This window comes from Mytilus californianus, unplaced genomic scaffold (assembly GCF_021869535.1).
Source record: "Mytilus californianus isolate M0D057914Y unplaced genomic scaffold, xbMytCali1.0.p SCAF_8, whole genome shotgun sequence".
NCBI lineage: Eukaryota > Metazoa > Mollusca > Bivalvia > Mytilida > Mytilidae > Mytilus > Mytilus californianus.
Window position 1 is genome coordinate 30,514,749 of NW_026262734.1, and position 72,089 is coordinate 30,586,837.

General features: G+C 31.8%; 1 long non-coding RNA gene across 1 annotated transcript; it reads left to right on the forward strand.

Moving 5' to 3' along the window:
• The first annotated feature begins 23,513 nt into the window (after positions 1–23,513).
• Positions 23,514–36,004, forward strand: LOC127712598 (uncharacterized). The gene is made up of 4 exons (XR_007987177.1): positions 23,514–23,680; positions 24,884–25,096; positions 31,787–31,899; positions 35,253–36,004. It is a non-coding gene; the product is annotated as an uncharacterized LOC127712598 (long non-coding RNA).
• The last annotated feature ends 36,085 nt before the right edge of the window (positions 36,005–72,089 follow it).

Consider the following 72,089-nt stretch of genomic DNA (forward strand, 5'->3'; position numbering starts at 1 on the left):
AGCTATAAAGCCAGGTTTTATCCACCATTTTCTACATAAGGAAATGCCTGTACAAAGTCAGGAATATGACAGTTGTTTTCTATTCGTTTGATGTGTTTGAGCTTTTGATTTTGCCATTTTATAAAGGACTTTTCGTTTTGAATTTTCCTGGGAGTTCGGTATTTTTGCTATTTTACTTTTTGCTTAACAGTTATTAACACTTACGGTTCTATATCCTGTTTATATTCAAATTAAAGCATTGTACAGATCATTCTTTTCCTAGGCTGTTTATGACGTATTTACACTAAACCCATCGGATGTGTAGTGGTTGATTTATTGTCTTGGATACATGATATTTAGTTATTATTGGAATTGCACTAGCTTTCAGTAACTACGAGTATTCTCAGATCGGTACTTTGTGTGTTAAGTTTTTGTGCTTTGTATTGATCTGATGATTCAATCCCTTTTCAAAGTTTTTTTTATAATTTGTTCTTATGCTGTGTAGATACACCACTTTCCCAGGCTAGTGGAGGTCGACGCCTGCAAACATGTTTAACCCATCCACATTCTGCATGTGGCTGCCCCTAGTCAGGAACCTGTAATTCAGTGGTTGTCGATTGCTGCTGTATACCATATTTGTTTCTTGTTTGTTATTCTGTACTTAAATCAGGCAGTTGGTTTTCCCGTTTGAATTGGTTAACAGTTTGTCATGTCGGTACGTTTTATTGCTTGCTGTGTGGTATTGGTTTTGCTCATTGTTGAAGGGTAGTACGGTGATACATAGTTTCTAACATACGTAATTTGGTCTCCGTTGGAAAGTTGTCTCATTGGCAATCATACCACTTTTCCTTATTCTGAATTAACCATGGACAGTCTGAGATATCGCATAATGTCATATCTATTTTTTGGCGACCCTCGCTTAATACTTCTATGTTGACTTGAATTATCATTGATATGGTCATAATTATAAATTTACTGTTTATAAATATTATTATTTTTCAAAATATGAAAGATTTTCTTACCAAGAAATAGATTACCTTAGTTGTTTTTGGAAATACTTTCTGGAAATTTGTGTCCTCTATGCTCGCCAACTTCATACTTTATTAGGCCTTTTTAATTTTTTGATTCAAGCGTCACTGATGAGTCTTTTGTAGACGAAACGCAAGTTTGGCGTACAAAATTGTAATCTTAGTATTATGATGAGTTTATTAATTGGGAAACTTTGTAGATTTCATACTCTGTAAAATATTGTTCACTGATTTGATTCACTATCTAGTAACAAACATCTTTTATTCCGGAATTGTGAGATGTAGATGATTTAAAGTTTATGTTTACGACAAAAAAAATTGTATTATTAATATTTTGAAAAAAATGACATTCGAATGTTTCGATTCAAAAAGATCCTCGCATCCATTGCAAGTCTGTTTGCTAGTTCAAAGCCAATTAATGTCTGCTTTCTAACGACTTATCAATGATGTCACCTTTGTCTTGATGTCCTTCTGGTAGTTCGAGAAATCAATACATTTGCCAATTCGCATAAATGCTTTTATGTATTTTTCAGATATATCAGTGCTGTTCAATAAGTCGTAATTAATAATCACAATATTCCTACGCCAATCATAACGGTAGTTCAGCCATGCGTATCTCAGTTCAAACGATAACCAAAGTTTAGATATATCATCATATATCTCACTCAAAATGATCAGTATATTTCTGCTTTTTGCTATTGTCTCCCTTATTTCATCCTCCCGTGGAGTGCCGGGATGACAGTCGCGATACGGAAGAAAAATGCTAATTTTCTTATCTTTAAGATAGGGTAGCAGTGTATACGTAATCCATTTGTGTAGATTTTCATCTTGTTCGTTGCATGATATATATACATCATATGCAAATGGTGAGGGATTTGTCATTTGTCTTAAACTAAATAAATGGTCTCGCAAAATTATGTACATTTCTAATCGGAATTTATTTATTATAATAGCAGGAATCATTGTACAACACAGACAAATCGAAAGGGAAATACTTATCCACATGGTAATGGAATCGCCATTTTGACATCCAAATATATCTTTATCAATATCAAGAATAGACATTAACCCAGCAGAGGTATGGCACATTACTCGAGTATGATTAACGCAGTGTCCACTTGACAGAAGCCAATTTTGTAACCAAATATCGCTACATCCACAATTTATATTAACTGTTCCAAACAGAACATCACATGGTCGATGGATCTTAAGTGATTCTGGAATTCTTTTTATTGGATTGTTCATAAACTTGATCTTTGTTGCATTCTTTAAGGCAACAAAAACAATGTTGGGAACATCTTTTATGAAATTTGATGCAAAACTTATTTCCATTGTTCTTCCTAAATACGTCCTTTCTTCGGAGAGCAGGCGCTGGAAGTCTGCTTGTAAATCGACAATACGATTTGAAGAAAAGTCAATAACCAAATTGACATAGTTTGGTAACACCAAGGGTAACTTGTGAGATACCAATGATGACCGACAATTAACCACAGTTCTGTTTCTGCTTGGTTGATAAAAACAATGACAGTGAGGAGGACATTTATCTGCAAATGAAATATTGCATATTAACAATTCCTGTTCTTTTATAAAATCATTTACCATTTTGTTGTTATATTCATGGGTGAATTGTATTGTATCCAATGATAATCCGATCCTAAAATTTGATTAAAAATATTGGATTTATTTGCAATCGGAAAAACTCGATATCACAAAACCATGGATTAAAACGAAAATCGAAGCTATAAAAATATAATTTCCCTAACAATGTTATGTCATAAAAGCCCAATTCAGTCACATCAAAAACATTTGTAAAACTGTTGTTTGTGAAGTCAACATAACCCCCATGCCCTAAATCCGCATGTACGTCGCAGCTCCAACCCATAATGTTTGTCGGAACACTAATTTCGTTATATGAGAAATTTGTACGGCAAAAATAATCCTGCTTATCCCAGATAATATTGCTTATATCAATGATGACCAAACAATTATTCGAGGCGTCAAAAAATGACAAACTGCCATCAAAGTTGAGGAAAAGTCCTGGCTCTATGTTACTCAATTCATTGTAGGATAAATCAACGACTCTAAGATATTGCATCCCATTGAATACATTGTTTTTCAAATGGCTAATATTGTTGCCTCTAAGGATGAGTGTATCAAGTGATCTTATACAAGAGATCGTATCAAGACCCGAAATATAGTTGTAGGAGAAATCAATATATACTAATTCATCAATATTACACAATTCGTTGGGAATGGTTGTAAGATTCCCGTACAGGCTAGTGACATTGAATAAATCAATATTACTTAATATTCTGTTAAACACAATAATTGGTGTATCATCTTGTAGAAACGAAATATTAAGTTGTCCAACATTTGAGGAATTTAATATCCCAAACGGTTGTGCGAAACAAACACAACACTCCATTTCGTCTCTTAGATAAGGATGTTGCTCCTCAGCTGAAAGACATTTGTCAGGACAAAGCAAGTCGGTCCTATTGAATAGTTCTGCGAGTTTTTCGTTTAAAGTTTTACAATCTAATGTGTTTAGGATTAGAAACCCTACTAAAGACAAGAACACAATATGTAAAAACATTTTCATCATTTCGATGTCAAATCTTCACCAAAGAATTTCTGTGAAGAAATTAATTGATTCTTGTTTATCATATCCACTTAAAGAAAACTTTTGGCATATGACAGCTGATTGTTGCTGTTCAATCTCCTTTATTTAAAAAGAATAATTTTGTTCGCCGAGTTTTATGAGGCAATAAAATATAGTTTGAAGACACTTAAGAGCTTTATAGTACGGAATACGGAAGCCCGTTTAAGACCTTCATAAAAAAATAAAACTCGAGATCACGAATTTAACAAAATCATTATCATCGATAAAAATCGTTATCACGGATTAAATTAGTGATAATGAATCTGCGGTTTAGTTATTGCAGATTTTTGTAATCCGTGATTAATCCATTTATAATATTCCGTTAGCATTCTTGACAACGGATTAAATTCTAATATAAAAAAATATGACTTCGTCATAACTGTTTCGATTTGTCATTACGAATATGACAAATGTCTTAAATTCGTTATAACGGAGTTTGAAACCATAGAAATAATTTCGAAAATCAATTGATACTAATTTAATTCGAAAAAACCGAAATTAAACGAACCATGTTATGTATAATCGAACATCTCATCAAACATAAAGTAAATAAATAATTTGCTTTTTACATCTACTTCAATAATTTTTTCTTACTTCACTATTAATGTTCTAAAAAATATAGATATACAAAATCAAACAAATTGAAAAATGATACAAAATACAATGCAGGACATTAGAAGTGAAATGAAAGTAAAATTCTAATGTTTTCTAGTCATATCTTTTTAATGTCGAATTTATTCGTAAATGTACATTAATGAAAATATATATGTAAGGTGAATTGTACACGTCAATATGACAGAAACCAAACAACACAAAATTCTTATTAGATATATAAAGATCAACATACGGCTTTGGTAATATACAAGTGTCTGTGCTACATGTAATCCTATAAATTGCTGTGTCTAAACAGGTTGATTGACAAAATATAACATCCACTGCTAAGGATCTATCATTAACACCAAAAATTATAAGACAAAAGCTACAGGTTTAAATAAACTTTTCTGTAGTGCTCAGATACCCTTTGTGAATACGTACGATCGGTGGTATACTTTTCTAACCATGAGCAACACGATAAGTGCCACATGTAGAGCAGATTATGCTTCACCTTCTTGAGCACCTGATATCAGCCCCAGTTTTTGGTGGGGTTTGAGTTGCTCAGTCTTTAGTTTTTATGTAGTTTTTTTGTAGAGAGTTGTTAGTACTCAAGTCGTTTTTCGTTTATGTAATGATTTTCTCTGTTCGATATTTGAATTTTGATGCTCACTCTGATACCTTTCGCATCTTTTTTAGATCTTATAGAAATATGTCTGACAATTGTTGACTATTTTTATGTTCTGATTAAATCATTGCATGTATTAAACTAACCAAATGTTTGTGAAGAGCATTCCTGATGGTTATTCAAGAAATGTGCTTCTTTTGCTCGAGACTGAAAATCCAAACGGAATCATACGTTTATTTTCTAACCCATGCACAGCCAAAGCAGTGATTTAAGTACACCTAAAATTTCAAAGCAACCTGAATAAAAGCGCTCTTCCTTTGCTTGTTGTGTGTTGTTTGCTGTGAATGTGCTGATTTTGTGTCTTGAATAGATATCCAGTATCCTTTGTGTTTCTATTATATCCCCATTATATCCCTAACACTTTTGACTAATAATAAGTCTAATGACGACATGATTTCATTTATAATTAATTGCTTTCAATACAATATAATGTAAACTCAAATTAAACTTTTTATAGTAATATTCGACTGTATATAAAGTTTGGTCTTGATCTAGTGTAAAATAAGTTAGTAAATGATTTTCAAAGATGTTCAAAAAAGAAAAAGAAAATCTGATAATATATATCTATTTCAAAATTTTTTATAAGCATTGTAAAAAAAAATTAAAAGATGTAAGAGTGTTTGCTTGTTCTGTTAATTCTGATAAGCGTTCTATTAAGTTACGCATACAAAAATTAAAAATAATGTCTTAAGAGATTGGTTTACAGTTTTTTTCAAGAATTCGAAAATACAAAATACAAGCATTGAATTCTAAAAAAAAACAGTGTTCAAACAGGGAGACATTTTGAGTCCAAACTTGTTCAAAATATGTATGAATAGCCATCTAGATTATATCGCACTCCAGGCCAACAAGGTTTCATTATGCTAGTCCAAGACGACAAACCTTTTCACTACTATGCGTACTATACTGATGACATTATAACTTTTTGTAATATACAGTCATTATTAACGAGAATGAGTTAAGGTGTGTATTTTGGTATTAGTATTCAGTGTACTTGATCTAGATAATTTTCATATGGCAACAATTATTTGTATCAAAGATCGTTAAAATCTCACTTCAAATGTGTAATGAGTTTTTGCCAAATTCTGATTTTTAAACTGCAATTCATGTTTTTGACCTCCAAATAAAGCCCATACTTCTATAAAGCTATACTTGTTTTTTATAGATATTTTAATGTCTTACTGCACGTTTAAGGAGGAAAAGGTTGAGACATTCTGCTACTTTGATCTAGGAATTTTGTAGAAAAATCCATCTCTGTTATAAGTCTTTTTGAACAATGAAAATTTACAGTTAGGTTACGAATATCTGCTAACGTACTGTAATTTGAATCTGGTAGATACAAGGGAACTACTGGAAAAACAGACAATATCATGATCAAAAAGATAAACGAGAAAAAGGCATACTCTTACCACATTAAATAAAATACTACATAGAAAACTAAAGATTCAGCAACACAAACCAAACATTAGGTTAACGCAGGTGCTCCGGAAGGGTCAGCAGTTCATGATTCACTAGTGAAACCCGTAAGGTTACTCCTGTTGAAATACGTTGATAAGTCATTCCCAGTGATTTAGCGTAATCGATAGTAGAGTGGTAAATGTATTTTGACATAGCTAAATTCATGAACCATCGGTATTTAATGATTTTCTAACCCTCAACTTGACCTAATTTTAAAGCGTGGATGAGAAATGGAGGTTTTCAGTACAAAGGATAGTTAAGATTGTAACCAATAGAGTCATTATACATGTATAACAATATGTAAGGTATTAAGGAAGTACACATTTGTCTGTATGTATATAATGTTCTTGTCCAAAATTGTGTTACACAACTCGGACCAAAGGCAAATCTGACCAATACAACTTGGACCAATTGTAAGACAGCTCGGATCACTTTTAAAGACAAATCTGACCAGTTTAAAAGACAGTTTATTTTCTACCGAATTAGACTTATTACCGGGTTTATACCAACATGAGTAACACGACGGGTGCCACATGTGGAGCAGGATCTGCTTACCCTTCCGAGCACCTGATATCACCCCCAGTTTTTGGTGAGGCTCAGTCTTTAATTTTTATTTTGTGGTTTGTGAACTATTGTTTGTCTGTTTGTCTTTTTCTTTTTTAGCCATGGCGTTGTCAGTTTATTTTCGACTTATGAGTTTGAATGTCCCTTTGATATCCTTCGCCTCTCTTTTTTTTGTTATAACTGTTTTATATTTTCATTGCATGTACAGATAGAAACATGAGTCTAAAATTAACCCCCCAGGCGTATGACAATTGCTTATAGTTCCGTTATATTGATAACATTGTGTGAGCAACCCAAACAGACATAATTGGTTAACGTGACAATATGTGTAATCATACATCATGTACATGAAATGTTACAATAAACGTAATAATGAGGTTCAGGGTTGTATTGCTTTTAATATTGTGTACAATAAAGAATGTAGGCCTACTCTTTGTGGACTTATTTATATCGGTGAAACACGGCAAAACTTAACGTAAGTGATAAGTATCACCGGTCTAATGTTAATGATCCTAAAAATAAAATACATTTCTCAATAAACACTTTCAACAGCCAAACATCCAGTGTTTCTATGATAGTCAGGAATATCAAGAAAATATATCATTCAACAAATGATTCCATATTGACAACACATTATTGCTCACGAAGAGACGTTTCTTGATTCGAAAATTGGAAACATGTATCGCTTACGGATGCATCGACAAAATTGATGATGTAAGTATGTATGATAAGGTGTAGGAATATCAACAAATTTAGATTAATTAACATCTCTGCTCAATGAAATAGGAAACACGGTCATTGAAAACATACACCACTTGTAGATCATGTCGCTTCAATAGATGGTTTGATATTCTCTGTTCAATTTTATGAATTAAATATATCAACAAATATTTACAAACAGTTCTTTTATTTGAGATCGTAAATTATATTGATGAATTATCATTTTATGTATTTTTTAAATTTGTTATCTTTTCATTGAAAATATAATTCAAATAAAATAGTAGTGATATGAAATAATGTTTCCCGTGTATCTGTTACCCCAAGATAAAACTTGAAATAGGAACCTGCTCACGTTCGCGGAATTTTCCGAAGTGCGTTTTCAACTTCAGACAGTGAAGATTTTGTAAATAAATACTTTATTCTATATTGTTTTAAATATATGGCGAATAAGTAAAATCAAGAGAAAAAAGGAATTGGAACAAGACTTCACTTGTTGCTAAGAGAATATGTTGTGCATACATTTATAACCTGAATAAAAAAGAATAAATTAACAAATCTAACACAAGTCCTGTATTACTTTTAACTCGATAAAATAAAACTTCCCCGGCCGGAAATTTAATCTTAAATGGACAACTTCAGTTTCAAATACTGTACAACTATATGAATATTATCAGAAACCAAATTTAAATAATACTGATACGACAGAAACTCGAAATTTTCAAATATATTTTAACCACCACTCTCTACCCCCTTCTTTTGTTTTTATGTATCGAAATAAGCCATATGTGCAACCCAACCAATTAAATCTGTTATCATTCAGTCATTGGTCATTAGCATGAATTTCAAAAACATAGGTTATATTCAGATGTGAATTGTATACCTTTAGCTTTCCAAAAAGTTCTGCTAATTGTTTCGTTTTTTAAACGTTTTGGAAACTCAGTTTGGAGGTATATAGGAACTGAGACTTCTATAATACATCATGTGTTATAGTAGTCACATAAAGGAATAGTGTCCTCAGCAATAGAGAAACACTGTCATTTTAGAACAAAAACAACTGAATGCATCACAATTAATACAAGTTTTCCCTGCAACACATTACTTTCCCTTCATAACATGTTTCTTGAGTACCGACGTATAAGGATATAATTTGATACCGTGCAAACAAAGTTTAGGGTATATACCATTCATTCTGTCAGCTCGACATTGATTTTAGAACGTTAAAGTATTTCAAAAGGTATGATGTAAGCAGTTTGCACAGAGTATAGTTAGTATTGTTTTAGTTTGGAAAGAAAAAGGAGACAACTGAAAGCCTCACAGCTACTACCCCTTTCCGTGTAACAAATACAATAGCGTCATAAAATATTCTGGGTAAGGGTTACGACATATATAGTAAAGTTGCATGGTAAATTTTTCAGACTTATTCGGATAAAAGTATAATCCAAATATATTGCACTGTTTTATCGTTAGTTCTGTGTATTGTGTCGTATCTTATACGCCTTGCAAACAAATTTTAGAATATATAGGAAATTTTATTTCCACACGACTGTCTGTTTAGATCGTTTGAATATTCAAAAATTATGATGTGAGTAGTTGTACAGAATATAAAAACAATATTGTGTCAGAATTTGAGAACTGACAGCATCACAGCTAAGATTCCTTTCCCTGTAATACATATTTTCTCTTCGTGCCATATTTCCAGAAAAAGAGTAACGACATATAAAGTAAAATTGCAGGCTAAATCGTTTAAACCTTATTCAGATAAATGTATAATCTGAACAATAACAATATAGTTCTAATGTTTCTTGGTAAGTGTGTCGTGGTTTTACATGTCTTCCAAACAAGTTAAAAGGTATGTGGGAATTATCCTGTCCACACAACTATCAATTTAAAGTGTTATTATTTTATGTCTATAGGTATAAATATATGATGTAAGCAGTTACCCCAGATTACAAGAAACAATGTTTACCGGGGTAAAAGTATTGACATTAAAAGTTAAATTGCAGACTAAAGACAGACCAATTTAGATGAGGATATAATCTACAAAAGTATAGCATAGTCTTATCCTTATATTTCTTCAGTGTTTCTTGTTCTATATGGTTTGTAAACAAAGTATTGAGGTCAAAAAGAATTATCCTGTCCACACGACTGTCAGTTCAAATGTAAAAAGATTGTGAGTAATATCCACAGAAAAGAAAATAATAAAAGCGTTTAATATTGCAGACTAAATTTTGCAGATTAAGCTGTTATCTAATTAGGTTACAGTTTATCTCTATATAGTGAGCCGTTTCATAACATAGAAGAATTTGCTTCCTGGTATAGGAAAATGGGATAAAGGTAAATTTCAGGGTTAAGGGTTATTCATGGATTATGACCAACGTTCACCTGTTATCATAAGGTTAGTAAGATACTTATATTACAAAGTAAAATAACAAAAATGCCTAACTCCAAGGAAAATTCAAAACGGAAAGTCCTTTATCAAATGGCAAAATCAAAAGCTTAAACACACCAAACGAGTTGAAAACAACTGTCATATTCCTGACTTGGTACATACATTTCCTTATTAAGGAAAATGGTGGATGAAACCTGGTTTTATAGCTAGCTCAACCTCTCAAGATGTTACATTTATAAGATGAAGCAGAATGACAACTATTTACCTAATATATTAATCTGGATCGTATATACATATCAAGCAACAACAATGACTTTGTTTGTAATTAATTCTTCGAGAAAAATTCATACAGGATTATGACTTTTCTAGACTGGAAAACTTTGTCTTTGTTCAGTACACTTTAAATTTGTAAACAACAAACAATTATAACGCTATGTGAGTATACTTAACTTTAGCTAACACAATACAATGAATACATATATTAATATCATATACATGCATATATTGTTACGTACAACATATTTTGCATTGAAAACAGTTATTGTTTAAAGTTTTTGTGGACAAATATTTTGTGGATTATCACTATTGTAGATTAATACTTTTATGTATCAACAGTTCCGCCCATTTCGAACTAATCGAACTTTAAACGCTAGCTTGCACAAATGAAAAATAGCAATCGTTTAATTATACAAAATTGAATACGTTAATTGATATATTGTATTCTTTCTTAATTTATGTTGTAATATAAGCATGTTTGCATATCACGACACAACCACTCCTTCGCTAAAATACAAAAATACATTTGTGGCAAATGAGTCATACAGTATTGACTAACATGATATAGCAGTTTTTTTCCTTCTTATGCAGTGATGTGAACATGAACCTATAAACAATTACTGACATTTTTTGTAGTTTCATGTTAAAACGCATGGTTTAGAATAACTGGTTGATATGTTTATGTCCAATTTTGGAAAGTTTTAATTTCAGCTTTTTAAAACTATATAAAAATACCAGACTAACTTGATTAAAATTATTCAGTGATTAATACCTTGTTAAAGGGGCATTAGCTATGAGATATACAAAAAAATAAATAAGATTAATCATTTATGAAAGAGAAATAGTGAAATAATTAAAAAACCAATTGTTCAGAGAACAATTGAAGGTCTTTCCATCCATAAAGATCAATTTTGATATAGAACTATTAAAATTCAGTTTGATATATCATATCCAGCGTCAAATGATAGCTTATTGTACACTGATTCCAAAAATAAATGATTTCTATACATTTTTTTCAAAATAAGGGAGATAAATTGTTACTTCCGTTTTGAAAGATGTCACTTCCGGTTTTTTTTTATAGTTTACTTGATACTGATTCCAAAAATATATGGTTTAATATACTTTTACATTAAATAAGTACAAAAAATAGCTACTTCCGGTTTACACAAGGTCACTTCCGGTTGGCTTTTCCATGGTCAAGTGCCTTGCAACGTAATGCAAAAAGTCCAATGGCTTTATCAAGTATACTAACGAGGAAAAAGCAAAGGTCAAAAGACCATAGGTCTTAATTATATATGGTTAATGAGTTATATCACTTTACGCCTAATTTTTAACATAAGAGGGGAGAAAACTCCAATTTAATGTTAGCGTACCATTTCAACCAAAATTTATGTGTTACGACATGTCGCAACTTACAATTTAGTAAAAATATCTTGTCGATATCTTATACGGTTTTTGAAAAGAAGTGAAAATAAGCCAAAATCAAAATTTAAAATATGACCTTGACCTCTGACCTTGACCTTATTTTCTTTTTTTTTTTTTGGTTAAGGACCTCAAATCAAAAGATCCTAGGTCTCTATCACTTATGGTTTACAAGATAGAAATGCATATCACTAATAACAAACGCATAAGGGGAAATAACTCTCATATGGAGTGTTCATATCGCTTCGGTCAAAATAGGACAAATCATGCAAGGGATATAACGAGCAATTTTATAAAATAAATTTGTCGCTTTCTTTTACGGTTACAGAGGAGATGCAGTCACAAGGAAAACAGTGTTCGGGGAGATAACTCCTACAAAGAAAAGTATTCGGTTACGCAGGGTGAATTTCAAAGGCGCATAAACTGTGCGATATCATATACTAAACATCTAAGCGACATCTTGCGAAACAAAATTTATACGCAAGAAATAAAAGTGGCGGAAGAAGAAAAAAAAAATAATAATCAGAACAAATACAATAGGTCTTTCCACCGAAAAGTGGAAAGACCTAATAATGATAATTAAAAACCAATTGTTCAGAGAACAATTGAAGGTCTTTCCACCAAAAACCTTGTATTTTAATATGAAAGTAGTAAAATTAGGTTTAAAATGTCATTACAATCGCCAAATGATAGCTTATTGTACGCTGATTCCAAAAATATATGGTTTCTATACAATAATTTTTAAATAAGGGAGATAATTTGTTACTTCCGGTTTGAAAAATGTTACTTCCGATACTATTTGATTATTTACTTGACACTGAATCCAAAAATATCTGGTTCTTTATACTTTTATATTAATAAAGTACAAAAAATAGCTACTTCCGGTTTAAACAAGGTCACTTCCGGTTTATTTTTCAAGGTTAAATGGTTTGAAACCTATTGCAAAAAGTCTCGTGGCTTTATCATGTATAAATATAAGGTAAAAGCAAAGGTCAAAATCTAGAATGTCAAATTAAGCTATGACCTTGAGATTAATTTCAAGGTCATAAACAAAGGACCTCAAATCAAAAGACCATAGGTCCTAATTATATTTGGTTAATGAGTTATATCACCATACGCGTATTTTTACATACAAGAGGGGAGAAAACTCCCTTTTACGTTCAACGTACCCTTGCAATCAAAATTTACATGTTACGACATGTCGCAACTAAAAATTTAGTTAAAATAATTTGTCGATATCTTATACGGTTTTTGCCAATAAGTGAAAATAAGCCAAAATCAAAATTTTGAATATGACCTTGACCTTTGACCTTGACTTAATTTTCCTTTTTTTTTGGACCAAGGACCTCAAATCAAAAGATCCTAGGCCTCTATCACTTATGGTTTACAAGATAGAAATGCATATCACTTATATCAAATGCATAAGGGGAAAAACTCTCATATAGAGTGTTCGTATCGCTTCGGTCAAAATAAGACAAATCATGCAAAGGATATAACGAGCAAATTTATAAAATAAATTTGTCGCTTTCTTTTACGGTTACGGAGGAGATGTAGTCACAAGGAAAGCAGTGTTCAGGGAGATAACTCCTACAAAGAAAATTGTTCGGCTTAGAATGGGTGAAAATAAAAAGCGCAAAAACTGTATGATACTATTTAAGAAATATCTAAGCGAAATCTTGCGAAACAAAAAATTTACGCGAGATCAAAATTAGGCGGAAGAAAATAATAATAATCAGAACAAATACAATAGGTCTTTCCACAGAAAAGTGGAAAGACCTAATAATCAGAACACATACAATAGGTCTTTCCACAGAAAAGTGGAAAGACCTAATAATTCGCTTTTACCAGCCAGTTTTGTTCAATTTTGACCAAATAAGCTACGAAACATCGCTGACGGATTATTCACTTTGCAAGTGAAAAATTCTGCCTCATTGAATCCGTATTCAAGTGACCTTCAATTCAATCCTTTAGCTAGAGATTAGTTACGCATGTATTAGTCGTGTTCAGCCATTACAAGTAAAATAGTGTTAACATTGAAAGTGAAACAAAGGTGAACCATTTCGTTGACTGATTCGACCCACAAAACATCATTCTTTTACAAATAAAAACGATGAATAACTTATTTTTTTAAACTATAAGAAAACATGAAATCAAACAGACCTAGAAAAGTCCAAATGCACGAGGTCGCTATCTATTTATATTTATGTTTATGTTTATATCGGGTTGTGTGACCGTCAGCAGTCTTCGGAGGTCATCTCGATGGTTAATTACATGGCGTCTAGACTAAAATACAAACGAAATGCCGATATATTTTATCGCGTCCATGTATTGTTAATTGTTTATATCAGACTTATTGCAATTTGGATATACGTGTTAGCATGTTATGAATCAGATTTGAGAATTTGAGTCAAATCGGTGACCATGAATTTAACAGCTTATGCCCCTTTAACAAATGCATCGTTAAAACTCAAAACTATTCGAGAAAACATCTTAGAAATCCCTTTTGTAAAGAACTCAGAAACAAGGCCGTGTATTAATATACCAATTATACTATTTGTTCTACATTTCATATCTTTAAGGCTTCTATGTTCATGAACATCGATTGAAAAGCCTTTGGCAACATCATGAGGTCACATCAACCTTGGCTGTGGTTATATTTATTAGTTAACACACTGTGTTGTATTTATAGTAAGTATGAGTTACAATTCAAATCTTATGTCATTTTATTGCAAATTCAGTCAACGTTGTTGCTTTTAAAACTTATCGTACACTAAAAATGCTCTTGTTTGGTATAATAAAATATGAAATTGCTAAAAATTAATAACATAGTGATTTATTTGAGGAAGAAGAGAAAACTACTGGTGGTTATGGTTTCGGAGTTATACTTATGCTTTTGTTTGTATAATTTATCAAGGCAGCGGCATATATCGGATCGTTTTACCGAATTATATTACCATATATTTAAAAAAAAACTTGATTTTAATCTTACTCCAGAAATTTTAATTTACCGGTTGTTTATTTTTAAATGAGATATACTGATCAGGTAAAGCCATTTCAATTGATATTTTATAGTGTGTCTTTCTATGTTGTAATGTTACACCACTGTTTCAGGTTAGGGTGAAGGTTGGCGCCTGTTAAAACGTTTAAACCCGCTGCATTTGTTTGCACCTGTCCGAAGTCAGGAGCCTGTTGTTCAGTGGTTGTCGTTTATTGATGTGTTTCATACGTGTTTCTCGTTTCTCGTTTTTTATATAGATTAAACCGTTGGTTTTCCTGTTTGAATTGTTTTACACTAGTCATTTTGGGGCCCTTGATAGCTTGCTGTTCGGTATGAGCCAAGGCTCCGTGTTGAAGGCCGTACTTTGACCTATAATTGTTTACTTTTTACACATTGTGACTAAGATGGAGAGTTGTCTCATTGGCACTCATACCACATCTTCTTTTTTTTTATAACAAAATAAATATTCTTTATTCTTCAGATTGCTTGTTTTTACTTCACTGTCCAAGCTCCAATAAAGTATCCCCGTGAAATGCTTTCTGAGTATCCAGGAAAATACTCAGAATATAATCAAATATAAACATTTTTTTTCTCTCTATTACATCAATCTTTTTAAATTTATGAAAAATACATTTTGAGATACTGTTTTGTTCTCATTCTTAACCCTTCGTAGTTCATTTATAAACATATCATACACATTTATGAATTTTAATTTTTGTTCGGAAACATAGTTAGACTTGAAAACACAAAAACCTAAAACTGTAAAAAAAAATAGTTTAAACCATGATACCCAAGATCTGATATTTTGTATCCAAATACTATATGTTTTGCTAATATCTTGTTGTGAAAATTCATTTTTGCTAGAAGATAATGCACTTTCTCCCAAAAATCTTTCAAAACTGAACATGTAATAAAGAAATGCAAGTAATCTTCTTCTTCTTTTTTACAAAAATTACATTTAATATTCTCAGAAATTTTCCATTTTAATAGAAACTGCTTTGTAGAAATAATATACTGAAGCAGTTTCCATCTGAAAATTTTCAACTTGTTTTCTATTAAAATTTTAAATATAAATTCGTTTACAAATGAAATCTGTGGTGTGTATTCCAATTTTAAATATCTTGTCCAAATATTGATACCGATTGGCTTTGTATATTTTTGATCTACTAAAGTATTGTAGAGCGTTTTATTGTTAATATCTTTTGGTTCAATTTGTTTATTTTCGCAATCTCAATTCATCCTTACATATATTGATTTTACTCTTAACATAGTTTTCTTTTTTTTAAACTTGCTGCCATTCTTTTGGGATGCAAGATTTCAACATTTTAAACTCTGCAATCCAGTTTGATTTATTAATTAACTTTTCTAAATTAAACTTTCGGAGAATTTTCCCTCCCGATCCAATATGTCATTAATATACACCAATCCACTTGTAACCCAGTTTTGGAAGAACAAGCTTTTGTTGCAATATTTAATGTATCTATTTCCCCAAACAATATGTTTTTTGAAATCCAAAAAGTTATCAGTAAATTTTGCTAAGCCTCCTCCTGTTTTCACCCAACTTGAAATTACTTGTAAATAAAAATCTGGTATTTTTCCAAGTTCATTTAGTGATTTTATGTTATCTAAATTCATATTAAAAACAAGAAAGTTTTTACCGAGATTGTTAAAATATTTGGTAGGAATAATCTTTCAGTTCGGCAGATTGGTTGTTGTTAATTTGGAGACCCATGAAGCTTTCAGTGCTGTAAAATAACTGTCAACATCAACCATTCTTAACCCCCCTTTTTGATATTCACCGATAAGTGTGTTTCTTTTTACTTTGTCATTTTTACCTTCCCAAATATATTTGAAACAGCAGCTTTCAATTTATTTAAGGTAATTGTCTGGAACTTTACACGAAGTAGCCAAAAATGTAAATTTTGGTAGTATTAAAGATTTTATGATCAATATCTTTCCAACCATTGTTAGTTTTCTTTTTTCCCATGTTTTAATTAAGGATTTCATGTTATCTATTTAGGTTCCCAATTTAACTTTTCACATTCATGTCTGTCATGGCCAAAATAAATGCCTTAAGCTTTAATGGGTTTGTCCGTCTAGCGTATGCCCTCAATTTTATCTGTTCTATTTTTAAGTGCCCCAATCCAAATTCTTTCTGTTTTATTACGAGTTAACCTTAAACCCGAGAAAGAACCAGATGTTTCAATTATATTCATAGCTTTTGATATATCTGTTTTTGAACTACAAAAAAGTGTTGTATCATCAACCAATTGTGATATTTTTTATGCTATGTGTAATCTGAATACCTTTAATGTCTGAGGTTTGCCTTAATCGCTCGGCCATACTTTCGACTGATAAAACAAAAAGTAAAGCAGATAAAGGATATCCTTGACGGATTCCTCTAGAGTTTTCAAATATTTCGGATACCCATCCATTATTTATAACACACCTCTGTATTCCCTTATATAATGTTTCCACCCATGATATAGATGATTCATTAAAACCAAAATGTTATAGAACGCTTAATTCCCATTCCAAAGAATCAAAAGCTTTTGTAAAATGAACAAATATAATAGCCCCATCAATTCCGTATGATTCTTCTTAGTCTATTATATCTTGGATTTGCCTTAAATTAAATCCAATAAAACGATTTTTTACATATCCGGTTTGATCTTCATTAATTAGTTGAGGAAGAAGCTTTTTTAGTCTCTGTACCAAAACATGAGAAAGTATTGTCAAATCTATGTTTAATAATGATATTTGGCGACAATTGTCTAAAGATAATGGGTAATGTTTTATTAAATCATAAAGATAGAACACCTGTTCGTTATGTATATGAAAGAAGTTTTTCCTCATGTCCCTTATTTAGAACTTTTACTAACATTGTTTATAATTTATCCCAGAACGTGTTATAAAATTCCAATGTTAAACCATCTAGACCATGTGATTTATTTAGCTTCATCATGTTAATAGCATTAGTACAATCATCTATAGTAACCTCCCCGTCATTATTTTTAAAGTCGTCTACATTTATCTCCCTTTCAATAACAGTATCAGCTACATATTTATGTAACAGATTTTTATCTGGACACGTGGTTGTATATAATACTTTATAATTATCTTTTATCATTTCTAGGATTTGTTCCTGATTTGTTGTTACCTCGTTATTTTCATTTCTGAGTTTGTTAATAGATTTTTTAACTTTTCACATCTTCTTGTTTCTAATATCTTTGTTAAAAAAAGTATAACATCATTTTGTGATAACGTTTAACTCAACAGTTGTCACTTTTCATGTTTTATATAGTTTAGTTTTTTATATGTTAAAGTGATATTTATAACAATATTCCCAAAATACAAAAACTTAAGGATAACAATTATTATAAAACGACTAACAAGCACAAACGTTTACCACTAGGAAAAACAACGAAAAACATTGTATATTATATGTGTCATTTAGTATCATTAACAACGAATGTGTATTTGTCGCTATTGAAGTTATGTCATCATATCACATAAAACAGTTCAACTCTTTTGCAGGATTCGTTTCAACACATGTTAAAACGGTTTTCAATTTTAACCCGTGATCAACATCCCTTGTTTATACCCCCACATACAAAGTTAAAAGGGAGATTAAAGGAATCATCATGTCCGTCTGTCCGTCCGTCCGTCCGTCCGTCTGTCCGTCAGTCTGTCCGTCCGTCCCACTTCGTATCCAATGCATAACTTACGGTAAAACTTAGGTTCACCAAACTTTGAATGAAGTTGCATCATGGGCTGGGGTGTGTCATACTCGAAAGGCAGGTCACTCTGACATTGACATTGACCTTTTACTCCTATGAAAGTAAAACCTTGTCTAATTCGTGTTCTGCTCACGACTTTTCTACCGTAAAACTAAGGTAATCAAATTTGGTATATAGTTGCACAATGGGCTGGGAATATGTCATATACCAAAGTCGGGCCACTCTGACATTTGACCCTATGATAGTCAAACCTTGTCTGATTTGTGCACCTGTGCATAACGTTTGTACCATTCGAATTTGGTTGACCGAACTCGGTATGCTGATTCATCATGAGATGGGGGTCATATATCAAAGTCAGGTCAATTTGACCCTTAATTTGACCGTTGACCCTAATGTTAGTAAACATTGTCTGATCTTTTTTATGCATAGCTTTTGTATTGTAACACTTAGATTGACACACACTGTGAATGCAGAAGCATTATACTAACCTTTAATTTTCAAACTGATAGTATACAAACCTCAGACTTTTTTCCTGGGTCAGTATATTACTTTCAGATTGACCTATCAGTAACCATGTATCAATCTAACCGGGAGGCAATGAAAATGAATGTATTCAATAATTTGTAAAACCGGATATGCCTGCAGACCACAACAAGTATCAATATAATTACATAAATGTACATGAAGCATTTATGATTAATCAGATATAGTCGAACTTTACTTTAAGACTTATGTTAAACTGTTGCTTATTTTTTTTACTAATAATTGGAAATTCATTCTGAACATACAAGTAAAAAATACTCTTACAATGCTTTTATCGTTCAGTTTCCAAATGATTGAACTTATAATTTTAATATTAGATTTCAGTATCTATTAATCAAAACAGAAGTGTTATTTAAAACAATTTATATAATGAATATTGGCACATTTTTAATTATTGCTAACAAAATTTTCAGCTATCTAGACTTATATAGCTCAGATTAATTGTATAGCAATCCATCCTGCGGTACCAAAAGAACTAAATTATGATCCCGATACACACATTAAGAAATTTTAACCTTAAATTACCAATATACAACTGCCTTGTACCTTCAAAATTAAGATGTAAACAACCATCTTTATCTGCAAATAATGTCACTTTTGGCCTACCACTTTTCATGATATATATATGAAATAATGAACTCCTCTACGATTTGGCAGTAGAAATGAAATTACAGTAGCCAAACTGAAATTAATCAATAGACAACAAATGAATATCATTTGTACCAACATGAATGAGTAAACAATTATAATATTCACAAATTCTCCCCTTGTACTTGTTGAGTGGATAGTGCTATCACCCATGCAAGCCCCGGAAAGCAAATACATCAGTATTGTTAAGTTACACATAATTAGCAATAGAGTCTAAGACTGTCATAAATGTCTTTAGTGTTCAAAGAAGCAAATTATTAATAACCTAACAAAGAATAGTTTAAATAATCATCTGAGAATCCTGAAGTTTATGTATTAATTTAAATTCTTAATACTTTTGAACACTAAGCAAATCTCATACAGTTGAATGAACCCTGTCTGTTGGAAACTCAGCATCAAAGGTCGACGAAGTTCTCCCTCTTCTATAAGTATGTGTAGAATAAGATAAAGAATTTCAACCTGTTTTTTTGTATCAAATATTTTGGCTTATTTTGATACTCTTTATAGGTAATAAGTGAAATTTGTCCCTTTTTAACTTTAAAAAATGCTGGATCCTTTTTATGCGCTGGCATATTCATATATGCAGGGACTGGACAAAACTACTCCCAAAAATATAAGAAATAGCAATTCTTAATTTTCTTTGCCCAAATTGAATAGTTTTGACAATTTCAAGATTACAATTAATTATCATCTTCGAGAAATATGTCACCTCTACATAATTGCTTATTCTCGTTAAATTCTGTTTTCTGAAGTTGGAACAAAATTCGATTTTCTACTCATCATAAAAAACGATAACAAAAATAATATCAAGAAAGTTTTATCTTGAGTGTTATCCAAATCCATCAATTCATAAATCTGTTTTAAAATCAAAGGAATTATAGGAAGAGCTTTGCTGAGAAAATAAGGATTTAATCTAATCCTTTCAAAGTAAGTTTTGATAAAAGAAAAAGTCTCTGTAAATATGGAAACATAGTCATTAAATAAATTCATAAATCATACACCATTAATGTAATTTTTACAATAATGCACTGATTTAAATCACTTGTTCAAATTTGAGCATACAAACCACACAGGTTTCAAAGAATCCGGTAAAAAGTTAAAACCCAAATAAAAATAAAATGTTAAAAAAAGTCCTCCACTTAACTTTAATATTTCAAAAGTGCTTTGAGCAAAGACTGACTTGTGAGATGTCTGTTTATCCACTTTCAACAAATTCGGCCTTTTTATCTACAACAAATTACCTATCATGAGTAAACTGAAACAGTTCATAGTACATAAATGTCTTTAAACATTTACTTATTCTGATAACAGGTAATTTATAAGATACATCTTCAAATCAGTATCAGAATGCCATCTTGATAAAATATCTGCTGTTCTGTTTTCAACCCCATAAAATTGAACAGCCTTAATTTCAAAATTATACTTTGCAGTAAAATACAGAATTTCTCTTAAACAACATTGCATATAAGCATCTCCAGTACTGTTGACTAGTTGTCACATTTAAGCAATGTTTTTCTATTTACAAAATGTATACACCATACTTTAACACAAATCATCACTGCAATCTATTCAAATTGATTTATATGTAAATTCAAATCAATCACAAAGAAGGAAATTGAACATGGATAAAACTCTAAATTAACCCATCAACATAAATGAAAATCTATGGCCTTTCAATTAACTTTTCGAATTATCATAACAGCTCTTTCTTAATTTAATCATGACATATGTGGACCAGTAGACAAGCTCTTTGGATGTGTCAGTTTATAAAAATTTACTTGCTGTTATATTCAACACATTTCCTTTTAACATTTTTACTTCAAACAAAGCAGTGTCATCTGATCATGAATTTTCACCTTTTTCATTCATCTTAACCCAGGTTGGTTAAAATTTAGCAGTACATACCAATCATACTCACTTGCAAGTTAACAATTTTTTTTGATAACGATACCTCCTTTTCTTTTTTACCAATTTTACAATAACTTTGATTTCTAATTCTCCAGCACAAACATGACTCTTTATAAGCTGTCTTAGTTCCACTGCTTTTCTGTTCGTAAATTCATACTTAAGTTCGATTGAGGCCAGTTCATTTTTATTTATTTTAACTTTGTCATGTTGCCTGTCCATTAAACCGGATATTACTTTCTTTATCTTTTGCTTGCACTTACTTTTAAGTTTTCTGTTACTATCTGAATCAGAAGCTGACCCAGAGTATGATTTTGACACACTGCTTTTTGAACTTGAACACTACTACTTGCAGATGAATCAGATTCAGAGGTGAAATCTGTGGCAAGTAAATGTTTCATTTTATTATCTACATTTTTTTAGTTTCTGCTTTTTTCTCAAATGTTAAATGTTTAAAAAAGAACGCTCATCGACTTTACTGTCCTTTACTACATCTTTTGTCTTATTTCTCTTAAGGTTTTCCTTACCATTACCTGTATTTTAATTTTTAACTTTATCTTTACCCGTATCTTTGCCTTTTCCTGTACCTTTCACTTTTGTTTTGCCTGTATCCTTGATTTTAACTTTATCTTATCCTTGTCTTTTGTAGTCTTGGACTGGTATCCCTTTTTACAAGCTTTCTCCTTCTCCTGCTATTTTTCCAGCACATTTCAGTTCACTTACGTTAATTCATTCATTTTGTTATTTCCTGACGTAATGTAGTCTTTCTCTTCTTCATCTACATCTTCATCTCCTTCTCTTTCTTCTTAATTTCATTCAGCTTCATTAATGAGTTTTTAGTTTCCTCATTGGTATTGGATTCCTCGTCCGCATCCATGATGGATTCCTCATCCGAATCTATGAAGATACTCAGTCGTTCTTTGAAATCTTCGTAGTCCGAATACGACATGTTCAATGTATTCCCGTCATGCCCACCTGTAAACGTGTACTAACTGTATCGGACTGCACATCCTTCCCTCGTTGATTGAGAACTATGTAGTCTATTTGTCTTTGAGTAATTCTTGATTATAAATTCCGATGTTACTGGTTCAGATCACTCATTTCAACAATGTAAATATTTTTTCAAGTATAAATTTCAAACGTGCCGCGAATCATGAAACAAGGAAATATATATATGAGCGTCCCATTTCTCATTAACACGCAAACGTTTTGTCTGTTTGTCTATTTCATTTTAGCCATGGTGTTGTCAGTATATTTTCGAATTATGAGTTTGTCCTCCTTCGCCTCTCTTTTTCTAACCCTTAACTTATTCTAAAAGTTCTACCTTAGAAATGATGCTGACAGTTCTTACGTAGAACAAATCTAAGATACAGCTGTTCTAGAACTGTTTAGAACCGTTTTATCAGGGTATTATTGGTTTTCAGATCAGAAGTTTTGAAGATATCGTTTCAATATATGCAAAACCAGGGAATGTTTCATGTATAGCATGATAACGTATGTTTTCATCAATACTTTTGAACTATGCACACACATGTTTTAATCTACTTATTCGCACGCACGCAATTTATTAAGTATCAATTTTATGTATAATTTCATTTTTTGTCGAAGAGATGTCATGGGCTATGGGTGCAGCTGCTTTTGTGCGGACTCATGCTAATTGAGATTTGATTTGAAAGATATTGAGATTCAATGGTATTTTGTTAATAATTTGTGATATATCGGGTGATTTTTATAGAAAGGTTAAAATAATAACGGCTTATTTTTTTCATTTTTACAAGTGAAGTTAATGTGTGTACTGTTCATTTGACCCACTCCTTTTTTAGAGATGGCTAGTTTCGTAAATTGAACTTTATTCTTGATTTGTTATATGTCGTCATCCTGCTATAGTTTGTCATTGCAGGTAGACAAGAAAAACTGTTATTCAGTACTTACAATAATGTGAAAGAGATAGATTTGGATACAGGAGTAGTGAAAATACTTGCCAATCAAACCGGTTACGTTCTGTCTATAGCTTATGATACAAAAGAAAGATATGTGTATGTTCCAAGAATTAGTTACGATGATATAGTAAGGTATAATCATTTGATTAGTTTTTAGTACTATGATCTATAAACTTTATTCAATTGTCGTTTTTTTGGACATTATTATATTTTACCACAAATTACCTATATTTGTAGAATAACCACTCCAAGAATGCAAACATAGAAAAATATTTAACGAGTGATCGAACATCCGTTTAATCACAAATGCGCATATCGGATGAATTAATGGTCAGTGTTGTTTGGTCACAAGTTGAATATTTTTCAATGTTTGGATTAGTTATTCTTTTTATCACATCGACTATGATTTTTTTTGAAGTAAAGAATACAAGGAACCATACCTTTTTATTACGCATTCTCAATTCGTTTTGATGTAACGTCAACGACAACGTCTTGACCACACCTATCGCTGTATAACGTCAGAGGAGTGACATTACCGGATTTATTTCAAATGTGAGATTCACGAATTTTTTTGACTGAGAAATTATGATATTTCATTGCAACTAATGAAATAAAGTGTTTAAAATCAAAAACAAATATTTTGCTTTTTTTTTTGTTTGTTGTTTGCCAACACAAGACAATTTTCGAAATTTATAAAAGATAGCAGATAATTATATATATTTTTTTATCTATACAAACTTAACAGCAAGAGGAGTATTATTAATATTATATCATGTTTGAAGTTGGCAGCTACTAAAGTATAATAACTTCAAGAAATGCATGTTACCCTCTGTGTCTTTTTTTTTTGTCAGGTTTGTGTTGCTCAATATTTTGTTTTCTGTGTGATGTTGTGTTATATGTACTTGTCTTTTCTCGTTTTTATTTTGCCCTTGGTGGTTTCTCTTCTTATTTACATTTTGATTTTCAATTACCCCCAGAGGATACTCTCTATCTCTTTACATCTTGCAACGAACAAAAAGACAAAAGACAAGCACGAAAGTAAAAACCAAACAGCATCGTCTGTTTGTTTATTAGATCTCGCAGTTCAGAACAGGTGTGATGAAATTGGATACAAAGCAAAGGAAATTGTGGCTTTTTGTAATCTCAGTATAATTCCTCTTGGAAATAAACTGTTGTATAATAACATTATAAATATAGATTACCAAAATGAAATTGAACAATATGAACTTGATATTAAAAAAAGAACCATATGTATTTTAATACGACCGAAGATCAACTCTGATTAAAAAATTTCGAAAACAAATAGGAAAAGTGTTGTTTTTTTTCATTCTTTAGATTCCCTTATCCAAACGCACATTCTGTAAAGTTTGAAACTGCTGTCCAGGCAAATAATCCAGTCGGTGTAGCATTTGACTCAATAAACAGTCATTTATACTGGACACAAATCAGCACAGGAAAGATAATGAGATGTAACTCAGATGGATCTAATGTAACAACTATTATAAATGAAACAGAACCTATTGGAATTGCACTCGGCATACAGAATAGGTTTGTTGAATTAGTAATTTGTGTGTTTACTCAAACATGTATATAGCGCAGCCTGACTTTAATGATATAGCTGCAAACACCAAATTGGATTCTTTTTATATATTTGGCTGTTCAAACATGATATGTTTCCAAAATATGCCACATCATTTTTATGAAAAATTGATTGTAGTGTTGTGCTTAAGGCATGTTAAAAAATACAACGACAGTGCTCGGTTGAATCAGAACATGTGATTGTTCCATTCAATTATGTTTAGAGGCTAACAAAGCACTAATAATATGTTTATAAAGTCTGTACAAATAATAATTTGTTCAAAATTACAATGTTTGAACAACAAACATAATGTAAGAATGTATCAGGTATAGATGTATCCAGTCAATTCCCTTTAAGTCCATACTGAGCAAGATTCGTGGATGAATTTCCAACAAAGTGTTCACTTGCTGCTTACATCCGCGTCATTTGATGTCTAGTGGATAATTGACATTTTACTTATCATGCCACTTATTCTTATTTTTATATAGGAAAACATATTTGTATAGTATGATAGTAACACGCATTGAACTAACATAGCATTTTGAAACATGAAATCGTTTTACATAAATTCTGAAAAAATCTACAATTTTACTCATTTTTATGATATTTCAAATTTGAAAGTGTCGATCGAATTCAATCTGAATGTTCAAAATAATTTTGAGTGACTATTTGAGTATCGTCTCATTGATACGTAAGAGGATATTTACACAAAGCATTGATGACAACCGGCTTTGTCTTATTTATTTATTGTTTGTAGAAAAAACTATATCTTTATTAAACCTCTCAATAATGAATTAAGCAACTGCAGTAGTTTTCCGATGATTTTAATCTGATAACTCGATAAAAACCGTAGTTTTGATTTCAGCCGTTGATCCTCCTAAATATGTTGGAGCAGCTTTTGTGTATAAATCTCACCCCTGTTAATGACGACCGTTTTGTGCGAACATGTACGAAGGTTACATATTAATTGGGATATGCAAACGACAAATGATGGAGCGGAGGAATTATTACTGCTGAGAAATTGGGAAGCTAACAATAGAAAGTTTAAATGAAGCGGGGGTTTATATTGATGCACATTTCCGTCAGTCCATCTGTCCGTCTTCTGACACTTTTATTTTTTATCATAATGATATGAACCATTAAATAGAGGTCAATTTTCAATTTTGACGTTTGAGTCATTTAACAATAATTCTCCTTGATTATTTCAAAAATTAAAATATTTCGGTTCTTGATCATTAAAGTACAACTAAATCTTAAGAAATTGATTTAGAACTTAAATACAATATCACACATATCTCTTCAAAGACACATGGCTGATAATTCAGTACGCCTGATGCGTATTTCTTCTATATGGTCAGTGGTGCTCAAGTCAAAACAGTTGGATGATCGAATAATACACGAATTTGAAGAGCTTTGAAAACAAATTCTAGCTGTCGTTATAAATTTGTCAGCTTCATTTACACTTAACAATGGCACAATTTGTATTTTTGAATTAGCCTTCTATAAGAAAAAAAATGTTTAGGTATGACAGGAATGCTAAATGTTAACTTTTTGGTAACGATGTATGTGGGTTTTTTTAATTAATATATTTATTTATCTATTTTTGTTTCATGTTGTTCAATCATGGATTTATTAATTGATTAGTTAATTATTTGTTTATCTATTTTATTAATCAATATTTATTTATTTACGTATTTATTTATTTATTTATTTATTCATCTATTCAGTTTTTTATTTCAGTAATTAATAAATACAATTATAAGAGAGAAGACGTTATCAAAGTTAAAATATATTATTTTGGCGAAGTAAGATCATGGCTTCTGTCGGTTACCAACCCACAAACAAAGGGTCTTTGGGCAACCGTAAATTAGATGCAAATAAAATAGATAAATAAAATTCAAAATTCAAATAAAAACTAAAATGAAATGAAATTTTGAAATAATGGGGTGCTGAATTGAACCCTGGCAACAGATATCCAAAATCAACATGAGAAACTACGTTTGAGGTGGAAATGAAGATTACATGGATTAATGTTCTAAATTAAATAATAATACACTGATAAATCAAGTTCATCGGTACTGGTGCAGCCTATAAAATCCGCCACTAAACAAGTTCAAAAACATTACCATACACTGAGATTCGATATAACTCTGATTGTAATATTCTGCAATAACAAGAATCTGACCGCAGTAACTACTAACTAACAGATTCCCGAAGCCAATAACCTACTTCGCCGTTTTGTGGACAATACATGGATGCAAATTGATAATAGCATAACTGGATAATAAATAGGTGAAAATTGATAATAGCATAACCGAAGTTGTAACGTGAATGAAATTAGATATCTTTCAATATCTGACAAATAAACTATTCCTTCTCACTGTAGTTTGGTTCAATCACTTATTTGAAATCTTGTTCTTGTATTGCAATCTTGGTAACATTGGAACCAAGCAAATTTGACTAAGGTAATAAATCTTGGAGAAAATCAATATCGCTTATAAGTTAAGTCCTATCGTATAGAACGCTTTGTCCGATGTCATGTCCATTTTAGTTGATTGCTTAACATTGCGGGGTTCTTCGAGAATGAGCATACGATTAGTTTATCTCTTTACTTTTTTGATAACAGATGAAGATATTTGACTTGCCAACTGTTATGTTAGTAATCTGATATATGGTTAATACTTTTTATATTACCAATGACTGAATTCGACTTTTACCATATGAAAATATAAAAACTAGAAGATCTGTCATGAATGTCAATGAGGCAACTATTCGCCTAAAACTTAATGGCGTGGGCGTAAACAGCTATAGGATACCGTACAGCCTTCAACATTGCACATAGTCCATACAGTATAATAGCAATAAAAGGCCCCGGCAACAATTCAAACAAGAAAACAAGATCATGTTTAAGTATAAATCAATTGAAACGTAAAACAAGTATAATAGACTGCGACAAACAACAAGTTTGTGAGAACTAAGCCCTCCCGTAACCGGGGACAGTGGTTAACAACACAACATAAAACAAAGTTGAGGTAGGTTTGACTCATCAGATCGACACAAAACACAATAAACAACTACAAATAGACTAAAGACACCAAGTACCCAACTAAGAGTACTCGCAGTTACTGAAAGCTAGTTCAAAGCCAATTAAAACTAGTAAATGAATCATGTTTCCCAGACAAAAACTTTTTAAACTGAGATGCAGCTAAGACCCCCCAAAATTTGACTCTAAAAAAATAGCCGATGGAATATTTGCCGTCTTTAGGGCGCTCGTCAATACGACATTAAAACTGGTATCGTGTAACATTTTGTTTTGTTTGTTTAATTTAGTTTTTGTTTTTTGTTTTGTTTTTGTTTTTGTTTTATTGCATATCATGCGTATGACGTTCGACAACAATTATTATCCCAAATCATTTATGACTGCTTACAAAAACGAATATTCTCTAATATACGTATATACATAAAATTCCATGTATAACTGTTCACAGTATTTAACCCAATTTCGTTGTTTCTATTTCAGATAACAAATTCGTACTAATTAGCAGTTTTATAGTCTGAGATATACGCTACTATTAAATCTAAACCACAAAAGCAATAAAATCATTTTATCACCTAACTTATTTGAACTTTTCTTGACTTCTGTAATGATATAAATAAGATTTAAGAAAACCATTAACCCAGACAATTAACTCGCTTAGGCTGTAAATTTATATCAACAAAGATCTACACATCTGGTGATAAAGTTCGTAAACGTAACTTGCAGAATAATGTATACTTAGGCTATTTCTTCTCTATTCGTTATTGATGTTAATTAAAAGACTATTTTTTTTTTTTTTAACAAAACAACTAAACTAAAATTCTCTAATATAAATTTAAGGAGATGTGGTATGATTGCCAGTGAGACAACTATCCACTAAAGTTCAAATGAAGTAAATGTAAGCAATTATATGCAACCTTACGGCCTTCAACAATGAGAAAAACCCATACCGTTTAGTCAGCTATTAGAGGCCCCGACATGAAAAATATAAAACAATTCAATTGAGAAAACTAACGGCATAATTTATAACAAAACAGTTTACGAAAAACAAATATGACAGACATAAACCAACGATGCCTTTTTCCAAGTATAGTAGTAAAACTATCTTGCCTTGCTGATCAATTTTCTAAAATTTGAGACTAATGGAAACATTGTTATCTGTAAAACTAATATCAATTGACTTTAACGTTGATAATGCGCAAGTGGATTGATAGCTACTAGTTCCACTCATATGAAAAATCCAATAAAGCTAGTCTAAACAAGTCCCGAAAAAACAATAAAGATTCGTTACTTGAACGGCAAACAGATGGCAATAAAATTTTCAGCTTATGTAAATATTTGATAATTATAGCAATCATGAAAATCAACATTTGATTATCTTGTCCATTACATGTAGCATTTTATTTTTCTGGGCACGATTAAAACGTACGGAAAAAAGCTGTGTGAGTAATGACGGTTTATTCTAGTGCAAGAGCCATAGTTTTGATCACATTATTTATACATAATACAGACAGGGAATGAATGATTTGTTGTGGTCATGGTACATGAATAATAGCCATAGATCTAAATCAACTGGTCCCCAATTACAAGACTGTGAAATTACTTTCTATAACCGAAACAGCTCGTTTCCAACTTATGACCTGAACCCATCTAGCTCCAAGTCTTATTTGCTCATATATTGGATGAGCTCTCTTGCCTAATTCAAATTGGTTGTTAAATAAATATCTATATAAAAATGCATCAGTTTACTTACTGATATAATTGATATTTACGGTGATGAATTTTTATATAGCTGCGAGATACCATTTATTTTTATATTTATATATACTTTGCATAAATAGTGCAGAACTAGTTTCTGAAATTAGTGAAATGGTTCTCTCTTTTATAAAGACGACAGATGAAAATAAATCAAATTTAGGTATACTTGTGGTGAGAATGATATAATTAGAATAATTGTAAAAATTCCTTCGTGATATGTACACATACTAAAAATGCTTTGAATATAAAATTACTTGCGGGACTATACCTCCTCAGTGTGATTATAAAATAAATCAATGTTGAAATGTTTTTTGTTTATCTTAATCAGGATGAGATATATAGATAAGAAACCAATAAATAAATCAATCTTATTCTATTCTTATTCGTGGTATGGTCTTTGATAGTAAAAGCAATCCGGATCAATATAGTATTCGCCATTTAGAATCGTTTTCCTTATTATGCTCGAAATGTTACTACTTAAATCATTGTTAAAGCTAAAAATGTCCTGTACTGAATTAGCTACATTAAAATTAAAGAATAAAAGATGTGCCTGTTTTATTGATGTATTTAGATAAGGCATACTGCCACTTCTCTGACTGACATACATATAGATGGTCCTGCTGATGAATGAAATAATCCTGCATAACAAATTTTCGGTTTCTGTTTCAGATGCGTAGCTATTTTGACATCACAGGTGGCTAAAGCAGTTTTCTTTACCCCAATTATAACACCTCTTTCAACGCCTTTTCTACTTAGGCATCAACCTTCCAATAAATGTCATTATAAACAAATATAATTAAATAATATACATTTTATACTTCAAATAAACATTAAAATGTGTGCAATGCAATTTGGATAACCGAAAAAAAAAACAATTGGTTATAAAGACATTACAACGAAATATGAATGAATATTATTTGAAATAAATATTAATATATATCAGAAACATATTGTATTATATGTCTCTGTATATATGCAACGCAATTTGGCTGACCGAAAAACAATCGGTTATAAAGACATCACTGTAGCTGTCATTTAAAAAAAAAGTTATCAACTAATTTTCTTTAACGGATGCTCAACTTTGAAATATAATTTACGGTTTACTGCTGTCCTAAACACGATAAAGAACAATAAATGGTACCATAATTAATTGCATTTGATGGTGTTAATGTCACACAAGGCAACCCCATTATTAAATAATAGTTAACATACCTGATAATGGAACAGTACCATTATAATCTGCATTACAAAATGTAAATTGAATAGAAATACCTGGAATCGTGTTTTCATTATTTAATACCTCGATAAAGATACAAAAATATTAATGTAACTGGAATTAAAAACTATGTGAATCAAACATTTATTATACAATCCAACATAAATTAAAATAAATTCGCTCGTATTATAATTACTTTAGTCAAGGATGTGTATACTATATATAAATCCTTGCTTTAGTAAATTGTCCACTAATGTATAAATTATCAAATTGAATGTGACCGATTTTTATAATTAATTAATCAATAATCTGTTGAAATTTAAAAATTAATAAGATAAGTATTTACAATAACTAAACAATCTGACGTTAGATATATTCAGTTACTTCCTAGCAGACCGGGCATTCAGAATAGTGTGAGGAGTGCTATAGCTGTTAAAATTGATATGCCGTGTAATCGAATTAAGACATGCGCGTTACATTGACCTGTGCATGAACTGTCGCAAGTCTTGCCTTCCTCTGATAACGCGATTGAACGGTCAAGCCCTTTAAATCGAATTATTTACTAAGCTATCTATTTTGTAATAAATACATTTTGTTTCTGAGTTCGTTTTCAATATGTGGCAATAAACTTTGCTTATAAATTGTTAGATGGATTTATTATGGTCAAGAAAACAGTAATAGATTACACAGAGTGACATTCGATGGAAAGGAAAAACGGGTCGTAAGAAACCAGACATCGCGTGTGATAGGTATACATTCAGGTATGTCATCCATAGAAATGTAATTGAATTGAAAATGGTATAAATTAGTGTGATCATGTTGTATCTGAGTAATGAAATGAAATAACGATGAAACTAATAATGCTGCCTTTGACAATATACACCAACTATATATTCTGAAACACTGTACCTATATAGTACACACGACATATACATATTATTCAGTTAACCTGAATTCTGTGAATACTTTATTTGTTGATGTTTACCTTCTTTCTGAAGTCTGGTTATATAGAGACAATTTTTAAACTATACATTTATAAAACGTTTTAATTTTTTTTAAATCAAAAAGATTAACCGATTACGTCTTTACTGCATCTAATTTAATCCGATTTACAGCTGCATTTGATAAAGTGTAAGTGCTTTTTACTTTTCGGTCCGTGAAATTTGAGTTCATTCGCTCTCTTGTTATGATAGCTTGAAACACCACCCTCCCCCCAAAAAAACTAGATTTTTATTCCACTTTTATTTTTAAATCCTAGAAGTTGTTTTTTAAAAGGTGTATAGATTTAGGTTGTATTTAGGAAAAAGGTTTAAGGGAAATTGTCCATTTGTTCCCATACATTTAGTTACCGAATATACCACAATGTCAAATATATTGCGTGTTTAGCTGGAAACGAAATTATTTGAACTGATTTGAGATGAACATCACAAGGACTGTGACTGATGAATTAAGCTAAACATTCAACAGACTGTAACAATCTTTACACAACCGGTGTTTAGTGGAGTCCGTGTTTCTCAGTCTTTAGTTTTCTATGTGGTGTTTTGTATAATAGTGTTTGTCCTTTCATCCATTTTAGCATTTTGTCAAGGCTTTGTCAGTTTCTCTTCGACTTATGCGTTTTGAATATCCCTTTAAATAGGTACTTTCCGTCCCTTTTGTTTTACAGAAGATCTATTAAATTTGGTAAAAGATTGATCTAATATTATAAGGATAACGTCCAACGGCCAATATGCGTATATTTTCTGGTCATATAATCAAGAGCAAGCATACTCTGATACATTATTCTTTCCCCCGCACTACTTCAATTTTTGTTTTACATTTAACCACGTAAAATGACAGTATTTGTAAGATTTCTTTTCAATTGTTCAATTGTTAAAGTTATCCCTTTGCTGTGATCTAGATCTTGTCATCAGGGACAGAATTCAACTGATACCTGTGCTAGGGAACCGTCTTGACCATGTAGTAAGAAAAGAGTCCTCATTTTGAAAAACATCATTGTGACTATGAGTTGAGAGACAACAATTGAGCGTTGTTCTTTTACTTTTGTTTTTCTTTAAGCACCGCATCCTTTGTTTTTTAATTTTAAGACTGCCAACTTCTCAATCATACAGACATTTTTTACTGCAACATAGGTGGAGACTTACATATTTGGTCAGAGTCCCGGCGTGGTTTGATATCATAAATTGTTAAATATTTCTGAAAATATTTAAGATAGCCACCCAATAAGTCTGATATATATTTTATTGGCCACGATAACACATTTCCATGATGATACCAATTGTGTTGTGTGCGTGACCTTTATCAATACTCTTTTGTCAACTAACAGTTTGACATAGCTTTTCAAACTATTTTGTTTTTACTGTTAAGCGTTTATAAGTTTATAAGTACCTTCCAGGAACCTCGTTTAATGATATTTATGAAGGATTTTCATTTACCCATACGTTTACAATTATTCATCAAACAGTTTTGATAGAAAGAGTGAAATGTAAATTATCATTTTTACCATGGGATTCTTTAATCCTTATCTATCTGTGCTTCTGGTGATCCACCAAATTAAGCCTTTATAGACACAACGAAGATATTTATGCACACCTAGACATCTAAGCCTTCCTAGTTGGATCCCTGTGTAAAATGTTCAGAACGCCTTGTCAAATAACGGTCCGGGTAGCAGCCTAAAGCCTTCCATACATTAATAGTTTGTAGTCTTGTTTTGGAGAGGTTCTTTCGTTAGCAATCGTTGTGAATTTCACAACTGATTTGTAGTTTCCATGGTTACAGCACCAATTTAGAAAATTTCAAACTTTATCAGCACTTATTGGCATTGCAGGTCTCACACCCATAAGGTTAAATTAAGTCTATAACCCTGTGTTTGCCAAGTTTTTTCACTGGTAACGGAGGCAACTTTTAATTTTTTTTTTCTCGATCTTTACAGATCTATATTTATAATAATCTTTAAAAAATTGCAACATGTGTTTTCAAAAAGGGTATGATGCAAAACCTTCCTCGGAAAATGCCACTGTATTTTTTGGTTTGCTTGATTGTCAAAATCGAACTCAGTGAAATCCGTAACTTAATGGACACCAACATCGGGTAATTACTTGACGGGTGAGGCATACTAAAGTTATTGAATAAAAATAACATTAAATCTGATATGGTTTTACCTAATTGAATTGATCATTACAGTTTTTGACCGTTCTTTTTACTTTTGTTTTTTTTTAAAGAAAACCAGGCTAGTTTTCGGATATGCAGTAACGTCCCTCATAAATGCGATTCATTTTTTCTATCTTCATTTTCATATAATTTGTTAAACGAACGATTTTATACAATTACAATTGTTATGCATCTATTGTATTTTTTATGATCGGTGAAAGTAAAATAATTTGCAAATCTTTGTTACTTATATTACCCTGTCTTAATTCATGTTAGGTGGTGTATTTGGTCTGCAGCATAAATCCATTCAAATATACCTATTTGCAAGGTATAAACTTAACATGTTAAATCTTTTTATATTCGATAACCACTTTAACCAAAAAATAAACAACATTCGTAAAACTTCATTCCAAGATAGTAACTTCATTAATCGAGAAAAAATGCATTTTCCACTTTTAAAGAATTGACAAGAGCAATTTAATACCATTGTCATATGTTTTTTGTTTGATGATATGAAAACCAAAATATGAAACACTTCATATTTGGTATCAAAATATCATGAACTGGAAAACGACAACACGTTCTCCTTTTTTTTTTTCAAACGAAAAAACCCAAATTGACGCATATATAAAAACTACAATGTTGGAAGTGAAAAATGAGCCAGCAGAAGAAAGATACAACTCAAAGACAACTAGGATGAATGCAAAATAAAAAGACGGCATACATGTATATCAAGACAAACAACTTAACGTAACAAAAATACTTCGCGTCAAGCATAAACAATACACGATACAATACACAATAGATTTGCTAATTAGGAACACAATACTTTTCGAACCGAATAGTTATTAGTTAATCATACCGACAAAACTTTATAATGAGCATAATAACCCATTTTTGCAGAAATACAACAAATAAATTTTATTTTTCAATGACAATGCTAGTTATCTGATAAATATTTTAGATTTTGTTGACAAGCGAGTTTATTGGATGGAATATGACACGGGTGATTTGAAATCTGCATGGTATAATGGAAACGATGTTAAAACGGTGATAAGCACAAATGTGCGAAATAAGAACCGGAACATTGATATCGATGGTGATTACATATTCTACTCAAGCTATGATCAAATACTAAAAATACAGAAATCGTCAGGACAAAGCCCAACTGTTGTGCACACAGATATCGGGCAGATTTATGGTGTTGTGTTTTATAGACAAGAAGGTAAGAACATGTAAATAAATAAAAGATATTTTTAAACATATCATTAGATAACATAAGTTAACAAAAAATAAAATGAATTGTTTACGATAATTTATAATTCAACTCATGTAATTTTGTAATCCAATTTATGCATGTTAAAAGACAAAAATAGAGAAAAATACAATCGACAAATTGGTAGACGTATATAAGACTGTTTTTATACTTTATTCTGTCATTGTTGTTTCTTTATTTAATATTGGAATTGTTACTGCTGTTATAATATGCAATCATGAAACTAATGATAGGTCCAAGTTGTTGTTTAGTATTGTTAAAAGAATGCAAAGAATACATTTGTTATATACGTGTTAACATAAATGACCTTGTTTCATAGTATTACTGTATAACGGTCTAAAACCATTCTAACTGAATGTATAAAGAGATCAATGTATCGTTTAAATGTTACTTGCTACTTCTGTTTGTTCTACTAGTAGAAATAAACTAACGCTTTCAAGCTTTTCTCATGGAGAACAAAATGCTTTGCTTATTATATCAATGTTTGTTGATATACTATGTATTGTTGCTTTTTATTTTATACGATTTTAATTTATCAACAAATGTGTTTGTAATGTTGTACATTCAACGTAAATTCAAATTATCTTATGTTTGAAAAGGATTTTTCCATTAATTTAAAAAAAAATAAACATGTGATATATCGGTGAAGTTTAAGATCCTGGTTTTATTTTAGATTATTCCAACCATAAATCCTTATGTTAATTTAGCTTGTAGTAATAGATGTAAGAAAGTTTTTATCGATAAACAAGAAAACGGCTTGAAGAATCGGAACACTTTATTGATACGATGTCGTCTGTTTATATTTGGAAATTATATAATTGTTTTAAGCTGAAAAGTTTTCAGTCATACTATTTACCGTTTTTTATATTATATCGAATGATGGTGATTTTATTGTTATATTACAGGGAACGGAAACGCATTAAATCATTGATATCATCATTACAACTGGTGGAATGTTAGTCCGCGGGGGAATCATCAACTCAAAAGTCCGTGCTTCTGTACTGACATGATTTTTAACTACCTTTTCTTAAATTCACCTTTGATAAATTAAGAATGTTTTAAGAAAAAAAGTAAAATAACAAAAATACCGAACTCCAAGGAAAACAGAAAGTACATTATCAAATGGCAAAATCAAAAGCTCAAACGCATCAAACGAATGGAAAACAACTGTCATATTTCTGACTTGGTACAGGCATTTCCTTATGCAGAAAATGGTGGATTAAACCTTGTTTTATAGCTAGCTTAATATCTCACTTTTATGAAAGTCGCGTAAAGTTCCATTATATTGACAACAATGTGTGAACAAACTACGGTTCTAACTCACTCAGACAAAGTTGATCTTAGATGAATTTGGCTATTTGTAAGGTTCCTTTTGATCATATAGCTCTTCTGTTTAGTTCTGTACATCCTTTCAAATGTTTGGGTTTCAGCGTTCCTGATGAAGGTAAATCCTGGGAAGGGCTTCTGACGAACGAAGCTTCGGGAAATCACTCAACTATCTGAAAAACAATTTTGCTCCAGGACTTTGTCAGCAACCAGATCTTTTGTGGAAAGTATATCTGCTGACAAGCCACTACGCTCAACTTAAACAACACAGATGATCAAAAGAATGACAAAGCGAAGCTTCATCTGTCGGCATATGCGTGGCAGTCGAAGAGCCCCCGCGTGACAGTAGCTACTGAGATTAAGGTGTTGAGTTGAGGCTGGAGATGTTAAATGACAATGCTTAGAAAATAAATGAAAATTTTGAATGACAAGTGAAATATTTCAAAAGGTTTATTGTTGAGTTCTTTCACCTGTCGTTGAAATATTGAAGGTGAATCATGAGGTGGGGTTGGACGGTGGTTAATTTGGAGAAGAGGCTTGAAAAAACTGTTTACACAAGGAGCAATTAACTAAGACTGTGATCCAATCGTTTCCCACGTGACACATACTTCGAAACTTGAAGCACGCAACTTTATCTGACCTGTTTATGTTTGTGTGAGCTAAGTTTTAGGATGCCTGGCATTATACAGTTAAAACTTCTCTGAAAATTGCATTCAAACAAATACAACGTTAACAGTAGCATAGCATACAAACCATGTATTGAGTGAGTCTTGAGTATTTTGGCATAATTGATTATATGTAATGTAAGAATGAGTCAGGTCACTAAATCCCTACAATTTAATATTAGATGGAATCGTATCAAAGCTTTTTGGCATAATTGATAATATGTAATGTAAAAATTTGTCAGTTCACTTAATCCCTACGGTATTAACTTAATGTAGTTTTCCTTGTTAAAGCGTAGAACTAAATGTCCAATTTAAGTTGTATGTTCGACAATAATAAACAGATGTATATAATTATGTTGATTATTTGATATTTCAGGTCAGATGGATTAGTACAAACCTGACCAATAGTCAGCTGAAGATATTTTCAAAAGGGACGATTTACATTTACATATATCACCTTGGCACATTTGAAAAAAAACTAATGGGATTGTAATGTGTATTTGAAAAAGAAAACAAATTAAACTTAAAATTCTTAAAGTAATGAAAGGAAATGGAAAGCAATAATTTTAAACAAGCGGAAAACATAGACAGTTGGAAAATACAATCGTTATATTAAAACGGACAATGCCATCGTTGCTGTGTCACGACGTTGATAGTATATTATTACATTGTAGTACACTCACAACATTAATTCATCGTTATCTCTTCTATTACCGAACATGTCTAGAACTTTACGGACAAATGCATAAACATGATCCCGTCCCGTCGAATTTTAACTAATGATGACAACCGGCATGATAATCCGGTCTTATATTGTATGTTGGTAGCCCTAACAATGAAACCAGTTTGAAAGAAGGCCTCGCAATGAAACCAGTTTGGAAGAAGCCTTTACAATGAAACCAGTTTGGAAGAAGTTAATATAAATAAGAAAATTTTAAAAGTCAAACATTCAACCATTTTCGACCAAATGTGCTTCAAATGGTGTTCCTATGATTTGATTTTTTTTTCAAGTTAACACTGTTGACATTCTATATTTCAATCAAAAATAGATGAATCGTGTCCCAAAAAAGAAATCGCTTAGCACTAGTCCTGATTGTATTACAGGAGTTTGTTTATTGAACGAAACATATTGGAAAAGGTTTAAAAATAAGATAAGGTGAAAAGTCGGACATGGTCAATAAAATTTCGGGATTTCCCAAGGGGTCACAATTCAGTTACCGAAATAGATCAGTTGACATTTACAGTTTAAAAATATTTATCAGAGTATGGTTGTAAATGAAACAATCATCTACAGAAGTTTACTAAACTGTTTATTGTGCTTCATTCAATAACAAAAATTCTGCTAGGCCACGCCAATATAATTCCTTGTTCAACGGACCCGCCCGCACATATTTTTTTCTAAACGGAAAAAAAATATTTTTAAATATTCCCGCTTCCCGCATCCGGTGAAGAAATCGTGTTTATTTCCCTCGCCGGTATTTTTGTAAACATTAAAAAAAGCGATCGCCAGAGCGTTTTAGTCAACGTCAAATCGCGACCATTTAAACTGTTTCGAACATTACCACAGATTTTTTTTAACAAAGTCAAGGACTATTATTCACAAAATCATGCCGATTTTCGTTGTTAGAATAAAGGACTTAGAAATTTGAAGGAGATGTATTTGCTAATACAGACACCTTTAAGCAAAACTATTCATATCCGCTGCATTTTTATGCACCTGTCCTAAGTCGGGAGCCTGTTGTTCAGTAGTGGTCGTTTGGTGGTGTGGTTCATATGTGTTTCTTGCTTTGTTTATAGATAAGACCGTTGGTTTTCTTGTTTGAATTGTTTTACACTAGTCATTTTGATGCCCTTTATAGCTTGCTGTTCGGTATGAGCCAAGGCTCCGTGTTGAAAGCCGTACTTTGACCTAAAAATTTTAACTTTAAATAGATTGTGACTTGGATGGAGAGTTGTCTCATTGGTACTCATACCACATCTTATTTATATACAAAGTGACAAAATGACAAAGAATAAAAATGAGAACACCAAAACGACGGAGACACAGACAACAAAAATAACAATATAACAAACAAACTAAAAAGTACACACATCAACGAACAGCAAGAACCCCTAAAAACTGGGGGTGAACTCAGGTGTCCCGGAAGGATGAGTAGTTCCTGCTTCTTGCAAGACACCCACCGTCTTGCTAGTTATAAGTTATGTCCGGTGAAGGAGGAAAGACATCTATGACAATTCAATGGAGATCATTTAAGGCAGATGAAGTAATTATTCAATTATTCAGTTCAAGATCTGATGTCCTCAGAAAGTAATAGTAATGAAAGAAGTCATAAATATGCTGCAATTAAATGTGGGCATTACATGAAAAAAAAAACCACTTCAGCAGTTGATAAATAAGAGAAATGTCAAAGTACAAGTGTTAAATCAAGTTTCATACCATCTTAATTTGATCAATGTTGTCAGAACCTATGATATTATGTTTACAAAAAAAAAATATAATCGCTCGCCTTTACTTTTCGCCTCAAAAATGTGCAATTTAAATTTTTTTTTTTATTAAGATTTTCAAATCGCTCGCTCGCCCCAATTTCTGGAGTGGAAAAATCCGTAGAACAAGAAATTAAATTGGTGTGGCCCTATAGTGTTCTTTTATTTGTCTTTGTAAATTATAACCTTTACTGTTTAGTCCATTTTTGGTAATATTCCTACGTCGTGGCTCGGTACTTATACACCCCGCCATTGGTTTATTGTGCTATGGTCAATTTTTGTATTCCTGCCTTTCATTTTTGCTTATGTGTTTTGTCTATATGCCATTTTGTTTTTCTTTGTTGACATATTTGTTTGTTTTTACAGTAATTAAGATTATAACACAATGTTGACTGCTGTACACATATTTTTGACTTTTTTACCTATTATGTCAATATAATTGAATTTTCAGCGACTGTCATACAAGTGAGAGGTTTATCTAGCTATAAAACCAGGTTTAATCCACAATTTTCTACATAAGGAAATGCCTGTAACAAGTCAGGAATATGACAGTTGTTTCCATTCGTTTGATGTGTTTAAGCTTTTGATTTTGCCATTTGATAAGGGACTTTCCGTTTTGAATTTCCTTTGGAGTTCGGTATTTTTATTATTATACTTTTTAATTAACGAGTTTAATGTACCGGAATAACACATGGTTGGAAATTGTTTTAAATGATAGAATACTATCTATATTTTATATATCGTTTGGTCGTAAAAACTTTCTTAGGTCACATTATTTTATTCTAGTCTGTTTATGGGGCTTTTCTCAATTTATGGTTTTGGGTAGTCACTTTAGAATTTAAAAAAAGGTTTAGGCTATGTTCGTGAATATTTTCGATGCTCATATCAGCAAGTGTCATTGGAAGGATGAAGACAAAATAATAAATCATTCACAAATACTTTTAAAACTTAAAGCTGGCAGGTTTTTACCTGGAAATTTAACGCATTTTTTATTGAAAACGAGAAAACATATGATTCAAAAACATTATTTCATATTTGGGGAGAAAGAATATATTATTGAGATATTGCATGCTGTTTTATGCAAATAGTTTTGTTAAAAATCAAGAAATAAAAATATCACTTATACCCTTTTAACTATGGAAATTTTATATCCGTCATTCACATCCATTTTTTATGGTAACATTGATCAAGTTCAATTATTAGGACGTTTTGTTCAACAATAAATTGATAGTTTTGGTGTGACAAAAAGAAAAAGCACCTTGCGAAATGCTTTAATTTTACTTTCAGATATATTGATGATGTCCTATCATTGAATAACCCATATTTCAGCGAATACTTACATCTCATATATCCCAGTGAACTTGAAATTAAGGATACTACTGATACTAGAAGGACTGCTTCATACCTTGATCTTTTCCTCAATATTGACACAGATGGACGACTTCACACTAAAATTTATGACAAAAGGGACGATTTCAACTTCCAAATTATCAATTTCTCATTTCTCAGCAGTAACATACCCTCTGCCCCTTCGTATGGTGTTTACATATCTCAATTGATACGTTATGCTCGTGCATGTTCACACTATACGGACTTCATATACAGGAGTGTGCTCCTTACGCAGAAACTGCTCCAACAAAGTTATGAGGAGGAAAGATTAAAAATGACACTCCGTAAATTTTATGGACACCATCACGAATTGGTTATTCCATACGATGTGTCTTTGTCCAAACTAACTAAGGACATTTTTACCACGTCTTAGATTGTGCTTTGCCATTACGTCATCTGATCTTTTAAGTACCGACCGTGACCTATTCCCGATTGTGATTGTTTTTTTGAGTGTGAATTCGCATTGCTATAAGACGTGTCACGGTAGTTTGCTAACCAAAATTCATGTATTTAGTTCTGATGTTGTATTTGTTATTGTCAAATGTCTTATCGTTTGTAGTTGTAATTCTTACTTTTTTCTGTTCTATTCGTGTGTGAGGGTAAAGATAATTTATCATCCAGTTCATTTATAAGATTTTAGTTTGGGTCAACTAAACTTACAATATGTATTTGGTTTTCAGTTTGATTTAGAAGAAATACCGACATAGCTAGATAATACAATTAATTATCTAATTACTAAACACAATTTTTATATTTATAAGTATTGTAATTTTCATTGTTATTAAATACATGTAATATCAGTATTACAAACTTAATCTTGAACTCTATCCAATTTTTTGGAAATTTTAGAAATTTACCTGTGACGTCACTTATGTGCGTCGATCTATTCGGCTGACATAAAATGCGTTGTTCGGCTGTGCTGTTTTTATGTGCTGATCTAGGTTGTTTTACGTATTCGTTTTTATTCTGTAGTTAGTCAATACTTCCGTGTTAACATGTATATAAATTATATAGTCATTTTTATATTTTATAAATTTACTGTTTGCAAAAATATGAATTATTCTTAAAACTGAATATTTTCTTATCCGAGGCAGATAACCTAGCCGTATTTGGCACAGTATTTTGGAATGTTGGGTCAGCAATGCTCTTCATCTTTTGGCTTGGCACCTTTGATAACTATTAGGTTGTCGTAATGTTCTATTGTATTATTTATTTGTGTGTTTCTCTGTCCTGTATGTTCTTCAATTTATTTGTATTGTAGTCCTGTAATGTAGTGTTGTCATTTTAGTGTTATATTTAACATTGCCATTAAAGCGGGAGGTTTGGCTAGCCACAAAACCAGGTTCAACCCACCATTTTTCTTAAAATGTCCTGTACCAAGTCAGGAAAATGTCTATTGTTATCTTATAGTTCGTTTCTGTGTGTGTTGCATTTTAGTGTTTCTGTTGTGTTCTCCTCTTATATTTGATGTGTTTCCCTCAGTTTTAGTTTTTAACCCGGATTTGTTTTTTCTCAATCGATCTATGAATTTCGAATAGCGGTATACTACTGTTGCCTTTATTAATGAATTTCTATATTAAGTCAGGATACACGAAGAGGCAAATACCGGATGATCTTGTATGTCATGTTTGGTGACAGAGAGATTAGAAGGCGAAACAAGAAGGGTCGAATAGGTAAAAAATCTCCAGATACTAATTTTCCAAAAGAAACATTCTGTGTATGCAAAATGGAAAACACGAAATATATCGTGAAACTGGTGTTTTACAATAAAGAAAATAATTTTGTTATATTCTATGGTGAAACATGTTAAGATATGTACATCATTGACGCCATTTTGTAATGGAAACTGTTCATACAAATAGTTGTACTTGTCCTTTTGACATCCTCTACAATATATGCTTAAGAAATAATTCTTTCATGCCATGCTCTATGCTCATTTTAACATAGATAGGCATTATATTTGTCAATATCTTTATACCGAGCGTAAGCGAGGTACAAACATGTTCACAAATATAATGTCTAACCATGTGAAAATGAGCATAGAGCATGGCATGATATAAATATTTCGATTCTAATATGAAATTTTTTACATTTTATTCTCTGAAGCGGACCTATAATACACATTCGAAAGGCAGCCATTTTAAATTTGATGAAGCCAAAACGATATAAAAAATGAACCGTTTCACGATTGTTTCAAAAGCGCAAAAATATCGTCATATTAGAATTGTTATTAAATCGTATTTGTAGCATGCTACTATTACCACATAGCAATAGTACAGTAAAACTAATACTCTTACCGGATTCGCAAACAATGACGGTAAGAGTATTAGTTTTACTGTATGTATTGCTATGTGTTTCTTTATTCTACATTGGCTAGAGGTATAGGTGGAGGGTTGAGATCTCACAAAACATGTTTAACCCCGCCGCAGTTTTGCGCCTGTCCCAAGTCAGGAGCCTCTGGCCTTTGTTAGTCTTGTAAGTTTTTTAATTCTAGTTCATTTACATGTTTTGGAGTTTAGTGTGACGTCCATTTTCACTGAACTAGTACACTATTTTATTTAGGGGCCAGCTGAGGACCACCTCCGGGTGCGGGATTTTCTCGCTGCGTTGAAGACCCATTGGTGGCCTTCGGCTGTTGTCTGCTCTTTGGTCGGGTTGTTGTCTCTTTGACATATTCCCCATTTCCATTCTCAATTTTACTGAATATATCTAAGAAAATTCCTTCGTCATGTTTGAATTTATGATATATTTGAGGTTTGACCTTTGAACTCAATTTCGCATAAATGTGAACATTCTGGGGTTTTAGGAATAAAGATCTTTTTCTGTGAAATACAAATGAAAGCTATCTTGTGGCAAATATTTTTGCAATAATTTACTTTTTATCAAACTGTTGAATTTTTATCGTTCCGAAAATACCCATTGAAAACCAAACCCATATCGATATTACCATGGATTAACATTATATTTGAAGGCGTACACATTTCTATTGATTAATAATTCCTATTCATTTAAACGACATACAATCGTAGTAGACAAATAACTTTGACGAATTCGGCTAAGCAAAGACATCGTATAAAGGTTTTAGCGAGTTATTCCTTGACCATGATAATTATAAGGAAACGGAAATAATATTGCTGGTTGACGGGTGTAAAGGCCTCAATGAACTTAATTAGGTAACGAAGTTGCAAAAATTACATGACTGTACGCAACGGATTAATGACGAGCACGTGCATTTACAATTATATATGTTTGAGATGAAATAAATGAGAGTGTGAGTCTGTAGTAGAAGTCATAATTATGATTTAGGCAATGTTGTAAATCACTTCAATGCGGAAGAGAAGATTTTGCGGAAGAATAATTCGCTGTAAACTAATGAAGTCCGCCAAAAGGCATAATAAAGGTTATACAACAGAATAAAACGTTGAAATGACCAAACAAAATAATATAAAAAAAAACCCAAAAAAATTGCTACCACAGGCATACAAAGTATATTCTGTACATTAAACAACAATTTATTAAATAATTGATCACTAATATTCATTTAACAATGGCATTTTAGTCGAGAACATTAAATTTTTTCACGAAATTGGAACATTTCTATAATAGCAATTACCCTTCCGTCCCTCCCTCATTAACTTTGAAAAGATTTTTTACTGATTTACGTAAAACATTTAAAACTGTAATACTTCTACTTATAAAATATGAATATTACAAATCTTCAGAAAAAGAACGTATCAGGAAAATGAAATGAAAACCATTTTCTAGTCACGAGGCGCCGGAACTTAAACTGTAGTTAAAATCAAGGACAGACTAATCATAGTCTGATAACGTTAAGGGTTATATGTTTGAAACTAATGATAAACGACTATTAACAACGCTCTGGTTTTCTTAGCTAATGAATACAATAGTAATTTTTGAAAGACTCATATCTGCTGATGAAATATTACATATCAATAGGTCTTGCTCATTTACAAAATTCATCAACTACTTCGTGTTCCAAATCCGGAGTTAAATAAGACATAACACCATGATATGGCGAACATAATATTTGAAGATTTAATGCATACGAAGATAAAAATACGACAATCAAAAAATCCAGTGATAAAACGATAACCTAAGTTATAAAATTACAATTTACTAATACAAACATTATGTCATAAAATCCTAGTGGAGACACAGTAATAACAAAACAAGTAATCCCTCATCTATGAACATAACCCTGTATATATTAAGTGTGTCCTAAGCGCTTTTCTGAATAAAACTTCATCAGGAATGCTCAAACCCAAAAATGTGAAAGCCATAGATGTATAGGAACATCAACACGAAAGGCTCTATATAAAAAGCAGTGACTTAAACAGAATAGCCAAATCCATCTACGATCTACGGTACCAACTAAACCACCTATTCCATTCCCCAATATGTTCTCGGATATGATTTAAACAGTGTCTTGAATACAAAAAAGTAAAATAACAAAAATATCGAACTCCAAGGGAAATTCAAAACGGAAAGTCCTTTATAAAATGACAAATCAAAAACTCAAACAAATCAAACGAATGGAAAACAACTGTCATATTCCTGAGTTGCTACGGGCACTTCCTAATATAGAAAATGGTGAATTAAACCTGGTTTTATAGCTAGCTAAATCTCTAACTTGTATGATAACCGCTGAAATTCAATTATTTTGACAACAATGTGCGAACAAAACAAACAGACATAATAGGTACAAATGTCAAAAATTGTGGTACAGCAGTCAACATTATATACGTAATATAATCTTTATCACTATAAAAACAAATTTCTCTTTCAACAAAGAAAATAAAATGGCATATAGACACTCTTTAGACAAAGTACATGAAAGACAGGAATACAAAACATACAGAGCACAATCACACAATGGCGAGATGTATAAGTACCGAACCAGGTAAAAAGTATATTACCAAGAATGGACGAAACAGTATCGGTTTAAAATGTACAAGAACAAATAAAAAGAACACTATAACACGTAATTAAGATTAAAAACAACGTCAATACCTAGCATCTATACTTCAAGACCAGCATGTATTATTTGTGAAGTTGATACGCAATATTTATCAACAAGGTCTTGGTATCTTCCAATGATTTTTTTTTTCGAAAAAGGACGAGACGTTCTTTGGCATAACCTTGGCTCATCAACTTTCTGCTCAGACACTAGTGACGTTTTATAAAGCCTGAGTAGCAGCTGCAAGCTCTTGAATACCAAATGAGTTGGGAAATGTATATCCCATATGCAGGTGAGGTTGGTATATTGTAATTAAGGTGTTCGGGGGGTGGGAATTTTTAATTTCAAAATTAAAACCGTCTCGTTTGTCATAGATTCTTGTACTGAGATGACCTCTTATGTCAAATTCGAGGTAAGTCTAGAAATGAGGAAGCCGTGTTTGTTTTTTCTTTAATTTCTAGTTCTGGAAGATTTATTTATGGAACCCAATCAGAAAAGTTTGGATTGTTAATAGAAAGAACATCATCAATATATCTGAATGTGAAATTAAATGATCTGGTTTCTTTGATCTTTTTTGTTTTTTGACAAGTGTCTAAATGAACCCCGACTCATATGAAAATAAGAAAAGGTCGGCAAGGATAGGCGCACAGATTGTTCTCAAAGAAATGCCGACAAGTTTTTTGAAAAAGTCTACCTCCATATTCAACAAATATGTTGTCAACAAGAAACTCCAGCATACTAATCACTTGTGCCTCTGTGTGAATACTGTTTACGTTAATAAATATTATAACAAAACGAATCAAAATCAAGTAATCTTTATCATATATTAACGCTTATCGATAGTTCAGCCATTTGTATCTCAGTTCACAATGTTTAAATATATAAGGATCTAATTCATAATAATTATAAAAATATACTACATTTGTTTTGCCTAATCTGCCTGTATCCAACCTTTAGTCGAGGTATGAAATGCAAATTATCTTTCCCTTAAGATCAAGTAACAGGAAGTAAATATAATTATTTATAATATACTTAGTAGTAAATACAAGTAAAGTTTATGGGTAATACATTCAATGACAATTGTGTTGTATTAACCATCCGTGATGATATCGATATCAGTCAAGGTTGCAAAGGCTTTATCATTCCCGTAATCTGTATGACGTCACGTAATCGAAATCAGTCACGGCTCCTTATTCTGGAATAAAACTCTATCATATGATTAAGCATATATAATGTGCATGTGGCTACAGAAATTATTAGAAATACAAAGGACGCTTTCAATAGATATTTATGCAAACAATAGAGTACGTCAACATCAAATAAGTTTTTTAGACGGGAAATCTGGCTGTTCAAACGGGCACGAAAGTCCCGTGAACGTGGTTGGTTGAATCAAGTTGTACAGCGAGCTTGCATGACAGTTATTTCATTTCCAATGATGAATCTTGGGGTAAATGTCTATTTGTGCAGGTAGAAAGGAAGTGGCTGCGTATTCATTGACAGTGTAAACGAGCCAATCGATCTTTTTTGGCAGAAGTAGTTGTTAGGGTACATTACATTATACAGAATGCCAACATACAGTTTGCATTTTTCAAACAATCCACTTCGAAAATTGGTGCAAATTTGCACCATTTATATTTTGAACTTAAAAACAAAACACACAATAAGCAAACAAAAAAATACCTAGAATAATTACACTAATCTATTGAATTATTAAATAGTAGGTCATCGGAATAACAGCATGTCATTCAAGAATGTAATAAGCATATTGAATGTCCTCATGGCGTGGCAAATGAAACATTTTCCATTTATGGTGATCATTCGGTACATTGAGATATGGTCACATATTCTATTAGACTTTAATCGAAATACATGTATGTAACGCTAAAAGTGAACAACACAGATCAGTTTGAATCAAAGGACGGTGTGAGATACACAACTGTGGAAATATTATTTATTTATTTTTAAAATAATATGTCCAGGAAAGAGTTCAATACTGTGACGATGACTGAATATAACTAGGAGAACTTTGTAGTACTTTTAAAATCACTCAGTTTGATTGTTATAGCCAAAGCGTTGAGTATTTTGAATTTGCATCAAATATTTTATGGCTACATTTTTTCGTGTTTTTTTTTTACTTCTATTTGATAGATTTGGGGTATCGATTGCTGAATAGCCTAACGTATCACTAGCCTTTTAACACTGAAGATGAATGGACTGGGATCGCCAGTTTTACTGCCGAAGGTCGCTGGTTCTCTCAGGGCATTCCGGATTCCGCCACCAATAGTAAGCGGCCGCCACGATATAGCCAATAGTCCTAAAAGTGGAATAATACACCAACAATCAATCAATCAATCAATCAATCAATTAAACATACTGATAAGTATAGATATGTTACAGGCATTTTATAAAATGCCTGAAAACTTTTGGCATTTTCTAAAATGCCTGTAAGATTTATGTATTAACTAATTTTTGTAGGCATTTTATAAAATGCCTAGAAAAATTGAAAGACATTTTACAAAATGCCTGAAATTATTTTAAATAATGAAATATTTATAAAAAAAAACCGAGCCCTTGAAAGTATTTAACAGAGCACTTTTATCTATAATTACTGATTTTTAAAGCTTACATTTTAAGAGTTTTATCAATAAAAAAAATCAATTGGACAAATTTGTCCCAATTTTTTTTGCAAATAATGCGTTGATAAATCTGGCATAAGTTCATTGAAAGTCAATTAATGATGTGGATACTAAGGTTCACTTCTTCATTATGTTCCTTGCTTCCTACTTAATGTTAATAAATGGCAATTGGTTTGTATATCACCAAGGCTGGGCTGATGGTAGATGGTAGATGGTCATCTTGCATCTTGGTTCGTCTGATAACGGGGTTGTATCATTTATATAATATTAAGTGCAACGTAGGTATATTTTCCACTATGTTACATGTGTATAAAATTTTCTTCCGTTTTTCTCACTAAATATTATATATGTGTGTGTGTGTGTGTGTTTGTTCAAGAAAAATTAAGATGTTATTAAGGTATATCAGAGTTCTAATACTGCTTACTATTCCAGAATTTAAATAATTCAGAATAAAACAATGGACCGCTTTAAACAAAAACAAAATTCTGGGTATTCATGTTATACGTATACGATCCAATTAACCACATACTCGATAGGTCAGATGTTTTGTCCTGTAACTGGTAACTTACGGACCTCTTGCAAGTCGCTGCAAGGGCTCTTTAAAGCACAAAAAGCGTTCCATTCACCTTACACTAGTCTTGGGATTTAACGTACTAATCCCGACAGGTCGTAGCTTCGTAAACTTATATATATATATCTCGGACATCCAACCACACACTCCACTTACGCAAGGGTGTTACTACCAGACGGATGAACTAACGGGATGCTCATATATCATTTATATTTCTATACCATAAACAACCCTTGGGGTCTGACATAATTGAAATATATGTATGACATTTTCTTTTCAACATTTCTCCTTCACAGAATTATTTCAATATCAGAGTCATCAGACAAATTTGAAGAGATCATATATTCTTACTGTATATCATAATTTGCCACAAAATAAGTAAATTTATGCACATAAATATAAAATATAACACTGCATTAGAATTTATCAAAGGTTTCATTATTGTATAAGCGAAATCAATATGACAATATTTCTATACCCTTGTCAAATCTTAATGTACCGCAAAAGACATCTAAAAGACAACATACAGTTTGTAACAACAGACAAGTGTCTGCACCATATACAACACTATATTCCCTACAATGTGAATAATTTAGTTGTACCATAAACACCAAATGTTTTAAAGGATATATACCATAAGGAAAACTAGGTGTGTTTTGCACCCATTTTCTATATTATGTACAGTGGAGTTATAATTAGTACATCGAAGTTTGTCACACTATTTTTCATTTTGATCTTTTGATACCCTATTTAGATTTGATCTCCATATTTATTTGACGTAACGACTATAATGCCTCATAAAGGTTATTCCAGGAATCTGTGTCATGCGCACTGACATCGGTGGCACTTTATGATACATTTATTTTCCAACTCCTTTGTAGACAAAGCAACAAATGATCAAAACAGGCCCAACGAGAATTTCGGAAAACCCGATATCCTTGTCCCATTTTTATCTCTGACTAATATTATGCGAAGTGAAGACCTGTAACGGATTCCACTGAATTGTTATTACCATAACGCATTATCAACAAACCAAACAGACTCGAATACAATGATTTAAGTTATCAAGAATTGTAAAATAAGCCATTAGTCACTTTAACAAAATCTAAGTTTGTTAAAAATAGTTAACTTCCGTCTTCTTAATCTTCACTCGTATTCATTCATAGTTAAAAAAAAATATGATATGTATACTTAAAGTACATACAGTTAAAAAAAGTACCTACGTTAATAATATAGTGTTATTAACTGGCTGTTTCTGTATTGGCCCTGTTATAGATTCGAGGTTAGCTGTATTGGACCCGAGACTCGAAGAGTCGAGGGCCAATACAGCTGATCGAGAATCTATAACAGGGCCAATACAGAAACAGCCAGTTCATACCACTTTTATTAAAAGATTTTAATTCTTCGATTAAACAAAGAAACTTACCGTAAAGAAGATACAGAAATTCATATCTGAACTTGTCTTTTCGCATTCACCAGTTCACGGTGGATTTTTTGTCAACATAGTCAGATTTAATTTCTGATTTTTCGTCCAAGTACTTAATCTTATGCTACTAAAATTCATTTTATCTAGCAAACATAAAGTAGCTGGGAAGAATAAATCAGACAGTTTAACTATTCTTACTCTTGAATTGTCTGCGTTCTGATGATTGATCAACGGAAATGAAACAGTGATAATAATCCAAAGTCGTACTCGAAAAGGCTGTGAAATATTTCCGTTTCAAGACGTTACAAACACTGAACATCATTTAAACTCTTTTTTTAATGATATAAAGTTAAAAAAATATGATACAACTGCATTTTATGCATATTGATACGTCCAAAGTTAAGTAAGCTTAGGCAAAGAAAATTGAAACCGGAAGCGAACGTCCCGTATTGGCCCATTGGCCAATACGGCTTTTTCCGTATTGGCCCGGTCAGAAAAGCAATATTAACTCTTGATTTATATCGACAGGACAACGTCATCAGTATTGCACATGCTGATTTATCTGTATTAGGGCTGATTTGCTCATATCATTTAATAATAAGATTTACAATCAATAAGTTACATATATTATTTACTATAAAGTTACTGTCGTTTACACTAAACATATTTAGTTAACAAGACAAGAGTTCTTCCCAATATATGAAGTCTGCTTCGATTAACAAGTATCAATGTAGATATTTTATTTTGTACATATCTTTAACACATGATATATATTTTATTAATTATAAACATCCGGCTTGATATCAAAATATTTAGCTGTACTTCAATGGCTTTAAAAGATACACGAATCGTCATCAAAACTAAAACTTTGTCGGGGAGACAAATAATAATAATATGCATATGAAACATACCCTCCGGTGTTTAAGATGACAAACTCCTTGAAGGTATAATTAACGAAAATAATCATCATTTATTAAGCAATGTGTATTACCAACCAATCTTCATCAATACGAAAAATGCTTTCGGCAATAACGAAAAACATACCATTACAAAACGATATGGTACTAACCCGAACTCTATAATATCGATCATGGATAGAACTATTGCGTAAAAAAGGTTAGAAAAAATTAAAATGGAAATAAAAATAATTGCAGTTCTTTTATATCGGTAGTACAATCAATAGAATTATATACAGGATAAACGATACCAAATAAGACCTTCCACTGGCAAACATTTGCATGCATATTTAGGACTAGAACAAATAAACCAAAATAATAGGTAGGTCCTATTAAGTAGATCGACCGGGATGAAGGGCGGGATGTCGATACCACTACTGGTGGACTGTTTGTCTCAGTATATAATCAGCTCAGTATTTAATGCTTCAGTGCTGACATGATTTATAACGTGTTTTTCTAAAATTCTCCGTTGAAAATGTATGAAGGTACTAATAAACAAAGAGTCCAACTTCCTCAGGTAAGTTTACCTTAGCTGAATGTGGCTACTCTTTAAGATCCCTTTCGATCATTTAGCTCTAAACATCTCTATGTATTTAAAAAAAAGTTTTAAAATGGTTTGGTTTGAACTTAATTGATGAACGAAAATTCAGGTAAGCATTTCGGAAGCACGAAATACGTAAAAAGATTTTTTCAATTAATATGGTAGACTACAAATTAATTTTTTTATTTTTTTTAAAGTTCAATCTTTAAAATCTTATACAGGGCCTGTTATCACAAATTTTATAATACATAATGACAAACTGGTTTTCATGTATATTTCAGATTAATATTTCAGATTTTCAAAAAATATATTAGGATATTAGAATATGTTAATGTCCTTGGCTTTCAAATAATCGGTTTTGAACGTTCCTGGTGAAGGTAAATCCAGAAAAGCGCTTCGGACGCATGACATTCAATTTATATAAAATGTTGTGTGTTTTTTTAGGAGTTAATCTTGAAATCCATCACATAATGATGTCGGTAAAAAGACTTATAAAATGTATAATTACGAATAAAAAAACAGAATACAATAACAAAATTTAAGCCACACTAAACTCACATTCTACGTTCAGATATATCCTCAATGGCCTACTTTATAATACACTTATGTTTCTATAAATGATACCATATAGTTTGTTTATACCAAGTGCACCAAATCAAATTTTCGCAATAAAAAGGAATTCATATTCATTTAATATTTCATTAGTTATAGGTTCTATATTCGATTTCTAAAGGTCTCGTGAGCTTGTGTTGGACATATCGCTCAAAAGAAAACTGAATTTTAACAGATTTCTTCCTAGTGTATTTTATATAAGATATTAGACTAATTTACATGAATTCTTAGATGAAGATTAGTGGATAGTATGTACATGTAGTTTAAATAATGACGAAAACTTATTTACATAGTGTGTTTGTGTGCTGTGTCATATATACCATTCATTACGCTGTAGATTGTCAAACTTTGATTTAAAAACTCGCGTTACTTTTGAAAAGAAATGATTTATTTTGTCCTGACGAATGTCAGTGTACTCCTGAACATCAGTATTATTAGGACGACATGGAATGCTGTGTGTGTCTAACTCAACCATTTGTCGATGTTAAATTCCTCTAATGTTGGACAGCTTAGCATTTCCTTTTTACAGGATGATCCACCTGCTATTGCTTTCAACAACGGAATTTATGTTGATTTATTCAATCAAACTTACCAGTACGGGTACAATCAACGGAATAGTGTATGTTGATCTATTCTACAATTTAAGTATCGTAGATTTATCCTATAATGGGTTGAGGGATATAGAACCAGGACTGTTCTTTCAAATAGATTGAAATATGATGCCTCGAATAATCTTTTGGAAAACATAGATATAAGAAATTTAATATGGAATAAGCAGGATTTGTTTTGTGTTTAAAATCTCCTTATAACATAATTAGAAATCTGACAAACCTTACGTGTTGAGGCTCCGATAAATATGCAAATTTAGGACATGGTGGATACGTTTACTTCACAAACAACAATTTTACCATTTTTTTTTTTAATATTGCTGAATTTGGTTTCTATGACATAAATTTGTTAGGGAAATTGTATTTTATAGCTTTGATTTTCGTTTCAATCTGTGGTTTTGTGATTGTGGAATTTTTCCATTGACCAATACATCCAATATTGCAAATCAAATGTTAGGATCCGCCCATCTTGGTTTAAAATGTCATTCACCGGCAGAATATAAAAACAAGTTTGCAAGTGACTTTATAAAGACGCAAGACCTGTTGATTTTAAACATTTCATTTGCAGATAAATGTCCTCCTCAATTGTTGCTGTTTTTATCAACCAAGAAGAAACATGACAGTTGTAAACTGCCGTTCTTCATTAGTTTCGCACAAATTACCCTTGGTGTTACCATATATGACAATTTAGTTATTGACTTTTTTTCGAATCATATTTCCGATTAATATTCAGAGTTCCAGCGCATGCTCTCCGAAAAAAGAACGTATTTTGTAAGAACAACGGAAATTAATTTTGCATCAAATGTCTTAAAAGATGTTCCAAACATTGTTTACCTAAAATAAAGCAACAATCATCAATTTAACTAACAATCCAATTAATAAAATTTCAGAAAAACTTAAAGGAATTCGACCACGTTCTGTCATGTTTGGAACAGTTAACTTAAGATGTCTATGTAGCAATATTTGGTTGTAAAATTGGCTTCGGTCAGCTGCACGTTTTCATAATAATAGTTGAAAAATGTGCCAAATGTCATCTGGCATAAAGTTCATCCTTGAAGTCGATAAACATGTATTAGGCTGTGGAAATGATGACAGCGTCATTAAGTTGATTTCTATTTGTCTAGGACTTTGTCTGTATTGTAAAATGATTTTTAGCTTTATTTTCTATAATTTCCATATAGAGAGCACATAAGAGAACATGTTCTACTACTAAGAATAACATCGATTGCACATTCATTTGATTATGAAATTTATATTTCATGCAACGAACAAGATGAAAATCTACGCAAATGGATAACATATACGCTGTAACTTAACTCAAGAAAAGAGACTTAGCGTTTTTCTTTCATATCGAGATTGTCAACACCACGGGAGGATGAAATAAGAGAGACAATGACAAAAAGCCAAAACATATTGATCATTTTGAGTGGGGTAGATGGTGATATATCTAAGTGTTGGTTAGCGTTTGAACGGAGATACTCATGGCTAAACTACCGCAATGACTGGCGTAAAAATACTGTAATTATTAATTACGATTTAATTGAAACGAGGGATATATCTGATGATTTCATACAAGCATTATCTTTGCTTGGTAAATTTGTTGATTTCTCAAACTACCAGAAGGAAATCAAAGCCAAGATATTTTCATTACTAAGTCACCAGCCAGTTGACAGTTATTAATCATATCTCGGCAACAGATGGAGATGGTCAAAGGATCTATGTTAAGTCGGGACGGGCGTTGAGAGGAGAGGGGGATCATTCTGATCAGAAAATGTAATAAAACATTTGGATGGTATTTAAATAAATTTGTAGTAAACGAACAAGTTTTATTATACAAAATAGAAACTGTTTTAGCAAAGCTTCGGTTTACAGAAGTTGGAGGTGGAGATGCCGATATCATTTTACTACAATTGAAACGTTTTGATTCTGGTTATATTAGTTAACTTGAATTTCTTTAGTTGATTTAAAATTAGTTTTATGCTAACAGAGATAATCAGGAATGCGATGTAGTCTGTCGATTGTTAGATCAACGGTCAAGGTAACAATTTATTTGATAATTAAGTGCAATTTGTTGTTTCATATAAAATAAGATGTGGTATGATTGCCAATGATAAAACTCTCCACAGAGACCAAATGACACAGAAATTAACAACTGTAGCTCACCGTACGGCCTTCAACAATAAGCAAAGCCCATACCGCATAGTCAGCTATAAAAGGCCCCTAAATGACAAATGTAAAACTACATTCAACTAACTTAATCAAATTGCAAATTGAAAAGCTCAAACACATCAAACGAATGGAAAACAATTATCATATTCCTGACTTGGTACAGACATTTCCATATATAGATACTGATGGTTTAAGCCTGGTTTAATAACTAGCTAAACCGTGCACTTGTATGACAGTAGCATAGAAGTCTATTATATTGACAACAATGTGTGAGCAAAACAAACAGACATAATAGGTAAAAAATGGCAAATATTTTACTTTGTATATGCGCTGTTGAACGCCTAACTCCCGTAACAATGAAATATTCTGTAATAAAGTGACTTCCCAAATTTTCAAATGATTTGTTTATTTTCGCAGACGTATGACCGTTTTGTAGTCTTCCAATTTCACCTTTCAAGATTCTTTAGTATTCCATGTAATCATTAACAAATGGCGAGTACTTTCAGTAACAGTGTTAAGGTTAAAAACGAAAAAAAGACGCTATGTATTTAGTGCGTTCGAAGTGGTTTTCTGGATTTACTATGATAGTCAACGCTTGAACCTAAACATTTTAAAGCCAGAGATATATTAAAACGTAGAAACGTTGAAGGTTTCATACCTAAAAGTGACATAAAAAAGAAAATCAAATTCATCTAAGGTCAACTTTGCCCGAATGAATTGGATAATAAGTATCTTAAAAAAAACTTCTTTTTATCAAAGGAGAATTTTTGATAGATATGTTATAACTAATATCAGTACCGAGTTAAAGGGTAGTCTCCCTTTGTGCGGAAAACCCCAGTTTATAGTTAAGGGAACATTCAAATCTATCTTTGTTTTGTACAATCAAATGTTTCTTTTCTTTGAAATCAGAATTAATTATCCTATAATCAGATACCTTCACTTGCAAGGTGTTTTTGATAGAGTTTTGTTGCTGCATGCTTTAAATACAAATAGGTAAAATAATATTTGAACTTTATCTGCAACCGTTATCATTTCGATATTTACTGCCAGAGTTTAAGAGTTTGCTTTCAGGGTGACATCTTTACGGATAGAACGTGCCAATATTTGCTTGTTTTGTTTCAAAAAAGGATTTACTAGTTTTAAACATTAGTAAACTACAGTTACTATAAAAAGAAGATGTGGTATGATTGCCTATGAGACAACTCTCCACAAGAGACCTAATGACACAGAATTAACAACTATAGGTCACCGTGCGGCCTTCGACAATGAGCAAAGCCCATACTGCACTGTCAGCTATAAAAGGCCCTAAAATGACAAATGTAAAGTAATTCAAACGAAACAACTAACGGCCTAATTTATGTGCAAAACAAATGAACGAAAAACAAATATGTTACACAGCAACAAACGACAACCACTAAGTTACAGGCTCCTGACTTGGGACAGGCACATACAGAATGTGGCGGGGTCAAACTCGTTTGAAGGCGCCTACCCTCCCCCTAACCTGGGACAGTGGTGTAACAGTACAACATAAGAACAAACTATAAAAATCAGTTGAAAAAGGTTAAACTCATCAGATGGATGCAAATAGAAATACATCTAACAAAAACACAGAGTGAACGTGGACGGGTACTTATACATCCCACAAAAAAAAGACACTAAGTACAGATATAAGAGTACTCGCAGTTACTGACAGCTAGTTCAAAGCCAATAACAACTAATAACAAAAAAGCATGCATCTAAGACTTAAATATCAATCAGTTAACATCCAACATCCTATTGATTTAGTGTAAAGACGTCATAAACAGTTAGAGAAAAACATGACCTTGTGCAATGCCAAAATACAGGTATCGAGATTGTAGAGCCATGATTGTGCATATGTATACAAAAATAATATTTAGTTTGATTTTAATTTTCTGATAACAAAATCAATATAAATACCATGAAGAACAGTTTGTTAATTACTTTATGTCATGTAATTTAAATTCCAGTATTGACGGTTAATGAACATACTCATGTTGTCACTTTGTTTTTATCATATGTATCTATGCTGCTGATTACTGGCGATAATGAGTCATAAATATGACGTACCGTGGGTCACAAATGTGTCGTTTCTAACGAGTTTGATTCATTACAAGATTTTCGGATTCTTTATTCATCTTTTTGATGATTTTACTATGTTTCAGTTCTTGGGCATGAATTGTTATGATATACATATTTGAAATTAGCAGCTCTCTGGTGATGTAATTGAGATATGTTTGGAAAGGTATATCAATTTCAGAGAAGGCCATTTTTTCCTGTAACATACCACTTATATAAATAAGACGATGTGGTATGAGTGCCAATGAGACAAAAGAGGGACGAAAGATACCAGAGGGACAGTCAAACTCATAGATCGAAAACAAACTGACAACGCCATGGCCAAAAATAAAGAGACAAACAGACAAATAATAGTACAGATGACACAACATAGAAAACTAAAGACTAAGCAACACGAACCCCACAAAAATCTGGGGGTGATATCAGGTGCTCCGGAAGGTTAAGCAGATCCTGCTCCACATGTGACCTCGTCGTGTTGCTTATGTTATTACAAATCAGGTAAATAGTCTAATTCGGTAAGTCACATTCGTGAAAAGGGAAGGATATTGTAGTTACGACATAAGGAACATATCCGATATCATCTGTGAAACGGTTATTCCATAACGGTCAACCAACTCGTGATGGCGTCCGTAAAATTTACGAAGGGATGATTTCAACTTCACCAGTTGGAACTCTTGGTTTAATAGCTTCCTTGTGAGCAGCAATCCTCTATCAAGGAAATCATGATAGGAAACACAAGCCCGGGAATATCAATTGGGAGATATATACCCCGTATGCAGGCGCTGCTGGAATGTTGCTACATAGAAATGGAAAGTTCACAATTGGGAAGCCGAAATCATCTCTTTTGTCGTAAAGTTTTGTTTTCAACCGACCCTCATTGTCAATTTCGCGATGTAAGTCAAGATATTAGGCAGACTTAACTTTATCTGTAGTATCCTTTATCTCTAGTTCGATGGGATAGATTGGTTCAACATAGTCACCAAATTTTGTACTATTTAGTGAGAGAACATCATCTATATAGCGGAACGTAGAGTTAAAGGATATTGCTAACTTCTTATCTTTCTTCCTAAGAAGTTCCTGTATGAAGTCAGCCTCATAATAATAAAGAAACAAGTCGGCAAGAAAAGGGGCACAATTGGTTCCCATTGGAATTCCGACAGTCTTGAAAAACACGTCCTCCAAACGTAACAAATATGTTGTCAATCAAGAAATCTAGCATCTTGATAATGTCAGTTTCAGAGAATTTTTTGTTTGAATCAGAGTAATTCTTTACAAAGTAGGATTTATCCCTCCCCAAGACAAGATACTTGTATCTACGTTCGCCATTCTTTTTAATGAAACAAAGTAATACCAACTCTTTCAATTTGTCTTTTAGTTTGGAATGGGGAATACTTGTGTAAAGTGTAGAAAAGTCAAATGTTCTAATACTATTGCAAGATGAGAGAGTCTTAGATTGTATGTACTCTAAAAGATCTTTGGAATTTTTTAGTATCTACATCTGATTCACGCCACCTCTAGAATAGGCAGTTTCACAATAACTTTGGAGCCCGGACAACTCTCCATCCAAGTCACAATGTATAAAAAGTAAACAATTATAGGTCAAAGTACGGCCTGCCTTCTTTGAAATATCTATTTAGTTTAAAACTTTTGCAAAGACAATTTCATTGAAATTAGGGTCCACTGTAAACAGACTTAAAGACTCCTCGAGTAATACAATAATACAAATTTGGTGCACAATCTGTATCCGTCTATAGTACACAGGAACATTCTTCTGTCCATTGGGGCCTACTGATCACAAAATTATATTGGTAAAACATTACATAACAGTGTTATTGAACATATTAAATGCATTCAGCTTTCTAACAAAATATATTCGTCCTTACACATGTTACATAATAAAAAGAACACAGTAAAACTATTGAATCAATTTTAAATTCAAATCTGTTGTTTGTCACGAGCAATTATAAAGATAATGCAATCATTCAACCAATACATACTTCATCGAAATATATTTTAAACCATACGTCATACAGTTGATTTAGCTTTCCACTTTATCATTAAAGTGTCTCAGATAGGCATATCTAAACCAATGAAAATCAATGTAAATAGAATTATATAATAAGCCATATAAATATTTATATTTATATTACATAAATAGAATATAATACACTTCCTGTTACTTGAACTGAACGAAAGACATTTTGCATTGCATTTCATACCTTGACTGTCTTGACTGAAGGGTCAAATCAGACAGATTACGCAAACTAAAACAGTTAATTTAAGTGAATAAGGCCTTGACACTGTTTCGACTATGAACTGAAAAAATGATAGTCGAATTGTCGATGTCCGTTAACATATTATATTGATTACTTCATTTTTGATCGGTTTGTTATAAAAAAAAAATCAACAAAAACTCTCTTTTATTTCCGATCCTGTGTAAATCATTATCAAAGAACAAATTAGTCCATCGAATAGGTGGTTTAGTTGATACCATAGACCTTGGTTAATCTGTTTAGTTCCCTTTTGGTCATTGAGCGCATTACGTGTTAAAGTTTCTATGGCTTTCTCATTTTATGAGTTTAGAGTTGCTGATGAAGGTAAATCCAGACAAAAGTGTCGTACGCACATAATTTATAAAATGTAGTGTTTACCGATGAAGTATACTTTTTTACTGTGTCTCAAGCAGGATTTTATGACATTACGTTTTTTTTTTAGTAAATTGTTATTCTATGACTTCGAATTTCGTTTTAACAACTATTTGTTCGAATTTAAACAGGGCAAATAAATCATCTAATTAGAAAAAATTGCCCTATCATGGCATTTAGTGTCATTCACCCCTGATTTACAAAAAAAGTAGTCGATGAATTTTGTAAATAAGCAACACTTGTTAAAATGCATTATTTCATCAGCAGATATTTGTTTTTCACATTGTCGTTGTTTTTATCAACAAAGAAAAACAGAATATTGTAAATAGTCGATCATCATTTATCTTCAATACATATAAAATGGAAATTTCACAAGTGGGAAGCTTAACTTTCTCTTTAGTCGTAAATGTTGTTATTAACCGACCCTCATTGTCAATTTCTAGATGTAAGTCAAGATATGAGGTAGACATAGATGTAAAATATTGATGGTAACTGTGATGAAATAATAAGAACAATGAAACTTTTATTTTTCTAAACATGGACACATTTTCCATCTATTCAGTATTATCAGTATGATATACTCGTGTCTGTTGTGAAGTTTATTTCAACTTTCATAATCTATGTATAACTGCTAAATTATTGGATTTCGTTACTACAAATAATTTTAAACCTTTACTAAATCCTTTCATGGCTACACTGATTTGGTTTGGTAGGTTGAACATATCTGTAGAAATATCATAACAACGGGATATCACATTCATGTATTTAAAAGAGTTTTAACAACTTTCTCTCCTCTGCCAAAAATTGCTGACGACTTTGCAACATATTTTTGGATTGTTACCAAACTACTTTCATATGCATGTAGAAAATAGCAAAGATATGTCTTGATGCCCACCGCTTTTCTCACATTCACAACCTCTCTATTTCTACAGTATCTGGTAGCTTAGCTTGTAGATTTAATAAAAGTTAAGTACTGCAGTTTGGTCACTTTTTCTTCACCGGTCAAATAGAAAGATTCGGCCTGCATGATATTTCTGGTTTGGCTTCGTTAAACCACATTCACCCCCTCATTAAATGGGAACGTGCATTTAATTTCAATTCCTGTGTAAGTATAGTTTTATAAGCGTTGTACATGAAATATATCTTGCAACAACCTTTTGTGTTTCCGGATATTCTATTACAATGAACGATTTATGATCACACCCAACATATGCATGTCCTTTTGCTATCTTTCCCGACTGATCCTACCTTGTTAATTTATCATATATATGAATGAATATCGTACCAAGTTTCAGTCACTTCATTGGTTTGAAGTATTACAATAGAATACCAAATGTTTCCCGTAGAGTTTGTTGATAAACTACTATCCAATATTCGGCTTTTTATTTCTTTTACTTTTTGAATGAAATACCTTAACTACTAAGAATTTCAAAATTGTTAAACAAAATTTGTACACTTCTCCACTGAATGTAAGGTAGGCATTAAAGAGGTAATGTGAACCCATATTGCATGCTTAAACAAGTGAAAAAAAAGCTCAATGAGAGATTCAGTAACTGTTTATGCAAAGCAGGTCGGAAGATCTTACACTATCATTTGAAATTACTCTACTATATGATAATATGGTATGAAATACTTGGTCTTATATTTTGAAATGGTTATTGTACAATTTTTAAGGAATATTGTCCCCAGCAAAATACAACATTGGACGTGCTTGTGAATACTTTGAGTCCCTAACTTAGTGCAAAATATAATAATATTGGAAGAGATTAAGTTGATCTTACAGATTAAACTATTTTCACCTTGTGATGGAATATAGTCTTGTGATCAAATTCAGTTTTATTGTATAAACAATTGTCTGCTGCACTTAGAAAAACTTTTGTATGACATCCTGGTGTTACGGTCAGATTAGAATAAATAAATTGATATGATATAAACAAAAGTAAATTCAAGTATACTATATATAAATGATTATATTTCAACTTTGTATATTGTGAAATTTACGTAATTGATAGTTGGTGCATTCAATCCGATGATTCCAATGTTGTTACGTTGTAATAGGACATTTGATAACAAACAAATAGGTCAATAAAAATGTTGATTTTTAAAGGGGTTACTAAAGTATTTAGTTCTGAATCATCGAAATCGTTCCTTATCCAATCAATCTTCATCACATCAAAATATTCTTTATAAACAATGTCTCAACACATTTTACCCCTGAGTGCCTTTTGGAGGTTTTAACCCAAGATACCTTCGCTTACGTGATCATTGAATATAAATAACACTTGTATTACTCATATCAAGTACTTATTATGCAAATCCAACTTGTATTGTAAAGATAACATTTGATAGAACAAAAGTGGACAACTACATGCATACGACAACACATATGTACATAATTCTTTTAATTAAGAGCGTTGGAAAAAACTAACAATGAGGAATTTGTTTTCACTATGTTTACTTTTAGTATCCTTTGTGTTCTTGAAAACATCAGAATGTCAAAATTTAAATGAAAAGCTAGCCCTTCGTTTAAATAGAAGCGATTTGTTTTGTCCAGACGATTGTCTTTTTACTGCTGAACATCCGTATTTTGAGGACGCCATGGAATGTTGCGTTTGTCTTGCCAAACCAGTCTGGATGTTGAATTCTTCAAGTATTGCGAACCTTAATATATCGTTTTTGAATGAAAATACACCAATTATTTCTAATAAAGGAGAAAGTGACGTTGATCTATGTGCGGTCACTTACCAGTATGGGAACATTACAACTATACCAGAGGAGTTGTGCAATATAAGCAAGCTTGTATATGTCGATTTATCCTACAACTTCATTTCGGGTCTGGACATAATTTCGTGTTTAATGACATTAGATACGCTCATCCTTAAAGGTAATAGAGTGAAATATCTAAAAAGAAACGTTTTCGGTGGGATGCATTATCTAAGAGTCGTAGATTTATCCTACAATACATTACAAATTATAGAGCCTGGAATATTTCTTAATGCGGATGAACGTTTATTATATTTTGACGTCTCGAATAATCTTCTGGAAAACATTGATATAAGCAACATATTCAGGAATAAACAAGACTATTTCTGTGTTGCCAATTTCTCTTTTAACGTAATTAATAGGCTGACAAACGCCATGGGTTGGAGCTGTGATGAAGATGTCGATTTAGGACACGGGGGATATGTAGATTTCACAAACAACAATTTCAGCTTTATTTTCAATTTTGCTGAACTGGGATTCTATGACGCAACATTGTTAGGTAAATTGTATTTCTATAGCTTTGATTTTCGTTTTAACCGTTGGTTTTGTGATTGCCGATTTTTTCCAATGGCAAATAAAGCAGATATTTCTCATCAAATTTTAGGATCACCTCATCATGGTGTTAAATGTCATTCGCCCCCTGAATATAAAAACAAAGTGATAGGTGAATTTATACAGGAGCAAGACTTGTTGATATGCAACATTTCTTTAGCAAAAAAATGTCCACCGCATTGTCGTTGTTTTTATCAACCCAGCAAAAACAGAACGGTTATAAATTGTCGATCGTCATTGGTTTCGCGCAAACTACCTTTGACTCTACCAGATTATGATAATTTAGTCCTTGACTTTTCTTCCAATCGTATCTCTGATTTACTTGTGGAGTTCCAGCGCCTGTTGTCTGAAAAAAGACCATATTTATGGAGAACAAAAGAAATCAGTTTTGCATCAAATGAAATAAATGTTGTTCCGGATGTTATTTTTGTTGCTTTGGAAAATTTAACAAAGATCACGTTTACAAACAATCCTATTTTAAGAGTTCCAGTATCACTTAAAAGACTTCGACCATGTAATGTTTTTTTTGGAACAATTCAAATGAAATGTACGTGTAGTGATATTTGGCTACAACATTGGCTGCCGTCACTTGGAGATTGTTATAGCAATACTCGTGTATTGTGCCACACAGCTGCTGGCTTAATATCTATTCTTGATATTGACAAAAGTATTTTAGGATGTGAAACTGGTAATGGCGTCATCAGATTGATAACAATGTGCCTTGCAATTTGTCTGTGTTGTATAACAATTTCGACTTTTATTATCTATAATTTTCGTATAGAAATGTATATACTGTATAGGGAACATTTTCGAAGACAATCGAGTTTACCGTCATTCGATTATGAAGTATATATTGCATGCAACGAACAAGATGAAAATCTACGCAAATGGATAACATATATATTGTTATCCTATTTTGAAGGAAATGGACTTAGCGTTTTCCTTCCGTATCTTGACTGTCAACCCGGCACTCCACGGGAAGATGAAATAAGAGAAATGATGACAAAAAGCAGGAATGTATTAATTATTTTGAGTGAGGTATATGACGATATACATAAACGTTGGTATGAGTGTGAGCTGAAATACTCATGGCAGAACTATCGTTGTGACTGGCGTAAGAATATAGTTATTATCAATTATGACTTTCTTAAAAAGAAAAATATATCAGAGGAATTCATAAAAGCATTTTCACGACTAGGAAAATGTATTGATTTCTCTAACTTCCGAAATGACATCGAAACTAAAATATCATTTTTGATAAATCACCAGCCAGCAGGCATCAGCTACGAACATAATAACAGAAGTGAGAGAATTCTTTCTAAACATCTTGTGCAGAAAATCCACTCTAACATATCGCAAGAATCTATTATCTAAAATGTGTTGTTTAAGGTAATTTCTTTGACGCAAATACAAGTTTACCGCTATTACTAAACATTTTGAAATAAAATTGACCAAAAATGACATTGTCTGCATTATTATTAATTTTAACACAAACAAATCATTAAAACTATCTGGATTTTGTTTACCATGAATCAACCCGACCTAGTTCTTTGAAATACCTGTATTAAGAAGCTTGTAATTATTTGAAAACAAAATCCTGCTATAGACATAACTATAACGTCGAATAAATGTTTAACCGAATGTAAAAAATCGTTTCATTAGCTTGTTTTATTCAACTCAACTGAACCATGAGAAATTAATTACAACGTGACGTAACAATATCTCATCTATTTGAAAATACAGTTAAACGATAAACAGTAGTCAGGTAGTTTTTTTTTCGGGATTAACCTTTAACAGGAACGGTGAAAAGCAAACATTTTAAAGCCAATATATTCCGCACTGTATATTGTTTTTTCAATGCAGTTGGAAACATTTTGTCAATTTCTTTACGTTTAGAATAAGGAATAATTGTGTAAAGGTCGGAGGTCAAATGTTTTCATTCCATTGCAAGTGATTATGAATACGATTGTAACAGGTCTTTCATTTCATTAATACTTTTTGTTTTTTTATACTAAAATCAAATATCTAGCCTTAATATTCTAGAAATACATTTGATATTACGATAGAAAGTCTGATATGGAACAGGATAAGAGTAATATCAACATTATTTTATAATTACTACTTCATTTTATGATAAAAATCTATTGATCATATGTTTTATTATCAAATTGTATAACGGACATTTAAGCTTATACGGACTTACAGGTAAAGACACTATCAAACCTGAAGCTGATATGGATTGGTAAGTAACCCCTTTTCGTACTTGTGTTTCATATTTTGCATATTTCAGCCAATTGAAACATTATTGGTATTAGCTTTGCAAAAAAAATCCAATATCAAATAAAAATAGTCCTAAATATCTTTACATAAACCAACTACAACTGTTAAAATAAATCATGAATATATTAATATAGACCAACAACAATAAAAGGAACCATACATATACACTAACATTATTTCTGACGTAACAGGCTTTATTCTATTTCCTGACAAATCGCTACATTTACGATATTAGAACAATCTTTCACAGTTTTATATTGTTTTATTCGAATAATTACGCTTTTTTTAATGTACAATGAGGACACTCCTCAGCCATTTTGTTGAATATGTTAACCATACGTATTATTTAATGGTAAATTTCTTTCTAACATCACACAGCGTAGATTAAATACATCATAAAGTTTAAATACATCATAAAGTCATTAAGAGAGTTTACGGTAAAATATATTTTCATGAATTTGTAATATTTAAAGAGGAAAATAATTTGCCGTTAATATATCCATTAGAAGGACCCTTTGAAAGATTTTTTAGTGAATGTACAGATGATATGAGCAAAATTTGTTTATGTGTACTACCACTGATAAACCAGTTTTCAAACAACATATTACAATAGAGACATTGCCACCTTGATTTTATTTTAAATTATTCTCAGAATCTTCTGTTCAGATTGCTTTTGAAACCATCTGCAGAACATAGGGGTTCTATTAAAAACACTTGACACATCATATTCCTTTTATTCACCGAAAAACAGAGGGAACACTTTTCTTTTTGAGTCACTCTGTAAATGGTAGGGTTTTTATATTGATATTACCATCTGGTATCCATCACTACATCATAAAAAAACTGTTTTCAGCAATGACTAAAACTGCAACCAACACAACACTTTTTGATAATTTATCACTTATTCTATTTCATCGATCAGAGATAGAGAAAATAATCAGTGAATGAGGAATGTAGGAAAAAGGGCATTACAGTTCTTTTAAAACAGACAAGAAAATCAGGGACAGGACAAACGATACCAAAATAATACCACATCACAAAAGTTACTGAAAGCAACCTCAATTTCAATAAATGAACAATGAAAAATGGTCGTGTCCCATTCGGAAAAGTTATATATATGTATAAACAACAAAGGAAAACAAAACATTGGTAGGGTTTAAAAGTAAGGAAGGATTAAATTGAAAATAGAAGGACATAATAATTGTGATGTGGTGATGGATGGCTGCTTATTAACGTCCAGCGGCAAATTCATATATGCATATTCAGGACGAGAACATGTTAATTTAAGGATTGCATATTTTGGTATTAATATTGATTCGCTCATAGGGTCTTTGCATCGGAAATTAACACATTTATTCTAAAACCAGTTGTTGACATGATACGGGTTATGTTCTTCTCATGTATTTTATGATGATATGATACTAAATCCCTAACGGGAGGGATTGTACTTGATTTTCATATGATAAAGACATAATCTTTCAATCAGTTTAATTGAGGTCTGGAGCTGGCATGTCAGTAACTGCTAGTAGTCCTTTGTTCATTTATGTATCATTGTAATTTTACTTGGTTTCTTTCATTACCTATTCTGACATCGGACTCGGACTTTAAACTGAGTTTTACTGTGCGTATTACTATGTGTTTCTTTATTCAACATTGCTAAGAGGTTTAGGGGGAGTGTTGAGATCTCACAAAACATGTTTAACCCCGCCGCATTTTTGCGCTTGCCCAAGTCAGGAGCCTCAGTCTTGTATGTTTTTTAATTTTAGTTCATTTATATGTTTTGGAGTTTAGTGTGACGTCCATTTTCACTGAACTAGTACACAATTTTATTTAGGGGCCAGTTGAGGACCACCTCCGGGTGTGGGATTTTCTCGCTGCGTTGAAGACCCATTGCTGGCCTTCGGCTGTTGTCTGCTCTTTGGTCGGGTTGTTGTCTCTTTGACATATTCCCCATTTCCATTCTCAATTTTTATGTAATATGAATATCAACCCTGATTGATTATGTGTAATCCCAAATTCTCATATGATTTATTTATTTTCTTAGACGCATGACGTATGACCGTTTTGTAGTCTTCCAATTTCACCTTTCAAGATTCTTTAGTACTCTATGTAATCATTAACAAATGGCGAGTACTTTCAGTAACAGTGTTAAGGTTAAAAACGAAAATAAGACTCTATAAATTTAGTGCGTCCGAAGCGGTTTTCTGGATTAACCATGAGAGTCAACGCTTGAAGCTAAACATTTGAAAGCAAGGGATGTATAAAAACGTAGAAACGTTGAAGGTTTCATAACTAAAAGTGACATAAAAAGAAAATCATATTCACCAAAGGTCAACTTTGCCCGAGGGAGTTGGAACCTAGGTATCTTAAAAAAATTATTGTTTTTATCAAAGGTGAATTTTAGAAAGATATGTTATCACTTATATCAGTACCGAGTTAAAGAGTAGTCTCCCTTTGCGCGGAAATCCCCAGTTTATATTGAAGGGTACATTCAAATCTATCTTAGTTTTGTAAATGATAAATCAAATGTTTCTTTTCTTTAAAACAAGAATTAATTATCCTATAATCAGATACCTTCATTTGATAGAGTTCAGTTGCTGCATGCTTTACATGCTTAACAGTAAAATAATATTTGAACTTTATCCGAAACCGTAATCATTTCGATTTTTACTGCCATAGTTTAAAAGTTTGCTTTCAGGGTGGCATCTTTACGGATAGAACGTGCCAGTATTTGCTTGTTTTGTTTCAAAAAGGATTTACTAGTTTTAAACATTAGTAAACTACAGTTACTATAAAAACAAGATGTGGTATGATTGTGAATGAGACAACTCTCCACAAGAAACCAAATGACACAGAAATTAACAACTATAGGTTACCATACGGCCTTCGACAATGAGCAAATCCCATACCGCACAGTCAGCTATAAAAAAAACCCGAAATGACAAATGTGTAAATAATTCAAACGAGAAAACTAACGGCCTAATTTATGTACAAAATATGAACGAAAAACAAATATGTTACACACCAAAAAAAGACAACCAATTACAGGCTCCTGACTTGGGACAGGCACATACATAATGTGGCGGGGTTAAACCCGTTTGAAGGCGCTAACCCTCCCCTAACCTTGGACAGTGGTGTAACAGTACAACATAAGAACAAACTATAAAAATCAGTTGATAAAGGATTAACTCTTGAGATGGATACAAATAGAAATACATCTAACAAAAACAGAGTGGACGTGGACGGGTACTAATACATCCCCACAACAAAAAGATACTAAGTACAGATCTGAGAGTACTCGCAGTAACTGACAGCTAGTTCAAAGCCAATAACAACTAAAAACAAAAAATCATGCATTTAAGACTAAAATATTAATTAGTACACATCCAACTTCCAATGGATTTAGTGTAAAGACGTCATAAACAGTCAGAGAAAAACATGACCTTGTGCAATGCCAAGATACAGGTATCGACAATTTGTAGAGCCATGAATGTGCATATGTATATAAAAATAATATCTAGTATGATTTTAACTTACTGATAACAAAATCAATATTAATACAAATAAAAACAATATTCAAAGATCTATTTACAGTGTTGAACTGGTAACCTTTCAGAATAAGTTTATTTAAAGGATCGATAAGTTTATCTCGTTTCTAAATTACCGGGCTCGGTAAACAACATGTCCGTAAAAAAATAGGATGTGCTATCCCTTTTGAAATAAGTTTTCTACAGGAACAAACAGGAACAATCAAACTTCAAAACCATATCTTTATATCTATTGAAGAATTTAGTAAAGGTTTTAAGTAATTTGGGGCAACGAAGTCCGTGACTTAGGTATATTTAAATAAAATGCCGTACTATACACTATCCCGATTTAGTAAGTAAAATATAAATACAAAGGTAAACAAATCAAAACAACACTGTAAAAACCTCTTGTGTCCGAATCTCTCCTCTGGACCCGCCTAAAGCCAAAAACCCAAATAGCTGAATGCACAAATAACGAGTCACGCCAGCAGCTATAATCTATAACTTAAGACCTTCTTGTATTATTTGTAAAGTAGACACTGCATATTTATCCATTAAGTCTTGGTTCTTATATTGATGTCGACAACAAATTTTGCAATTTTACACTTAAATTCCTTCCCTTTTATTTCAAACAATCCATCCTGAGGTATAAAAGTACTCAAGGCCAATACATGAATCTTATGAAGAAATATTGTCACTTTTTATTGTTGTCGATATAAGTTTTATTAACAACAGACATAAAGAGCGCTAATGTTTTGTAAACTATCCATCCTGGGGTACAAATGTATATATGTAACCATTGCAACCTGAAAAGACTCTAATTTAACTATAATATGAAGGTTGCCTTATGTGCAACCAATGGAACCAATGTAACCATTGCGTCAATGGAGGTAACTATCAAGATAACTTAATTCTGGTGCACATTTTGTGCCTAAAAATATAAATTTATGTTCGATCTTTTGGTACCACAGGATTTATGGTTTTACCCATAATGAGAGTTTTTTTCAAGGTCTACGGTTACGAAGACTTATTTCGGTATAAATAGAAAGTACCAACTTTTCTTTAGAGTTTATGACATACTTGTTCTGGTCTGATAATTGGGTACTTTTATACCTCAAGATGAATTATTACACATAAAAGAGAAGGAATTATTTTGACGGAAGATTTTTGTTTTAAAAAGCAATTGCTGGGTTCTGCAGGAATAAACAGGTTCAATAAATTTGACAATATATAATGTGGATAGGTCAATAAAATCGTTTTTAAATTAAATAAACCATGTACTGCTATGTCGTTCGTCTATTTCAAGCCTTGAAGCATTGCCTTTAGTTAAATCTGCCGTAATGAATATTGTTGACTAAATACAAAACTTATTTTTAAATAAAGCTTTCAAGTTTTTAATTATCCAATAATTTCTGTAAATATTTTTAGTGATACCTTATTTATTTATCATATGCAACATATTGATATGTCATTGAAAAATATTGAAAATAAGACTGTTATGTGATATTGAAACTCAATTGCTGTATTCAAGATTAACATTTCATGATAATTGGAAAGAAGCCATTTTCTAAAAGTTATCGATTTATATTCAAACTATAAAATAAAAAATTATCTTAACAAGAAATTATAATTAAGGTAATATTGTCACAGATAGTTCACGGGAAGAGCAAACGCGTGTTTACTAACTGTATGTACAGTTTAAGGTGTAAAATCGGAAGTAAACGCCCGTTAACTACTGACTAAACGGACACAAAGTAATATTATCATGCACAGCCAAACATACGCCCATCATTTAGTCAAACATGATACATTGTACTTGTCCTAATTAAGCATGAAATATTTGCCACTGGACCTCAAGCAAATAGTATTCGAATAATTTACGGGTTAAACTAGCGTAAATGCAAAGTGAATATGACCATAACTTAATTATGCTTAATTAGGACAAGTACAATGTATCATGTTTGACTAAATGATGGGCGTATGTTTGGCTGTGCATGATAAATAAATACGCAGTCACGTCCGGTCGGAATGGGGACATTAAATCCAATGTCTCGTCACCACGATATAAAGTTCTTGCAACAACCTTTGTATAAACACAAAACAATAAACGTTGGTTATACGATATCCTTAGATATTCGTTGGTGAATTGGAGTAACCAGATGCGTAACAATCTGATATAATTACAGTTGGTTGCAGACCAAGCATAGCATAAAGTAAACGCACGTTAACGACGCGTGCACATATTTCATTTGTTTACTCCCATTTCCGCGTTTTCTAGTAAACGCACGTTTATTATAATT